This window comes from Geospiza fortis, unplaced genomic scaffold (genome assembly GCF_000277835.1).
Source record: "Geospiza fortis unplaced genomic scaffold, GeoFor_1.0 scaffold292, whole genome shotgun sequence".
NCBI classification, from domain to species: Eukaryota; Metazoa; Chordata; class Aves; order Passeriformes; family Thraupidae; genus Geospiza; species Geospiza fortis.
In genome coordinates, this window is record NW_005054482.1 from 279,500 (window position 1) to 351,588 (window position 72,089).

Genomic DNA, 72,089 nt, shown 5'->3' on the forward strand with positions numbered 1-72,089 from the left:
CTTCTCTCCTTCTCTCCTTCTCTCCTTCTCTCCTTCTCTCCTTCTCTCCTTCTCTCCTTCTCTCCTTCTCTCCTTCTCTCCTTCTCTCCTTCTCTCCTTCTCTCCTTCTCTCCTTCTCTCCTTCTCTCCTTCTCTCCTTCTCTCCTTCTCTCCTTCTCTCCTTCTCTCCTTCTCTCCTTCTCTCCTTCTCTCCTTCTCTCCTTCTCTCCTTCTCTCCTTCTCTCCTTCTCTCCTTCTCTCCTTCTCTCCTTCTCTCCTTCTCTCCTTCTCTCCTTCTCTCCTTCTCTCCTTCTCTCCTTCTCTCCTTCTCTCCTTCTCTCCTTCTCTCCTTCTCTCCTTCTCTCCTTCTCTCCTTCTCTCCTTCTCTCCTTCTCTCCTTCTCTCCTTCTCTCCTTCTCTCCTTCTCTCCTTCTCTCCTTCTCTCCTTCTCTCCTTCTCTCCTTCTCTCCTTCTCTCCTTCTCTCCTTCTCTCCTTCTCTCCTTCTCTCCTTCTCTCCTTCTCTCCTTCTCTCCTTCTCTCCTTCTCTCCTTCTCTCCTTCTCTCCTTCTCTCCTTCTCTCCTTTTTTTTCTTATTTTACTCATTTTTTCCTTTTCCCCTCATTTTTTCCTTTTTTTCTCAAAGATGACAAAACTGAAAGAAGCATGTGAAATGAAATGGCAAGCAACGCATCTCTCCAGAGCTGGATACCCATTTATTCCCTTATTCCCAGGATCTGGCAGTCCTGGTGAGCTCTCTGTTGTTGGAGATATTTCTCCTGCAGGATCCCCAGCCCATTTCAGAGCAAGCCCCTGTGTGCCAGCCCAGGCTGCTCTTTGCCCACATGGCTGTGGGGATGTTTGGGGTGCTGGGGCTCCTCTCTGCAGAGCTGGGGTCTCAGCTGCTTCAGGGAATACAGGCTGTGTGGGCAGGTGAGCTTCACACTCCCCTGGGCCCAGAAAAGTGTGGATTAGGGAGCATTAACCCCTTCCTGGCCTGGGTGTAAGCAGGAAAGGTGCAGCACAGTGGCCTTCATGTTGCAGGGTAGCTCTTGGATGCTAATGCAAGGGATTACTAAAAAAATCTGGTTGCTGAGGATTGCTAATCTCTCTATTAGAAATATGCTTATTACACAGTTATAAAACTAATGAATGTATTTTTTAACATGCAATAATTATCTAATTAAATATAAGGCATTAGTTTAAGTAGACTAGCTCTCTTACTAAAATGCTGTCTATTACAAGTAGATTTATTGAGGATTAACAACTACATAATAGAACTGTATCTATTTCATGATTGTTAATCCTCAATGAATGTTTTTAATAATTAATTGGCACTTAACTAAAGGATTATGTTCATTGTGATGGAGTTTATGAAGCAATAGAACATTTTTGTGTATGATGAAGTGCTAAAGGGAATATGCCTATGATATGGTTAAATAATTGGGGGTGGGACAGGATAATGACAGAGCACCAAAAAAAGAAAAACAAACAAAAAGAAGAGGGGGAGGGATAATGAGAAAATCACATGTAGTAGTAAATTTTTATTTGTATTGTTACTTGATACATTTTTGAAAGTATTGATTTCTTTTATATTAGGTAAGAGAAGCAGTAACTGCATACTTGGATATCAAGATATTTAATGTTGGAAAATAGGCAAATGGGAGTTTGTGGTCTAAAATGGTGAAATATTTCAGTCTGCCTGGTGAGGATCTTTCAGTATTTAAGTTTCATTCCTAAAGTCTCTTCTAGGGACATGAGTTAGTGAACTGGAACACAAATCCAGTGTTAATTGTGACTCAAGGAGTTCCAGGAATGTGTGTCTGTGTGTTGGTTGGGCATGGCCTGGTTTTGGTGGTGAGGGGTTTATTTTTTTACTTCTCATTGTCCTTCTCTAACTTTGTTAGTAATAAACTCACTTTGTAGCTCTAAGTTGAGCCTGTTCTGCCCTTGCAGTGTTTTCTCCCAGTCCTTAACTCATGAAGCCTTCATTAATTTTTTGTTTTCCTCTGCCCAGCTGTGGCAGGGGAGGGTGAGTGAGTGGCTTTTGGGGGTGCCTGGTGCTTGGCCAGAGTCAAACCATGACCCTGTGCCAAAGTGATACAGAAGGGAAGGGTATGTTACTCCAGGATGCAGAAGGAAGGCTATGTTACACTAGGATGCAGAACGGAGTTGTATGTTACACCAGGATGCAGAAGGGAGTTGTATGTTACACCAGGATGCAGAAAGGAGTTGGATGTTACACCAGGATGCAGAAAGGAGTTGTATGTTACACCGGGATACAGAAGGGAGTTGTATGTTACACTAGGATGCAGAAGGGAGTTGTATGTTACACCAGGATACAGAAGGGAGTTGTATGTTACACCAGGATACAGAAGGGAGTTGTATGTTACACCAGGATGCAGAAGGGAGTTGTATGTTACACCGGGATACAGAAGGGAGTTGTATGTTACACCAGGATACAGAAGGGAGTTGTATGTTACACCAGGATACAGAAGGGAGTTGTATGTTACACCAGGATGCAGAAGGGAGTTGTATGTTACACCGGGATACAGAAGGGAGTTGTATGTTACACCGGGATACAGAAGGGAGTTGTATGTTACACCAGGATGCAGAAGGGAGTTGTATGTTACACCGGGATACAGAAGGGAGTTGTATGTTACACCGGGATACAGAAGGGAGTTGTATGTTACACCAGGATACAGAAGGAAGTTGTATGTTACACCAGGGTGCAGAAAGGAGTTGTATGTTACTCTAGAGCATAAAGAAATGCTCTGAATTTTTCATAGAGTCAGTGATGGAAGCAAACAGGAGAAAACACATATTTTGTTGGCTTAGCTGACCCCAAAAGAAGGCACTGGTCCTGAAAGAAACTTTAAATTTTAGCTGTTAACAACAGGAAAGGCTGAGTCAGTGCAATTAGTCATCAGTTACTGCTGTGAACACCTTTGGATTTTTTGTGGATGGAAAAGTTCTAACGCAACCATGAAGCTTTCTAGTGAATACTTGGTAAATTTCTGCTATTAAGGCATTAACACAGGTCCCTCAGGTCTCTGCTTTGGGACCTGGGCTCTTTAATGTCACCCTTTATCAGTGACAGGGTGAGGCTGAGCACACCCTCAGCACGTTGGCAGATGATGTGAGATGAGCAGAGCAGCTGACACAACAGAAGGAAGGGATGCCATCCAGACAGACCTTGGACAGACTCAGGAATTGGGCCCATGGGAGCATCATGAAGTTCAACAAGTCCTGCACCTGGGCTGGGGCAATTCCAGACTTGAATTCTGCCCCTGTGCCATGCTCTGCAGGGACCCACCTGCAGTGCTGCCTCCAGCCCAGGGGACCCAGCTCAGGAGGGACCAGCAGGGTGGTCCTGAGGAGGCACCAGGATGCTCAGAGGGATGGAGCAGCTCTCCTGTGAGAAAAGGCTGGGGAATTGGGGCTGTTCAGCCTTGAAACAGCAGCCTTCCTATTCCTTCTGATAGAGTGAGTGGCTTTTTGTGTGGACTGAGGGAAATGGTTCTAAAGGATAGATTTAGATCCCAGAGAAGTTGTAGAAGCATTCAAGGAAGGCCAGGCTGGACCTTGAGCTGTTCCAGAGGGTGGTACCCCTGTCCATGACAGGGATTTTGTTGGAGCTGGATGATCTTTAGGCTCCCTTCCAACCCAAGCCACTCTCTGATGATTCTATGAGCTGTACACAGATCCAGAGGGTTGCTGCAGAAGGAAGTTGTTCCATATACTGCATATTTTCAAGTGGAAGGTGATAACTTGAAATAAATGGCAAGTATTCAATAATGCAAGTTATTGATAAGTTTGTTAGCGTAACTGCTGATGCAAAAATTGTAGCCAGCTTTACTGTTTAAAGACCTTTAACCTCACAATATCCTTGTATATTATATACGTATATATCCTTGTAGTCCTCCTGAGTTGCCTCCCCTTCTCCCAAAGGCTATAAACTCCCCCTTTCCCCCCCAAATTCCAGCTAAAGTGAAATTGGAGTTAGAAAATTTTCTCTAGCTGTTGGTGTGTTTGCTTGGATGCTTTGTAATCCAGACCTCTTACAACAAATCATTTTGGCCTGGTTTGTGCTGAGTGTTTTTGGAATTTGATCTTCCCAGAGTGGAATGTGTTTGAATCCCATTATTGTTCTGGTGAGTTTTGGAAGTGGAGGTAATGATCCTGTCCCTTTTTTTTGGGCAATGTTGCAAGTGCCTGTACTACACAGGGCTCAGGAAAGTTTGGGGATGGGGGGAATCAAGAGGTATTGGGTTCCCAATTTCATTTTTGAAACCCATTGCTTGTAGTCCTTTTAAGACAGAAACTTTGGGAGTAATGAGCAGAAGGGAGTTTAGAGCCAGATCTCAGGCTGAGGAGAAATCCTGTTGTCCTCTTCAAGCTTAGGGCTCTGAACTCAGACAATAATTGGGAAGGCCCTGAAGGTTCCAGTTCTGCAGACTCCCAGGAGTTCAGAGTGTGCCATCCTCTTTAAACACAACTCTGCAGGCTCTTTAAAAAAATGTAAAGGTAAAAACAACAACAAAAAAAATCTCATTATCAGGTGAAATGTGCTTTTCAAAGGGTGGCAACCCTAAATGCCCACAGGATTTGGCAGGCTGGGAGACAAAGCCAGTCCTTCCCCAGAAGCTCAGCAGCAGTTGTGCTGCAGCAGCAGCTGCAGGAAGGTGGATGCAGTGAGGATATTGATGAGATTCCTAATTTGTTTAGCAGACAGGGAATGAGGGTTTGTCTGCTGGCTGTCATCATCCATCAGCCGTATGCTGCCCCAGGCAGTGGGTATATGCTGTTAGCCTGTTACTAATTTTACTTTGTTTTTTCTCAGCTTACTTCTTTTCTTTGCTTCATTTCATTCATTTGTTGTGACTGAAAACTAAACAAGAAGGAGGAAAAATAAGAGCCCATTGCTCTGTCTGTTTGTCAGAGCAGGTACCCCCAGCTCCTGCCTGGAGCCTCTTCCACCTGATTTGGCTGAGAGCTCTTGCTGAGAGGTGCTGTGGCCTATAAGGAAAATCTCTTTCATAATCTAAAAAGTTTTCTTTAGGAACTGGGGTCACAGCTATATTTACGCTTCAGAATCAGTAGGAGAGAGCTGCACCATCAATACACAGCCTGGGAGTGAGCTGGTGATGCTTCAACATTGCCATACCTGTGTTGATAAAGTGTTGCATGTGCCCTGACTGTTGAGGCTTTGGTTTCCTTTTTTTTTTGGATATTTTTGTTCATTTTCTGTTTATGATTTTTGGTTGGGGTGGGGTTTTTATGTTGCTTTTGCTTTTTTTTTTTTTTAATTTGAAGCATTTTAGCTTGTGCTAATCAAACCAACAGTTCTGCAAAGGGCAGGAAGCTCATGCAAAGGAATTTGAGATCAGAAGTAGTAACTGGAAGCTCAAAGAAGGTTTTATCTCATACTCATTGTAGTTTCCCATTAGGCCAGTTCTGAAGGGGGAGATCTGATTTGGAGCTGCAGATTATTTGATCTGGATTAAGCTTCCAATGCTGAGAGTCCCTGTCAGAGATGATGTTTAATGTGGTACCTAAGGGGGCAGTTCCCATTAAATCTGTACCACAATGTTGTCCCACTCACTCAAAACATGTTTACTATTGTGGTTGTGAGTATCCTCAGCATCTTTTCCAGGTGGAGCTCAGAGAGCATCAGAGGACTGTAAGGAAGTCTGGATTTCCAGGCTCCATTGCAATGGCTCGTTTATTTTCATTCTAATACTTCTAGCACTGATTTTTAGTGGCACTGACCAGTGCTTCAGGTATTTGAGCTTTGCAGCAATCTTGAAAAACACCAAGGGACAATCCTCAGGGAAGTGAAGCTGGTCCTGGTATTGTTATGGAAGATGACACACATGGATTTGAAAAAATGTAGTTAAAAACTCAACAGGAGGTAGATGCTGGTACATAGTGAAAAAAAAATATTTTGTGGCTGTTGTTTTTTAAACTCTTCTTAAATCTTTTCTCCTGTCTATTTTCTCACTCAGTAAAAGTAATTTATGGCTCTCCTCTTTCAGTCTCCCCTCGTTCAGAGGGAGCAAATTTTGCTGATGGGTGTAGTGCCAGCAAGGAGTGTACATCTGTTTATTTCCTGCCTGCATGGAGGTGGTGGGAAGCCTGTAGGAACCTCCTGTTGGTGCCTTTGCTGGGCCCTGATGAGCTTCTGGGTCTGAGGTTGGTTTCTCCTGCTCCCTTTCCAGCTCAAGGAGTTTTCAGGGAACAAACAAGGAAATCTTGATGAGATAACACCTGTTTTGGATTTTTTTTGTGTGTGTGTGTGTGTTTTTTTTTTAAGATCATCTGCTTGCAAAACAAAGGAATTCCACTTATTTTCTCTAAAAAAAAAAAAGTGCATTTTTCTAACCAGAACTTTGTATGAGGCTGGTGGTTTAGTAATCCATGAGTTGAGTCAAGGGATGACTTCAGGCAGGCTTTTGAGGATCCCGAGATCCCAGCTTTGAAAACTTGTTAGTTTAATCATCTCCCCACATGTAAACAATTTCAGCAGGCTTTCTGGGTGGCTTTTAATTTATCTCTTTTCAAATAAAGTTTTTAAATGCAGTTGTTGATGAATATCTAACATAGCTTTATTTTGCTATTTTTAACAATTTTCTTTTGCTTGCTTTGAGCATTGCTTGATGATTTATTCCAGTCTGTATGGAAAACCTGGACAGGGGGAAAAAACTGCAGAAAATGTTTGAGGTAGCAGTGGCTCACTGGGACCATTGCAATGCCATGATGTGTTGGGTTTGGTTTCTGCTATTTTTTATTATTTTTATTTTTTTAATGGGTAGAGGAAGGAAGAACAAAAGAAGAGCAGGACACATTTGATGTTAAATATGCCTATGTTAATGATATTGAAATTTGAGAGGAGAAGCACTTTCATAGAATCATCTAGGTTGAAAAAGACCTTAAAAATCTAGTCCAACCATAAAACTTTTCAATGAGCCTCCAGGGTAAACAGAATTCTTGGGGACTGTGTGGGAATTTGCTGGCTATTGGGTTTGCCCTTATGTTTTTATAGTCATGAAAGTGTCCATGTGCGTTGTGATTTTCTTGTCTAAGGCTGCAAATGGCAGCATTTTTGTGGAATGTGTGGTGATGGTTATGCTGAGAACTTCTGTGGTATCTCATAAATTGCTGAGGTCAAAAGAGGCTTTTTTTGTCTAGGAACTCATCATGATAGTTTGTTTCTAAATAGGTAGGAGTAAAGTTTTCCTTCTTTCTTTTTTACCAACTTCTGTGAAGAACAAAAACCCAACCAGGAGGTGATGAGAAATGGGAGAGTTTTTTCTGTAAAGCACCACTGCTAAGAGATGGCAATATTTTGGCTTGCTAGCTGCAAGTCTTTTATCCAAGTGCTGTTTTTGCAGGGTTGCATGTGTGTCTGTGTACTTAAAGAGGGAAAATTACAGCAAATTCCAGCAAGGAGGGCAGAAAGGCATCCCTGGGGAGGCAGCAGCACAGCACTGGCCATGGGGGCATGCTGGGGACCAGGGGGGAACATCCTGGGCAAGGAGACAAACCAGCAGAAGGAGGAAAAGGGGAAAAAACAAAGGAAGACAGGGAGATGGGTGGAGGGGTGATTTTGCTTCTGTCAGCCATGCCTGGAGCAGCAGTGGTGGTGCCCAGAGGATCCTGTGTGTCTCTTTAAAAGCAGTGGGGGGCTGAGCTGGGGGAGTGCTCACAGCAGTATGTATAACACAGCTGTGCTCTGTTTATGCTTAGGCTACAATAAAAAAGCTATAAAATGTGAGATGTCATAGCTCCACTTTGCTTTATTTATACTGTTTCCTCTGAGCTCTGTCACACTGCACATTCATCTGCTAAGTTGCAGCAAGAATGGAGATTAAAATATCACAGCTCAAAATAGGAGTCAAGCGGAAGGAGATTCATCATAGCCCTATTAAAAAATATGTAAATATGGGAATGAAGTCATTTTAAAGCTGTATGGCTCTCCTTCTCAGTGGGCTGGGGAAAGCTGTGAGTGATGTGCTATGCGAGTGACAGATTTATGGGACTTGTTCTTCTTTCTATTTTTCACTCCATTCCACCAAAGTACTTTTAAGATTAAAAATATCAATTTGAATTGCAAATTTTCTCTCTATGCCATATATGTATTTTTTAAAAAGGTTTTCTTCTTAACCATTACCTAAACTAATAATGGAAAGAAGCATTATTCCCAATTAAAAGGGGTCGGAAGCACGCTCAGATGTTGAAGTTGCAGTACAGAGGATTTCCCCTTCTGGAACACTTTCCATCCAGGATCCTGGGAGCACTTGCAGGCATTATGGCAAGCCTCTCATGCCCCCTGAGATAGGGGCCTGCACACCAAAGTACATTGAGAACTTGCAGCTGCAGTTCTTGGAAATGTCCTGTGGCACTCAAACCATGGCATTTTTAGTGGAGGTTGTTCCTTTTCCCTCCTACAGCTGTTCTAAAAGTGGGGCTGGGGTAAGAAGTCTGCAATCCCAATTTCTCATCGTTTTCCACAAGTGCTGTGCAAGGAAAGCTGCCTCTGCTCTGCCTCTGCTAGCAGGAGCAGTGATCTTTTGAACTTTGTGGTCTTTGATGTGGTCAGATTTGGGCACGAGTTTTCCCCTGCAAGAACAAAGCACAGATGTTACAAGATACTTGAGAAATGAGGGATTTTAATTAATGCCCTGAAGATACAAGGAAGCCACCAAAATATCTCACCCATGTTCAGTTCTGAAGCCTGTTTTTGAGCAAAGGAGGTGAAATGTGCTGCCACTAAATGGAGATGGGCTTTGTAGGTCAGTGTGTGTAGGGTGCAAGGAGATGGGAGCCAAGGGAGAGGGCTGCTGTCCTTTCCTGCAGTGCTCTGGGAGCTGAGGGGTGTAAAAGAAGCTGGAAATTCTTTGATGCAAAGTGATGGAGGCAGAGCAGTGATTGTGTCTGCAGGAACTTTGTAGCTGTTTACTTGGCCTGCCCTTGAAGAGTTTTGTGTGTTTGTCCATCCAAGTAGGATCCCTGTTCAGCTTTTGATCAGTAACTAAACAGTACAGAGAAATTTCATCCAAAGGAGGGATTAAAATTTATCATTATATATTAAAGGTTGTTAGAAATAGGGTTTTCATTCTGGCTTTTTTTCTTAAATGATGGTGTATAGATGCCAGAAGTTAACCAAAACTTAATTGACGGACATCCTTAGAAGCTGGTGCTTTGTGGATGAAAAAAGAGATTCAGCTGAACAAGACCAGGTCATCTGTCTGTCCTACAGCTGTGTCAAGTGCAACAATGAGAACTGAGGGAGTCAGGCCACAAGTTTCCAATCATTTTATTCCTGGGAATGCCAAAATGCCTTGTGGCTTGTGCCAGCTGAAGTGCTCATGTGAGTGGAACATTCCCCGCCAGGAATGAGGCTAAACCAACCCAGTTCTTGTGGCATTGGTTTGTTCCCTGCAGTGCTAGCTTTCCTGGTGGTGACTTTTGCCCCATCTCCTACTGAGGTGTGGTGGCAGGAGTAAGGAGGAGTGTCCTTGAGTTCCCATGTCAGGTTTTTTGTTTCCTTTCTTCCTTGATTGCTATGAAATAGAGGAAATGTCAATTATTTTTTCTACTCCAGTGTGTGATTCTGTAGTAGTCCTGGGATATATTGATGTGTTCATTAAGCTCTTAATTGTCAGCAGAAGACATATTTCCTTGACAAGCTATTCTTGTGCAGTGTGTGTTTGAGAATTGCTGTTTCTGGCTGAGGTTTGGGTTTTTTTGTAGGCTGTTTTGGCCTATCAGTGTAAGCCTATTGACCCTAGAACATTAATGTGTATACATGTGTTTTCCTAAGGCAGCTCTTGTGAGCCAGCAAAGCTTTAAAAATACACTTGAGCTTGGGCACTCAACTCTGCATCACCTGTGGGTTGTTGTGTTTTCACAAACAGTGATCCTCATTCTCCCAAGTCACTTGTCCATTTTGGGGTTTTTTGCTTCTGTGTGGTTTTGCACCAATCAAATGATGAATTATTTGGCAGAGGAACCAAGAACATTTTTCAAGATGCAGTGTGATTTATAAGCCCAAATCCCATTTCAAAAATGACTTGGGAATAATTTAGGAATGGCAGGTTTGTTGGAAAACAATGGATTTGGGAAAAAAAAATAATTTGCAATCTATTTTTCTTGTGAAATTTATTGCCTGAGGTACCAGTGTTCTGAGTGTATGTGTTATTTCATTTAGCTAATGCTTCACTTGATCTATGTTTCTTGCATCAAAGGTTTTTGATATATCATGACACAAAGGCTGTAATGTCAGTGCTGTGATATCTCTTCAGCCATGGTTCTTCTGCTGGGGACTCAGGAAGTCCTGCTGTATTTCAAGGCCCAAACAGGTTTGGAAAACCATTTGTCTATACATTAAGATGATGGTGGGAAGAAAGCTTATCAGCTGAAATTGTGTTTCAGAGGGATACTCAGCACTCTCTGAAAATCAGATTCAACTCATGCTTCTTCAAGTTAAGTTTCTTGATTTGTTTCAAAATCTTATCCCTTGCATTTCTAAAGTGCCATTCTGACTGCATACATAACCTGAAGGATTGTATTTGTCCTTGTATTGGGTGCTGTGAAGTGCAATATTTAAAAACCATAATTTTTTGTGTAATCAATTCCTTTTATATGCATGGCAAACTCCTAAGAAGAAAATACTGCTGTTATATTAGCACAGCCAATATTAAATTTCATTGTGAAATTCTGTGAATGAAAGTCTGAAGATTAACAGGTTGAGATTATAAATATACATGATAAATATCAGAAATCTCAGTGAGTTCTGATTTAGATTTAAGTCAAATACTTGTATATACTTATATATGGCTTCACAGGGCTTATTGATTGATTGGATTTACATATGAAATCACCAAAGTACTATGCAGAGTTTAAGAAGTGCAGCTATGATACATTTGGTTAAAATTGGAAATTAACTTTGGAATTAGTTCCTAAATTTGAACATCTTAGCCCAGGCAAGAATGTGATTTAATAATTTGGAAGTCTTTTAAGGAAGTCTTAGCACTGTGAATTCAGTCGATTATGAGAACCTAATTTGAGACTAAGCTATGTTGAGTTTTTGTGATCTAAGTGAGCTCTTGGTTGCCCACAGTAATATGTCCAGTTAATTTGACCTGCAGCTGTTTTCTTCTTTGTGTAAATCCAAGCAAGGAAATACTAGGTAAGAATAATAATAAAATAATATACTAGGTAAGAAGTCAGCATTGCTGCATGTCTCTTCCTTGCTAGCAATGTCAATTTTCAGCCAAATGCAGAGCAGCTGGGCTGTGCTGAATAATAAAATACAGGTAATCCAGTGAATCCACTGAAGGACTAATATTTACAAAACATAAGGCTCTCCCAGGCATACTGTATCAGCTTGACTAAATATAGCAGACTATTAAAGCTTGACAATATAACAGGGCAAGTCATTTGCTATCAGTTACATTTTAACAAGAGTGTTTCCTAATGCCAATTGGCTGACACTGATGCTTTGCAGCCTTTATAACATTTATTCAGTATATTTAGTTGCAGTCTTAACACTTGCTTGAATGAATATCAAAATTGCTATTAATGCTGGCCTGATTATTTTTTTAAAGCAAACAAAAGTACTGCTGTTTTAAATATTTTTACTGTAAATTTCATTTTCCAAAGCAGCACATTCATCCAGTAGTGTTGACTGTGGGGGTGTTGTTTGACTCATTTCAGTGGTTGCAGGTCAGAGGTTTTGGGTTCCTTCCTGAAGTCTCTTGTGGTATCAAAGGCGGCCTCCTCTCCTCCAAGTCATTAGTTCTGTCTTCCACAGAAGTTTCTTGCATCCTTTTCTCTTTGGTTCACTTTTGGTTGGATTAATTAGTAGCTTACATCTGTCTGCATAGCTGCACTGGGATCCCTTCCCTCTTCTGTTCTGCCAGCCCACGTGGAAATGAGCAGCCCTTAGTGCTCAACTTCTTTCCTCCCAGCCTTCTTTTGTGCTTCTTCTTTTTTTGGGGTGTGGAAAGATCAGGTGAGGGACTTCAAGTCCTTCCCAAGCCACCAGACAGGATAAAACCCTGTTTTATCCAAATGCCACACTTCCATACTATATGTTTTTACGTGGGTCTCCATTGGCTGCCCACAACAATTTATTGAATAACAAGACCAAGCAAAGAAGTGGAAGCTTAAGGTGGAGTCAGCATCTCCTTAGCAATAAAAGGGTCAATTTTCTTCCTTTTTTTTAAGGTATTTGCAGCTCCTGTAAGCATAAAAGAACATTAAAAGAACATTCCTCCCTTGTTAGCTGCTGAGGTCTCCTTGCTCCCTGTAACTGGGGAGCTGGACACAGTGGTGGAGCAGCTGCCAATAAAAGTGCAGGGAATGAATCCAGGCAGTGCCTGGAGCTGTCCCATCCCTGCCCAGGAGCACCCTCCGTTGGGTTAGGACATCCTCCAGTGGCCCCACATCATTTTGGGGACCACCCAGGTGTGGGTGCCTTGGGTGCTGCAAGTGATATTTCTGGGCAAACCAGAGGGGTTGCAGAGCAGGTCCAAACAATTTTGGAATCTTTAAAAAATACAGTCCTGCAGAATTCAGCTGGAAAAAAAATGGAGTAAATCTCATGGCATGTTAGTCTCCTGCAACCTCTGCAGAGGCAATGAGGTTTTACTTAAATTTACAGCTTAAAGAATAATGAGGAGCAGAGCTACATGGCTGTGCCCTGGAGAAAGAAAAGAGAGAAAACCAAAGATAATGTACTACCTACTAGGTAGCCTAAATAATGGCTAGGAGACCATGCACTGTTGGTCCCACCATCAGCAACAGTTTATTATTTACTCTCTGTAGAGTCACAGTCACATTTTCTCATTAACTAGAATGGGATGGATAAGAAAGCAGATCCTTCCTTTGGATATGGTGGTGTTTGGGTTTTCTTCATTGTCCCGGAAACATCACAGTTATGAGTCAAGGAGTAAATAAAGTGAAACTAAATCTCCACTGAATTTCCTTAGCTGGAGAAGTTTTCAATAGCAACATGGGAGCACAGTGTCAGACTGCAAAAACAAGCAAATAAATGAAAACAAAGCTGCTATTCTAGCTCAGCAGTCTTGTTTTTAAAACAAAGAGAGAACTCTTTAGACTTTAAATATTTTATTGACTTCTTTGCTACTGCAATTTTTCTGATATAAAAATATGAATAGGAAAATATTATGTAAATAACTGGGACAACTTTCTAGTGTTGCAAAAGATTACTGACAGAATATTGTGATGGCAGACTAACATGTTACATTATTTCTAAGATTATGCTTGTTACTTGCCTTTAGTACCTTTATTCAAAGATCTTTAATGCACTCTAATTGTATTATTACTAATAGAACTTGTAACAACAATGATAAAATATTTATTTGAATTGCAGTAATTACTTTAAGCCATTGTGTCTAATTAAAGTCCAAAGACTTTTAACATCAATGAGAATCTTTTCACCAACTTCAAAGATCTGGGCCCTGCCCTATGAGAATTTTCAGCTATATTCTTAATGCTATTGGTTATGCTATAGTTCACTCTGATAATCATCAAAATTTATAGAATCATCACACTTGCCTGTAATTAAACTTTATTTTCAGAAGTGTGATGATAATTGGATTTCTCAGCTAAGACAACTGGTGACATCAGTGCAAGAACAGCTCAGACTGGGGCTCCTTGGAGTCAGCACAGAATTTAGGAAGCAGCTCTAGGGTTTAATGGAAGCAGTGGCATTTTAAGGATGGTCTATGACATAGTCTTTCTTCCCCAAATTACAGGTTAAGGATGCAAAGGGCAAAAGCCAAGCATATTGGGAAAACATTTTTCAGTCCCTTGAGAAGGGAATTCAGGATTTGGATGTTGTGTTGTGTTTTTTCTGGGCCTGTTTCTTCCTTGAACCATGCAGATGGCTTGTGTGAGTGACCTATGGTCTGCACTGTGCCCTTGATAGTGATTGCTGCTGCTTTTCTGAGGAAACACTGCCACCAAATCTTTTTTTTTTTCTCCTGGAACCACCAATATTAGAGGACATTGAACTGCATTTGCTCAGAACTGTAGGAAAGGTTTTTCTTATCAGGGAGAGAAAAGCAAGGAAGAAGTCAAAATCTGAGAGTCAGAATTTTTCCTCCTTGGGTTTGCTGGGGTGAGACAGCTTTGTGCCACTCAAAGACTGAAAATTAATTGTAAAGGCATTGCTAAAGGGGAGGTGCTCTTTGCTTAGCAGTCAGCTGGAAAAAGAGTAGAGTGAGAGAATGAACTTATTTTGTATTGATTAAGGGAAGCATATTGAAATACATGCTGTAATAACTGCTTAACAAATAATATTTTAAATAGAGATTTTATTACTAAGGCACCTTTTCTGTTCTATACAGATAAAAAAATCAATGTGTCCTGTACAGTTTTATCATTGACACAATGACCTTGGGCTGTGTTATATTTGATGTTGCCACATCAACCAAAGTGCAGTTGAACATTTGACATGTTTCTTCTTTTATACTAATAAAGAAGACTCTTTTCCCTGCCCCCTTTGATACATGTACATATACAAAGCACTAATAAAATTAGGTTTATGTTGATGAATAGTGTACTTTTAGGGGTAGACTGCATATACCTGATATCTTACACTTCTGAGCTTTTGGGTTCTCTCTGCTTTTAGGGTACTGAAGGCACTACTTGGTCTAGTGAGCAGAATACATCTTTATTTTTCATTTCCCCAGTAACAATATTGTTTCATGAGCTGGCATAGAAATCTTCATTAGCATTGGTTAGCAAAGATTGTCTGCTCTTTGCTCTGAGCTGGATTTGCTCATGCTCAGCTCGAGGTCCCTGCTGCAGTCCCCTGTGTGCAGGCCAAGAGAGCAGCTGTCATACAACATGAGGCAATAACAATATGTCTTGCAATGTTCCTGCCCTGGAAACACAGAGAGAATATTTAAAATCTCATGAGAGAGAGCTTGTCCTGATGAGCTCTCCTCTTTTAAGGAGATGTGATAGCTGAGTGAGCCATGGGAATGGATGGGCAGCTTCTGCAGGAAGTCTTGAAACAGAAAGCATCTGTGGCCAGCAGTGAATTTGAGTTTCACTGGTGCTCACATTAGACCTGAGCTGCTCAGAGGAGTGGAACCAGGCCCTTAGGAAGCACTAAGATGGTGTATGAGGAGAGACCAGGAATCAGCTCTTGTGGAGATGGAGATCTTGTAAGGGCAGCCCCCAGCAATGGCAGGTGGGCTGCTGCTGAGTGCCCAGGGCATTTCCTCCTGGCCACTGTTCCATCCAGACCCCTGTTCTCTGGGAACAATCCCCCAGAAATACCCAAGGGTGCCTGGTCCTGATGGCTTGATCAGCCTGGACTCAGTTCCAGTCACTTGTATTTGACATGTTTTACTCTAAAACTGGGATGGCTTGATGGCTCCTGGATGTCATCAAGTGGAATGGAAGCAGAGGCAGCCAATGTGTGTGGATGTGCTGGGAGCAGAGCTGGCTGTGCATAGCAGCACCCAGGTGCTCCAGGCAGCATCAGGACAAACCTGCACGTTGGCACTCACCTGCCTTCCTGAGAGGGTTTTCCTCAGAGTTGTTAATTCAGGGTGGCAGATAAGGATGAGTACATATTTATCACTGACCTACCTTTGCTGTCAAAAATGGCAAAATTTATGGATAGGTGCCATGCTTCCAGATTTGTTTAATAATATCTTTTCATTGCGAGGAAAGATTAAATTCCTTATGGATTTGCTGGTGTCACCAGTCCCCAGCAAGAGTAAACAGCTGAATTCAGAGGACCCTTCCCTTGTGGCTGCCTTTTCTTTAAAAGCACACCAAGTGCAACGTGCAGAACATCGTGGGGAAGTTGGCTTTCCTCTGCTGCCACTGTTTAGTGTCCAGGATTTATGATCGTTTTCTCTGTGTAGGCACAACAGGCATTTTATAAATTGGACTGTTTGCAGAGGACTACAGGACACAAATGATGCTGTTGCTACATTATATAGAATATATAAGCACTGATGAATTTATAGCACAGGGACCTGTCACCCTGTTTCTTTTATGTGCTGTGGGTGAGGTCCATCACTTCTGTAAGTTCATTTATTGCAACAGCTCACTTCTGTAAGCATTATTGTGACTATGAAAAGGCAGTACCTACATTTTGCAGTACCAAAGGCTGTAATGACAATTTCCCAGAAGCTTTGAGATCTGCTGGTGATTTGCATAAAATATAGCATGTTTACATGGTTTTTCATCTCAGATAAATGTATGCTAATAAGGTATGTATTAACTGGATTGATGTATACTAATATTATTTGCTTCATCAATAATCATTCTGTGACTTGTGCTTTCTACCCATTGTGCCAGCATTTGTTACCATCATGTAATGTTTAATTCAGAGTTATTTTTGGGAGGGGAAGGAGCTGGTGGTGTTATGCTTGGTTTTGTTTTTGTTTTTTTTTTCCCTCAGGTATTTTTAAAAAAGTAGTAAATACTTATTTGACTGATGAATAAAACATTTGATCTGCAGGATTCCACTGTGCATGAGAAGCACATTAGTAAAAAGATGATGAGGATGTAGCTGACACCAATATCTCTGAAGGAATTTCTTTTCCTGCAGTACAAACCAGAAATGGCATTATCTGGCCTTTCTAAAGGGCATTTTAGCACTATCCCTGTGTTTCAAATCCTGTCTATAGAGTAGATCAGCAAACAGTAATCAGCAGATGTGGATTCCAGGGAATGGGCAAAGTGTCTAATGACTAACTGCAGTGATTAGTGAAGGTAGGATCAAGACAGAGCCATAATCCCCAGAACAGCCAAGATAACTTCTTTCTTCCCAAAGCTAGTTAATACCTTGCCCTTTTAATTATCCTAGCATCAGAGGGAAGTGCCATCTTCTACCTGGCTCTCATTACTCCATCAGTCATGTCAATTTAAATACTTGTAAACATAGAAAACAGCCTTCTGAGCAAGAGGCTTTCTTTTGGTCACACACATTTTTGCATCTCTGGGTTTTTGTCTGTGTTATAGGCAGTTCTGAAGGGTGCAGCTCTCTCCAGCTACACAGTGTGCAGGGCTGGGGGATGCTCAGGGTGTCCATCACTCCCCAGGGACCCCAGCCTGCTGTGACCTCCAGGCTCTCAGAGAGCTCACCTGGGGAAAGGTTTGCTTCTTCCCTCCATCCAAAAGTTCCATTGTGTGAAGAGAGAAGGAAGAAGCTAACTGGTTCTGCCTTATTTTTTTGTAATCCTGACCAGAACAGCCTTGTGATTAAAAAAAAAAAAATTGGAAGAAAAAGAGGGGGAGAGAAGCAGCAGGGGTAAGCCATGGAAAAAGGAAGTCAAAGCAGAGAGAGAAGTCCTAAGGAATAAGTGAAAGACATTTATATGCTTGTTAAATTCCTGCAGTTTCAGAGACTTTTTTGTCTGAGACTCAAGCACTGATTTTTTTTATTTTTTTTTACCCACCCCCTCCAGCTGTATGACTTTTGTCCTTCCAGTTCTTGTGGGGATGATGGTGGTTGTAATTAATACTACAAATTGTTGACATTTGCTATGAAAAGTAATGTTGATTTCAACTGTAAAGCCCTGTTTGATGTCACTTACCATTCTGACTTTGCAAACGCATTTGGCATTGATAACACAAGCAGAGCATTTTGCAGGAGGGAGAATACTGATGTTCTTTGGCATTACTGGTTGTGAGGAATGGTCCTTTCTGAATTTAATGTTTGTCAAATGAGTTTTTGCTGAAAAGTTTACTCCTAACTCTCCTAATCAAATCTTAAGCAGGTGTTGATCATGGTTTGAGTTACTTTTGAAGATTTTATTTTGTTTGTTCTGATGTGAAAGTACAACTTGAAGGGAAAATGAAATGGATCTGTTCTAAAAACTGTGGGCAATGCAAACTCAAATTTTGATGCATGATGAAGGTGTGGTCTATATCAGGCATTTGGACCCTTAAAGGAAACAGAAAGCAAAAGGGACATGAGTGCCAGTTTTACTGAGGCACTGTGGAACTGTAATCAACCTGAATTTTGTTTGGCTTTGTGCTACTTGGAGGAAGGAATGGACAATGATTTATGTTTCTGAGACTTTTTTTCTTTGCAAAGAACCCGTTACTTTCCAGCATCACCCACCCATGACACAGCCCTGAGGCACAGTCTGCCTTCCTGGTGGGAATATCTCCTTGGCAAATATCAGGGGATTTTCACTGGTCTCCTGTGGGTGGGATCCCCAAGGAGCGCCCTGCTCTGGTGGAAGGTGTCCCATGGAACAGGGGCTGAAAACAAGATGATTTTTGAGGTCCCTTCCAAGATCATCCGTGGCCATTCTGTGATCCTGGGATATTTTCTCTGGCAGTGGGAAAAGATTGGTGCCTTCCAACAGTGCGCTGAGAGCCCTTTATAATTGCCATTGGTGAAACCCAAGTGGATCCTGGATGTTTGTAGGCAGTTCCTTGCAGATTGCCAGTAAAGAGTTAATGATAGAAGAGTCTTTCAGCCACACCTATGTGCTGGTGTGGAGGAAATAGTGAGGAACTTGTGTTTCCTCTTGCTTTGTTGATGTTTTCTTTCATTTTCATTTGTGACATTTAAACCCTCTGAGTGAGTACCAGCGCCTAGCAGGCTGCTGCTTTCATTAATGGTCTTTGGAGGATGACAAAAGGAATGGTGTGACAGGCTGAAATTCTGCTCTCTGGGACAGTCAAGATGGGAAAGCGTAGCCAAGCCTTTACTTTCTCTAGATGAACAGTTTTTACTTTTCTACTCGGGCTCTGCTTGCTCGTGTGATTGACTTTTAGTATTTTCTGTGGTTTAAAAGCAGCTTTTAGAAAAAAAATGTTTACCAAGAGAATGAAATCTCAGCAGTGTCACTTATATGGATTTTTCTTTATGTACATTGTTGTGTTGTTTTTTGGTTTTTTTTTCATCCCACCTCCACTTCAATGCATGCGTTGGTGAATCACAGTTACTTCAAAGGCTGTGTCTGTGGGTCATGATTAGAGATCCCTGAAATCATGAGAAAGCAGGAGATAAGGAAGAGAGTGAAGTTCTGCTGGGACTCATACCATGGAAGGGGGTTTTTTGATTTTGCTCCATTGCAGCCTTACACCAGCACAGCAGATAACACAAACTGCCTATGTTTACCACCATTTTCTACTCAGATAAATGGCAAGGAAGTACAATTACATAGTTTTTTCACCAAGCTTTTCTTGGTTGTGTGGAACAGCCAGCCTTGCCAGACATGGGACATGTTTATGAGTGTCTGCAATACTTTGATTTTTTTTTTTTTCCTCCCTGGATTTTTTCCCATAGGCTTGTTCACAGCAACACCCACTGGAGGTAATGAGCAGTGACAGTATCACTGCAACTTTCCCCTGGGGAGCTGCACAGCATTGGCTCCTGCAAGCTGATGCTGGGAGCAGTGGTTTTTATAAAAAGGGTGGGATGCCTCCAGTCTCCAGCAGCATGTTTCCTGTCAACCAGGAGAAAATGCTTAAATAAAAAAGCCTAATAAACCTGGTCAAAGCAAAGCTGGGTTTTGGTTTGCTCAGCTGCTGCAATGGGTAATGAGAATGACATGAAGTTTAATGCAATATAGTTTATTTTATTCCTGAAGTAGGCTCGTTGTAATCCAAGCAAGCAGTGGAGCTGTCATGATAATGTGAGCGTTTTCAGCAGAAAAGATTCTGTTCTGAACAGAGATTCAACCCCAGGCATATGAAAATGTGGCACTGAAGGGTATAAACACAAGAAGCTTCTGGTAAAGACATGGCAATGGCCTTTGTGTGGCCTTGTGATGGGAAGGAGCTCAAGCTGGATGTGCTGGACTGGAGAGTTGAGCTGCTGTGAGAGCTGGGCTATAATTCAGTGAGCTGACAGGAGGAGTGAAGCATCTCCTCAATATCTGTGTTTGGCACAGGAGATGAATGCATACATGGGGAAACAATGTTTAAGTGTTTTATTTCCTTATTTCAGCCTGTCAAACTGTCAGCGTAGTTAATGGCCACCAGGAGAGAGGCAGGGGAGGGAGGAGGAGGATAAATGGGAGGAAACAAAGGTGCTGTGGAGTCTGGAAGAAAGGAAAACTGGGAGAGATTAGCAGGGCACTGAGGCATAATGGTACCCTGGACACAAACATCCAAACCCAGAGGTCTGTCATGCTCAGAGTTCCAAGGAAATGTGTGCAGACAATGGATGTCCCAACACACTGCACGAGATAACTTCATTTTACTGTGATGATTTTGCTGTGGTGGCACTGAAAGGCACTCCAGCAGTGTCATGTTTCAGCTGGGTGCTTTGCTGAAGCAGCATCCAGACTGAACAAGATGGAATTGGTTTGCCCAGGTTTGGGGATCTTGGGGGTCAGGTGTTTGCGTTGTTCTACAAAGTGTCTGTACCTGGACTTGTTCCTTTAAACAAACACGGCTTGGATTGTTTCTGTGTTAAGTTACAGGGAAATGGAAGGGTTTGGGACTAAATTCTTCTTTCTGACACACCCACGCACCTTCCACAAAGTCAGTGCAAATGGAATGTATTTCATAAAAGAAGTATTTTTAAGGCCAAGCCAATATTATGTATTATTTTCATCGCATGGAAACAGAGCAAGAGTAAAAATAATTTCTTTTTTGTTTAATGCCTGTTTGGCTCAGTAACCACAGGAGAGGATAATACAAAATACTCCTGTACTTTAGGCAAAAATGACACTTTGTTTTCACTGCCTTGCTGCTCATGGGGGTTGGCAGCAGCAGGATTTAAGTGTTCTGCCATGGGAGGTGGGGCTGGCTTTGCCACAGCCCCAGGGAACTCCTCCTGAGCTGCCTCTGGGAGCTGAGCAGCCAGGCAGGACCTGTCCCAAATGGATAAATGACAAAGCTGGAGCTTTTTGGGCTCTGTGGGGAGTGTGGGGCTCAGCTGTGGCTTAACCTGAGCAACAAAAAATCCTCCCCTTGTGCATCAAGGCTGAGAGCAGAGCCCAGAACAGAGACAGGGATTAAACCTTAGGATGTGTAGTTTTGAGTTGGAGGAAATCTTTGGCATTACTTGGTCATGTCAGTGGAGTTGTGAGGCCACAGCTTTGCAGGGGAAGCCACTCTGGTATCCTGCAGCATGAAAAGGTATGGATTTGAACTGGGCATGGGAAAAATCAGCTTTCCTTTGACAGGTCATTATTGCAATAGTTGTGTATGCTCCATCAAAATGCACCTTTCTAATTAATTACTTTGTGAGATTCAAGTAGCTCACAGTTGATTTTGCCTAATGCTTAAAAAATTTATCTAGTTCAAACAAATTACTAAAATAAGGAAAGAATGGTGCAATAGTATTCAGCATGATTTAGAGTTTTTATTATGTTAACAGTCCAAGTTGTCAGTTTTTCTTTAGTCACTTCAACGGAGGAGAATTTTAAAAGGAGTTTTGAAAGATAATATAGAAGACTTTTGAAGCCTTATAGTATGGTTTTGGTTATGAGCAGGGCTCTGAAGAATACTCAGTGTTCATTCCTGAAAACACTTATTAGGTGTTGGAGGGTGGTGCTGCCTTGAGACACGAGTCAGCCTGGCTGTGCGGAGTTGAGAAGCAAAAAGTAAAATGGCATTAGGCTGGGAGGAAATGAGAGAGCAGGGGATGGGAAGGATGACTTCTGCAGTGGGAAGAGTAGGGCAAGACTGCTTTTATGAACTGAGGTAGCTGTGTGCTTACATCATGTGTTTTATGGCGCTGTGGTGGGACTGGAGCTGAAGTGTCATGGTGTTGGAAGGGGTCTGGTTTAGCACCCTGAGGAAGAGGTGTTACTTATTTGTCGCTGTCATCACATGGCCAGCTGAGAGGATAAAGCCTGAACTCAAGCCTCAGAAATGTGATGTCAGCAGGGTACTGTAACACTTTTTTAAGGCACATTTAATCAAACCTGTGGTCCCTACTTGGAGTATGTCCAATGATGTGCCCAAGGTCTATGGTGCCAGGAAGTGCAACAGGGCACAGTGAGGGCTCAAACCTGAGCTGGGCATCCCCAGTGGCTCAGGGCAGGCAGAGCTGCTGGCTCTGTGTGAGCTGAGTGGGGCAGCCACTGCTGAGCTGCCAGGGAGCTTTTCCTCCTTCCTTTGTTCATGGTTCATTGGGAAGGAGCATGCTGCACCTCAAACCTGGAGCAGCATCACTGATGTCTGCATACAGAGTCAATGTGTGTCTCTGTATTTACATTTTCCATGCACACGTGAGTTACCTTGCTTTGCTGAGCTGTTCTAGGAGTTCAATATTAAACAATTGTGTTTCAGCCCTGAATTCTGAGGCTCTTTGGGCTCATTTGGCCACTTCAGCACTGTGCAGACTTGCATGGTTGGACAGACTGAAGAAATGAAGCAGAACTCTAAAAAGAAGTGACTTTGTTACTCAGGCAGTTTTTCCAAAGGAAAGAGAGTTTATGTGAATCCCTGGAAACTGCTTCACATTGTTCTCATTCAGGAATCTACATAGGAGACACTTTTTGCCAATAAAAGCATTAATTCATGGGTAATGTGGAGCCCTGGCCATTCCCATGTGAAAGCTCTGCCAGATTGGGTCAGATGCCTCCACCTTCTGAAACTATGTATGTTTATGACATGCACTGCTCTGAGCCATAAATAAATCTGTGGCATTGTGCCTGTAATAATCTTTCTGCAGAGCTGTGCAGCCTATTACCCATTAGCTGATGTATTTATCATGCTTACTGCTCTTTTCCATTATGGCTGTAGTACGAGTGTGATGGTATCTGGTAAAGTAATTTAAAAAGTATTGTTTAAAGCACAAAAATACAGATCATGTGAAGCGCCCTTGAAGGTAATGGAGCTCCATGTGGGCGCAGGGCTAATTATTGTGTTCATTTTGTTGCTCATACAACTGAAGTTCATCCATACACGGTGTGTGTGTGCACAAATACATTTATTTGAGATATATTGAAACCCTCAAGCTTGTGCACACTCAACTATTGTAAAGACAAAGTTAATACAAACACAAAGGATTATAAGATTCCATGTGTGTTCATGGGGAGATACTACTTTGATATGTAGAAGGAGGTGATGATGGAGTGAAAGATTTTTGTTACAATCTGTATATCTACACAGGAGCTAAGGAAATGCCAACTGTGCAAGACTAATGTTCCTTTGTTCTTAATTATTTGCTTTTTTTAGGAGTAAAGGAATAATTCTGCAATAAAAACCTTTTGGAAAAATATAGCTTTAATCTTATATCATATTGTTTACCAGTTTTTATATAGAGATATTTTAAAAAGAGGGGTTCATAATTAAATGTGACTGTCATTGCAAACCCCAAATTTGTCACAATCTCTGCATATTTTCTTCTGGCATTTCTGCTGGTTCCTATAGTTTAAAAAAAAATCCTAAAAACTAACTCTTCCTTGAAATTCAAAACTACCTTGAAGCCTTATGGTTTATAGAAACCCCATCAACTCTGCATTTAGGTGTTATGGAGTGTCCGTGAAGAATGTGGCGTTCTGGCATCTCCCCTCTGGCAGCAGCTGAACACCATTAGTTCCAAAGTAAAGAAATGTTTCAGAGCTGCCCTGAAAGAGGAGCAGCAGGGGAATTCAGAGGGCTTTGCTGCTCTCAGCTGTCTCATGCTGCACTCCACCCTGGCAGCTCTTGCTTGTGACGCTGTGCCCACATCCTAAAGCTGCTAATGTAGAAGGTCTACAGGTTTGCCAAGAAAATAACTTTGGTTTTTTTGGTAGATGTTCTTGTACATCTTGTAGATGTTCTTTGGTTTTTTGTAGGTGTTCTTTTATGGATTTAAGAAAAAGGCGCTCTTGGTGGAAACCTTTTAGAATTTCTGGTTGATACATCTCTGGATAATTTTGTGCAGTAGGAAACTATGAAGCTATCAGAAAAATAAAGTCAGTGGTCTTTTCAGGTCCCTTTCTCCTGAAATACTAAGTAGAGGAACAACATACAGATTAGAGCTCAGTTTCCATCCTGGAATTTATTTCTTCATTCTCCTTCCAGGAGAAGAAGAAGGCAAGATGAAGATTGAAGGCAATCTTCATATTCCTTATTAATTTTGTCAACTACTGCAGTTGCTGGGGCATAAATTATCTCCAGGCCCTGCCATTGCCAAATATATTGCTACTTGGTCTAAAAATTGCCTGTGCCAGGTTCTTAAAAGGTTTCCAGCGCAAGGAGTGTGGGCTGACAGGACACAGCACTCAATGGGGATGTGTCCTCCTCTCACTGGAGCTTCTGAAACAACAACCAGGAGCTCAGCAGCAGCTTCCAGAGCTCTTCCAGTCAAACACAAGTCCAGGAGCCCAGGTCCTGTGCTTCTAGTGACCCTTCTGCTCTGCTGTCACCATGGGATTTATTTCTGCTCAATTTACCAATCTGCAAAATTGACATTGGTGATATTGATCTTGAAATTTGCTGGGAATTTACAGCCTGATCCATACTCCACCCAAGTCAGAGGGAGACCCCCATCTATCAGTTCTGGGTTTTAGTTTAAGCCACTTGGCAACTCAGCAATTAAAGGCTGCGATGATTTGCAGTAGAGCTTTCCATCTGCGAGAGAAGCAGAGCTTCATTTCACTGGCATTTCAGTCCTGTGAGATCCTTAGATAAATATAGGTGTGAAACATGAAAAATAACTCCTCTTTGGACAGCATTAGGACAGTAAGATAAATGGAACTGAAATGTTTTTGACCCTGTTTTTGAACAGTCTACATGAGAATCTTGGAATTGTTTGGGTTGGAGGGAACCTTTCACCAGAACAGGTGGCTCAGAGCCCCATCCAACCTGGCCCAGAACATTTTCAGGGATGGGGTAACCATCCCTGGGCAGTCTTTACCAACATATGAATCAAGAATTTCTTCCTAATTTCTACTCTAAACTTGCCCTCTTTAGGCATTAGGCAAATCAGACATAACACAGCAAGAAGTTGTTGGGGTTTTTGGGGTTTTTTAAAAGTGTGGGTGAGAAATCGTAAAATCAATGCATTTGTGTCTTAAGTCTTCTAGAAGTGCAGCAATAGGATGCTTCTCAGTTGCCACTTGGTTCTTAATTTTACAGCATTCTGCTCATTTCTGAGGCAGAAACAATGCCCAAGATCAAAAGATCTCTCCATCAGCTCTGTCTGGCGCTCAGGTTTGTTGGAATCCCTGAGCACTGGTTGGCTCTGTGCTCCAGGGCACTGCGACCCAGCCACTGGTATTGGTCCAGTAAAAATCCAGGAGCAGCACAGGAGCTCCCTCTCACTAGCTTTGGATTTGGCCTCATATACAACATTTAAATAAAAAAGGAATGGAAAAAAGAAAAAAGAGCTGCCGGGAGGATCTTCCTTTTTGATCATTAAGACAGCAACAACAAATTATCCCTGTTTAGTGCAGGTTTTGAGATTGCTTTGGTGCCAGGAGTTTTGCCACCTGTTCCCAGCAGGATGAGGTGGGGATATGAAGAAAACTGGTAATCTTTGAGAAATAAAATATACATGTGCACTTACAAAGTGAACTTTGATAATCTTTGTAGTGAATGAGGTAAACCATCTCAGCATTACAAATCACTCAGAGGATGAGCTGCTTTAGTGCAGCCCAGACAGCTGGGGACTATTTGTTTTCATTTATTTAAAGGAACCTCAGCAGGCAGATTCAAACAGAAACCTTGCATTTTCTTGTTTTATTAAAAGCAAAACAAGCAAACCCCCAAACCCAAAGCAAACAAACAAAACCTCTACCATGGTAAAAGGTCTGTATATGATCTTATTTCTTCTTTATTTTTCATATTCGGCTTTTCCTACAGCTTGCAAATGAGGTAGTGGAACCCGTTCTAAACCAGAAGAGATGTTGCTTGGAAGAAGTCACACTAGAAGTGATGAGAAGTCACACAGGTTAAGTGCTCATGTGAATGACCACAATTCCAACCACCTCAGTGTCCTGCGGGACCTGACCTGTCAGGGGCACAACCAAATATTTATAACTATTAATAAATTAGAAGGTGCCCTAAGCAGAAATACCTTTCCAGGCTGCAGCTGGGCTGGCTCCTCAGCAGGAAGGTTTACTTTCCCAAAGGCATTTTCCCATCTTGCTTCCCCCAGCAGGTGCTCAGAGACCCTCTCTCCAGCAAGAGAAGGGACAAGAGGAAGAAAGGAATTAAACCTTTGCTTAGAAGAGACTGGGCTCCTTCTCATACTTGGCCAATAACAATCAGAAGGTACTACCTAAAAAAATTAAAAATAATCTGCATTGCTGTAGTTAGAGGGATCAGAGGTAACAGATAAGAACATCCTGCTGTTGGAAATAAGATGAGCACTGTTGAAATGGTGGCAGTGGGGTCTTGGGTCCTGGTAGCAATGAAGGGGTTAAATAATTTCTGGCAGCCCATTGATCATGTAAAACCATGAAGCAGTTCCAGTAGAAAGAGATGTGTAGAGGTAGAAAATATCGGACGGAGTGCATGCTCTCTGTGGATAATAAAAATTACCCACTTTCTCACAGATGTCAAATCTGGCAGTTTTCCACTAAAAATTTGGACTGCATATCAACTATCCAAATTATTTTAGTGTCTGTTGAAGAGTGTGTTTGGCAGGGTTTCCAGCAGGAAAATAGGAAGTCGATTTGAAAACATTAATAGTATTTGAATACAACTGCTTAAGCTGATTGTTCCTTAGATGAACTCCAGTGGAAACACATTCTTCCCTGCAAGTCCCCAGAAAGTCTCCAGGTGGGGAAAGTGGGGATGTGAAGTAAGTGCTGAAGAGGGCAGGGAGAGGTTTATCTCCAGGGGTTTTGCCTTCCTCTCCCTCCTGTTTTACTCATTTATCTAGATCCTGGTTGAATAAGTGGGGATGTAATAACTGGGCAAGTGTTTGAGAGGAAGGGGAGCTGAGAAGGAGGGGTATGGACACTGAAGAGAGAAAATATGCAAATAACCAGTGTGGGTTTGGGGTTCTGAATGAACCTCAGTGGTGTGGGAGAGGGAGGGGATGTCACTGTGACCTTTGTTATGGTGTGTGTGCAATGGGCAGGTGCCATCAGAGCAGCAGCTGAGGGATTTGGGGTTAGATGCCCCAAAAATGGGGGAAAAGGACATCAGAGGTAGCAGAGGTATGTTCTTATCTAAAATAGTTCATGTTTCATTAGTCTACCCCTAGAATAACACAGGATTTTTGGGGTTAAAACTGGACTTTGTGGACAAGCACTCATGTTGAACACAGGGTTTCCTTCATCTTCCTCTGAAGCAGAGAATGAATAATAGTCAGTGTCAATACTGCTGTTAGGCTAGAACTGAGATGCAGGAGAGTGCATCCAAGAGAGGAAAGCATCAGAAGAATAAACTGAAAATTTCCTGATTGGGAGTTTGGCTAGGAATGGGCTTTTAACTATAGATCATGGATGTTTTATAAAATACTTGAAAACGAAGTAACAGGAGAGCAATGCACTGCTGAAAGGAAGTGGTGGAAGTCATGCTCTGGCAGGTACTCCCACTGGCTTTGACAGGCTGTTTTAATGCCAGCAGAAGTAAGTTAGTACTTTGAACTGGGGATGTAATCACAGTAATGTAATCACAGAACAAAAAGTAATAGGAAACAAATACACTCTGGTCTGCTGGTGCTCTAGACACCTTCTGTCAGATCTTGAAAATGTCTTGTCCTGGCTTGGGCCAGGAGAATGCTGAAACAGAGCTGTTGTACTAATTTGACTTTTTAAAAAGTGGAATCAATTTCAAGCCAGTGCAGCATTAATGGGGCTGCAGACAGAGCAGCACAGTTATTTCTCTTCTTAAATCCTGCGACTCTTTTGTGCCCTTATGAGACTTAAAAGTGCATCAGCAGCAAAGCTCAGCCCTGCCTCCCTATTTAGTGCTGCCCCTGCCCTGCCAGGGAGATTGGCTCGTTGCTATAGCAGGAGCTGTGCCTGGGAGAGAGGGAGGGAGGTGCTGCTCCAGAGAGCTGATGCTCTGCAGAGGTCAGAGCCAAGCCTCTGATCTCCAGTGCACTGACACACTTCTTAAAAACAGCTCTCATGAAACTCTCAGGCTTTGCCACATCTGATCTGTTGTTCTAGTGCTCGGAGAATTATTGTCCATCCTTATCTGAAGGACAGCAATGGAAATGAGTGGATTTCTGATTTGGTGAAATTCTTGGTATAGTGAAATTGTTAGAAATTTATTGCTTGGATTTTGGGAAGAAGTCAGGATTTTATCTTTCAGAGGACTTTCAGGGCTCTTCCAATAGGTGATCTCTGTGATGTTCCCCTCAGGCTGAATTGGATTCCCAGGGGGTTTTTGTCCAGCTGTTGTTTCCTGGGCAGCATGGCACTCTGTGGGAGCACAGAGCTGGCATTTACTCTGGGAGGGAGAGCACAGCAGGGTCCTTGCCCTGCAGTGGGGCAGAGGGTAAATCATGGAGAATAGGAAACACACTTGAACTGTTAGTCTGGAGCAGTCAAGAAGAGAAAGGAAAACCAAAAAAAAAAAAAGAGAGAGAGGTTTTTGAAATCCTTGGTCTTGTTTTCCTGAAGGGAAAAGTGTTCCTGTCAGGCCAGGAGTAGTTAATATCTTTTACTGGTACTCCACCACTGAGTCAGGAAATGTCTTCCCAGATACTGAAATACCCTGGAAGTGCTGAACTGATCTGTGAAGTATTTGAGAGACTTTCTTGTATATCTGTGTTAGAGCACAGTCTATCTTCACCTATTGTACTGGCACAGGATGATTTTAAGATCCCTACATGGCCAGTTCTGGCAAGTGTTTGCTTTTCACTGTGCTGTCCCTGCAGGGAATGCCACCAGCTGGAATGCTCAGGGCCATCTGAGGAGGTTTTCCTCTTCTTTTCAGGGCATGGCACAGGGAGAATAGGTGAGATAATTAAATATGTGGATGTGAGGCAACTACCTTATCAGTTTCGAGTATTTAACAAGACTAAGAGAAATTTAGGTCAAACCCAAAGCAAAGCTATGTCTGATCACCCAAACATCAAACAGGAAAAAATTTCTTTTTATTATTAAGGGGTGCATCCAACAAAATTGCTCTTGAGTCTCCTAATCGGTGTTTGTGGTATCAAAATTTCAGCAAATCTCAGGTTTTCCTTACATAATGAAGCTTGTTTCTGTATAAACTCAGTGTTTGCTATGTGTTCTGTGTTTGGCCATCATGGAAGAATGAGAAAGTAAGTTCAAATTAAAAAGTCTCTCTACTCCTTCTCCAGTGTCCAAATGGGATGTCAACAGGACTTTTTGTCTAGATGATTTAGGTGGATCTGCCCATGTGACTGGATCCATCACTTAAAGGCCTGCATCACTTTTTTGGAGGTTTTGGTGGTTGTTTCTGTTTTGTTTTGTTTTTGCCTTGGGAGAAGGCTTTCAGTACTTCCTCTGTCTTAAGTTTTCTCCAGCTGGCAAATGGAAAGGAACTCTCTAGGAAGGAGTCAAATCCTGACACTGTGGGGTGTCTGGGTCTAAATCCAATCTTTGTGGCTTCACTCTGGTCTGCTCCACAGATTGTAAGGGAAGAGCCTTTTATCATTCCTGTAACTTGAAAACAGGAAGTTTTAGGAGTTCCACAATTGTCCAGTTTTGTAATATTTCAACCCCAGTTACAGGAACTGTAATTTACTAAAAAAATCATTATTTACTTAAAATTAAAATAAGGTTTTGATTATTATTCTAATTTTTTTTTTCTTCAGTGATTTAACAGAACCAATTAAATATTTTACTCACACCTCCAACTATCCAGTGCTCAACCTGAGACAGTCTTTTAACTTTTGGCCCTACTTTTATAGGTAAAACAGGTTGATTTGATGACAGAGACTTACCCAAAGCCAGAGGCACTTTCTCTTCCTGTTCTTTGGACACACATATTTCTTCTGATGCCATGGGCATAAATGTCCTTGATCTTCACAAACATATAGCTGGTGGACATTATAACAAGTCTCAGCTTGCTGGGAGAAGTCTGTAAAACTGAGAATGTTTCCTAGTGTGGATAATAAAATACTTTCCTGCTCCTTTATATGGCTTTAACACACCCTGAGCATTGCAGTTCCTCCTAACCTGCTTTCCAGACTCCTTTGGAAGTAAAAGTTGAGAGAACATGACTGATTTGGGTCCTGATTCTGCAGGTCCTGAGTGCTCAGAGCTGGCCAGGACCTGCAGCTGGGCACAGAGCTAAAGAATGTGTAAGTCTATTACCTGAGATACTTTTGCCAATAGAGCTTGGATTCACCTCTTTAGGACTTGTAATAGAAATTTCATGAACTCTCCCCTTTTGATCTCAGAATCTTCTGTGAGATTTGAGCTCTGTGAGATTCTGTGGCTCAGCAGGAGATCCAGTGGTCAGGATTTCCAGCTTGTTTCATTCTTGTTTGTTTGTTTCAAAATGGGTTGGTGTACTTTATTTTTTTAATCAGCTCCCAGTTGAAAATTGCTGGCAGATTAAGTTTGCACTGGTGAATCCTAGCATAAGAAAATGACATGACCTTAAGTGAAACACTGACAAGTGTACAAAGACAATCCATCATTTTCTGGTAGTCCTCCTCTCACTCCCCATTCTGTGCCCAGCTTTAGGTGGAAGTGATAATAACACATGGACTTTGTGAAGCTAAGAGTTTCTATCCTGTGATATCTTCCTGTGGTTATTGTTTCTGATTTTTCTAAGTTTGGGTAGACTGTAGTCTCAGCTGAGTGTTTGTCTTGGTGGCTGTCTGATATTTTAGCAGGAATTTCTGCTTGCTTTTGTCACTTCAGCATTATTCCCCGTTCCTGGGAGTGCTCGAGGCCAGGTCGGATGGGGCTGTAACACAGCAAGGTTTCCCTGCCCACGAGAGGGAGGTTCTAATTAGATGGTTTTATAAGGTCCCTTCCAACTCAAACCATTCTAGAATTCAGAATCCATTCTTAAGTCTGTTTTTTTTTCCCCTATCATTTTCCCATCTTTTGTAGCTTGGAGGATTTTAAAACCTCCTTCCATGCAGGTGAGGCCTTCCCTGTTGTTCATCAGAAGTGACTTTGGCCACCTTTTCATTGCAGCTTGCAGTTTTGAAAAGCTCCTGTCTCCAACCATCCTGCATTTGAAAACTAATTAGCAATTGTACTGTTCATGAATCAATCAATTTCATACATCCTTAGCAGAGGAAAGGGGCTTTGCAAGAGTAAAAGGAATTTTATTTATGGAAAACATGTTTGTGGCTGCTGAGTACAAAGACCAGGAGTCACAGGACTCCTGGTCTTTGTACAATCAAACTCATTGATTGTTTGTCATATGTGAAAAGTGTAACTAAATGTTCCTTTATGATTTTTCCTTTTTCAGAGGGTAACATTTAAACAAACTTCTAGAAACCTATTGGAAAAGCTTTATCCTCTTAGCTCTTTCTCAGGCAGAGTGGTCCCTGCTAGCTTTGGAACAAGATTGTCCAAGAAAAGTTAGCAAAAGAAAATAAAGCAGCACGTTTAAAATAAACTGCATTCTAAAAGAAAACATTTTTTTTACCCAAACCACCCACATATATGTTAACATACAGAATTAGTCCTAACCTGCCAAAAGAAGAAAATGCACAACACCTTTCAAAGATGCAAATTGACAATTAACAAAACAATAGAGTTCTAGCCTTCCATTGCTGAGGTGCAAATTGATAATCAGATTGCAAAGAGAAACTGGTGGCTGCTATTTAAGATTTGAGAGAAGGCTGCCTGTGGAAGGAGGGGAGGGAAAGGACTGAGTAATGCAAGAGGGAAGATCCCCCCGAAGGAGCACAGGAATTCACCAGGCTCTGTGGGCTGTGTGCTGTTAATTGTGACACCAGCAATCAGAAGGGAGTGGTAACGTTTGCTTATGTTGTGGAATTGCAGATATTTTTCTCATATGTATCCAGTGCCCCACAGTGATATTGATGGGAGAAAATGCAAATCCTGTGTAATATTTTGGTTTTTCCACTTACCTTTGGCAGTCTTGCCTTCACTTTGCACATTAAATTCCATCTCCTGTATTTTTCCTAATGTTTCATACACCCATGAGCAGCTGCAGGTAACTGCCCGTTTATTTTACCCCAATTTGTCTCAGGTATATTTTATCCTTTCCAAATATGAAATTTTACATAATGATTTCTACTTGAGTTTAAGAGGAAATAAATAATGGGAACTGCCATGGGCTTTTCTAATAGGAAATTTTAGTGCTCAGTGCTTGGGCAAAGCAGGTTGTTGTACTGCAGGAAATATTCATGTTGCAAATTAAAAGGGACATGAGGAACTGGAGGTTTGTTTGGACAGTTGTAATTTGGATGCAAATTTTGAAGATATAGTCATAAACTTTGGTTTGTGTTTTCTCACCATCCAAGCTGTGTTTGTTCTGTGCTTTTGGCTAACTCCAATGAAATTGGTGCCTTAGGTTGTGGCCTGGAGTATTTCTGCTGCTGTGTACCTGTGAAAGTTGATGGGTTTTAATGGGATTTTTGCTTAGTTTGATTTTAATTTACCAGTGCTGGTTCCCAGTGCTGTTTAATTTTTAACATCTGATCCCTCCTGAAAGATCTGTATCGTAGCATGTGTAGTCCTTTTAAATTTTGTTCTTCTGAATTCTTTTCTGTTGAAGTTTTGTTACTATGGGATCTGCATTTCAAAAGTAGAAGAGTAATTTAAGGATAAGACCTTTTTAATAATCTGAATAATTTGTTGCATTTGACAAATATCCAGATATATAGTCTGAATTTTTTGAGGCTGGTTGAAGTATTGGAGACTTGGTTGATTTGAAACCGAGCCGCGTGATTAAATGTCCTGGGCATCACGGAAAGTTTCAGCCATAATTACACAATTTTAATGAATTTGTTGCTCTTGAAAATGTTGAGTTGACAGCTGCTTAGGATGAAGTCCTGGCTGTTGCAGCACATGATAGGTGGGGGATTGCAGAGCCCCGAGCTGCTCGGCTCCCTCTCCAAAGGAAGCTGAAGATCACTCAGCGAACGAGCAGCTGAGCCCTCCCTTTCCATCAACTGAGCTGCAGCATTTTATTTTGTGGACAGCTGGCTGGTAGAGAATACTTGACATCTCCCTCTGATTTGTGGTCAGCATGTGTCAGGCCACCAGGATGGCTGTGACAGCCCCCATCGTGTCAGGAGGAGTGCAGGAATTTTGGATGCTGACACCGGCAGTGGCAGCACTCTCCAGCCTGGATTCAGGAAACAGATTAATTCCCCTTCCAGGTGCCAAGATTTAGCACCTTTTATGTATTTTGATTAGCACTGAATAGGAGATTTTTCTGCTTAGTGGTGTAATGGCTTGTTGCATTCAGATACCACTTATTATGAACTAGATTCTGACATTCAATATTATCTGACTTCTCTGAAAGCCAGCCCCTCTTGAGTGGATGTGATGTTTGACAAGTAAATAATAGAGTATGGTGCCCCATGCATGTGTTTTAACCTGTTCCACTGAAGTTTTTTTAGCACTGATGCATGTGTTTAAAGAGTGCAGTATGCAAGGCGTAGAAAGATGGAAAAGTTTGTTTATGCATTCAGTAATTTCTTCTTGGGCAAGATTCATGTAGATATCATTCTACACAGCATTTTATTATCCTGCCTCTGGTACAAAGGGGTCTGTAATCTGAAGGTTGGGGGTGGACTTATTCTGTTCAAATAAACGCCACTAAGGCCAGTACTTTTGTCCCTTTTCATGTCTTCTGAAGTCTGGGTGATTTCTAACCCTTTATTTCTTTTTTCCAGGCTATTCATGTTTGCTGTCGGGCAGGGCAAATCAATCTTTTCTAAGTACTCTTTAATCATAAATCCAGATGTATTAAGCTTGCTATTACCTAGCCAGTGGTAGTCAGAAGGAGGCAGGGGGGAATGTCTACTCAGTATGGCTGAGCTGTGATTGGAATCACAGGGCTACTTGCTCTGTCACCTTCACTCTCGGGCTGCACTGATGCTTTTGGTCATGTTGGTGAGCTGCCTTTTTTAAAATTTTGGTTTTATTTTTATTTAATAGAGGCCGTGTTCGTATTCTGTCTGATTATTGTGTTTTGTGGTGTCTGTTTTGTGTGCACTGAATGTTCATTCCCCTTAGCTTACATTTCCCCTCTGGTTTTCAATAAATCTTGGTGGACCTTTGTATCCTGCCATCTTTTCTGCCCTTTTTCCCTAGAGTGCTAATTCCCCCCCTCCAAATATCTGTAAAATCAGCATTTTATTTTTTTCCCTCCTGAGCAGCTATTGCCATCAGCTGTTATAAAATAATGGCTTTAGATGTGTCCCTTATAATACATTGACCCCTCTGTCTGATTTATCATTAATTTCCAGAGATTTGTTCCAGGCTTGAACTAATACCTTCCCCCCAGGGTCCTGAGTTTAAAACCACACTGAAACCCGCTTCCTTTTGCTTTTGTTCCTGGAATATTAATTGTATTGCCACCAGCATCCCTGGCACACAGAGACATGCCACCACAGTTAACGATAGCTGAGTGCTTTCCACTGGCTTCTACAACAGCATTCAAGCTTCTCACACTTATTTCTGAGCTTTTATTCTATCTTGCTACTGTTTTCCACTCCAATACCCACACTCTTACCTATTGGAAAACTTTTTTTTTCTCCCTGAAGTTCTTGCCAGTTGCTTCTTTCTGCTTTCTGCCATTAAAAGCAGAAGAGGTACAACCATTTGCAGTGGAACTTGTCTCTGCCTAACAGTGCTGGAATATTTGTAAGTTATGGTTTTACTAGGCTTGGAAGACTCTCTATGCATTAATTAATAATAATTAAAATATTGAAAGAGGATAAGCTTAAAAGTGCTGCGGCATAGTCAGTGGGAAGTGTTGAAACTTGGGGTTTGTTTTTTTTCATTTTAATGTATTGCTCTTAAAGTGGGGTGTGTTTGGAACTGGCAGGTTGAAGGCATGGTCCCTGGCAAGGCAGTGAAAGATCTCTGCTTGGCTCTGCTGAGCACAGGACACACAGATATTGTGTGTTCCCTGCAGGATTGCTGGGACTGCAGGGGAAGGACTGCTGAGACTTGGTACCCACCACAGCTACATCTCTAAGTCACCTTCTCTGGGTACTGTGAAAGCCACCTTGTCTTTTAAAATCAGAAATTCCAGCTAGTCCTTTGGGGAGAATTCCCATGCTGGGGTGCTTTTGTTGATGGCCTGTTTGTTCTCAGAATGACAGTCAGCTCTTCCTAAGCCATGGACTGAAAAGGTTGCTGTGTAGGAACCTGTTCCTTTGTAGCTAAGGCTCATCATTGAGCCTAGCTTAGGCCTTAGCCTAGCTTATTATTTTCCTGTTGCTGCAGTGCAAACCCTTGCTTAGGACACGTTTACAAACCTGGTGGACCCATAGATCTCCCTGCCAAGGCAAAAGGAGCTGTCAGTCGTTGCTCCCTGTGAAAATTAACACCCCAGAAAAGCAATTCCACTCTGACCTGTTTTGAACTTTAGCCCTTTTGATATTAAACAAAAGAAAAAATGGTATTTTGACAATCTGGAAATATTAATAATTATTTCCTTGCTTTGGAATTGTTTTGCATAGCTACTGAAATGGTTTAGTAGCCATTTAAATAGAGTGTGTGAACATCTATGTATGTGAAGCAAGAATAATGAAATGCATTTTCTATGTTGCTTCTAGTCTGCAAGCCTATTGCTAACCAAATTCAATTTTGACCTATGAGGATCCACTGACACATTTTTTCTACAAAGTTGGTGGAGCCAATAGGTAAAAACAGCGCAGACAAATCTCCAGGCTGGAGAAAGAGGCCAACCCCTTTTCTCCAGAGACCAACCCCCCTTTTCTCCAGATCTGGAGAAAGAGCCCAGTGCCACCTGAGCACAGGCACCTTTCAGGAGCTGCAGAGAGGGATGAGGGCACCCCTGAGTCTCCTTTTCTGCAGGCTGAGCACCCCCAGCTCCCTCAGGGGTTCCTCACAGGGTTTGTGTTTCCAGCCTCGTTGCCTCCTCTGGATGTGCTCAAGCATCTCAGTGCCCTTCCCAGACTGGGAAGCTGCACTCATGCCTGTTTTGGTGGGCTGATTCAGCCTGTGGAGGTCGTTTGGGGTGGACTGGGATGTCCTCCCTCTCCCTGTGCACAGCAGAGAGGCTCCTGCAGGCTGCAGTGAACGGGGAGGGAAGGAGCAGATTGTCCTCCCGGAAAGCAAGAGACTCCTTCAGGATTGTGTAGGTTGTGTAATTTGAAGATCAACATTGCTTATGGTGAACAGATGGAGGAGATGATTAGAAGCTACAAGTGCCCTCCTGTGCTATAGGCCCAATGTCAGATAAACTACCTCTACAGAAAATTATCACTTTCTGAAATTCTAGGACAACTGTAGGTTGTATTCTATGAAATTGAGAGAGAAAACTGGTGTGAGGAGGAGGAAAGGATCTAGACTGTTAACTGTGTGAGACTGCAAACTGCCTCTCAGGAAGCTCAGATTCAAGGTGATTTTAGTGTCTGTGAGTGCTCAACGTTGTTTTTATGGAGCTGTGCAAGAGGAAATTCCCATTATTTCAGTCCTGGAGCTCACTGTGGCTATCATTAGTGCAAAGCAGGGTGATTTTTCCCTCAGTGAGGGCAGGCTCACCTGCCTCACGAGGTACAGTAGCAGTGCAGTGCTTGTACACCAGGGAACACAGGCAAAAACCTGAACAAGCAGTGCATTTGCACATGGGGCTGGAGGAAAAGCTTATCTGAGAGCACGTGGTTCTCACTGCAGACTCTGTGTGTGTGCATTGCAGCAGTGTGGTGGTGTTTAAAGCTGATCAGGTGAGGTTTTGGGGCTTGTTCAGAAAGACGTGTTTAAGGTATCAGTGAGTAACCAAGATGTGGAACCATGGACAGTGATTGGGGAATAAATGGTGCATGTGGACTGAGTTGGCACATCTTCTGTCTGGGAGTGAAGCATCTTCCCTGGGGCTTAGCTGGCAAAATACCTGTGTGTTACAGGGATCCCAGCTAGAATCAGTGCTCCAGGGGCTGGGAGTGGCAGGCTGGAAAATCCAGGAGCTGGGTAAGCAAGCATCAGTGCCTGGCCAGAGCTTGGCAGACAAAACAGGCAGCGTCACAAGAGAGCACAGCACTGTGCCCTAATGGAGCTCTTTCTGTGAGTTGTGTAAGGCTGGAATGAAAGTTGTGCTCAGGAAGCAGAGAAAATACTGAAATTGTAAGAGGGGAGAAAAAGTGATTTTCCCCGAGGATAAACCAAACTGAGCTAGCACATGAGAAAAAAGGATTTGGTTGTTCTCGTGGTTAAATAAATCAATGGCAGTGGGCAATGCCATGAGTCAGGAGGGAAGATGGTCAGGGGACATGGCTCTGTGTTGTCCTGCCTTTGCAATGTGTGTGTGTTCAGAAAAAGATCTCTCCCAAAATGAGAGTGAGCAGCAGTGGGAAGGTGTTCCTGACACGTGTATGTGATGTATGGTATTACATACAGGAATGGTGGGTAAATGAACACTAAGATTGTGAAGTCAGGCTCTCAAAGCATAGGAAATGCCAGAATTACATTTGCCTGCACAACCTTAATTCAGCCCCTTTGTGCATATGCATTATGATACAGTCTTTAATTACATGATCACATATCAGACCACTGAAATGGCAGTGCTGAGAGAATGAGAAGATATTCCATATTTTTCTTAATCCTTTTTGTGTGTCCCTGTGGCTGGCATATTCTGTACACATTCAAACCCCAGTTTAAAAACAGAAATTCCATAATATTATTGGTAAAACCAATAGATGTGAAAATTAATAACTTCCTATAGCCTCCTCTGTGATGCTTATCACTGTGTTATCTGTATGTTGTAAGGATGCTAATTGATTCTCACAACATCTATCTTGGTGGCACTCTGTTTTACAGATGAGGGAAGTTTTTGAAGGGGAAGAAAACAGTTCAGTCAAATTCTACCTGTATAGCCACAGTCATCCTAAATCCTGGCAGCAATCCAGTTCACTGAAGCCTGCTTAATTCTGAATATTTATCTGCCTTAGGGAGTTTCTGGATTACATGAAAGTGTCTGAACTCTGCTACCCAGAGCTGTGCCCTTGCCACCTGTTTTAGGGGATCCCTGAGGAAAGAAAAAAAGGTATTTTCTGCCCTTCTTCCAAAGTGATTCTGCTGTGCACCGGGAAGGCCAGAGCCCTGTGACAGTCCAGGCTCCACACTAGCCTGGTGGCAGACTTGTGGGAGGATTGGCTTCCAGTGGAGTGGTTGAGCCCAGGTGGATACAGGCCCTTAGCTATCAGGCAGGGTGCCAACACGGGAATAATGTGCTCTGACTCCATGATTTAGAACCAATGCTGAACAAATGCTTCATTAAGCTATGCTATATTACACTAATACTATATTATATTAAAGAGATACTATACTATACTAAAGAAAACCTGTGACTGTCTGGAGACAGCCACGACACAGTTTTGTCCTGATTGGCCAATCAGTTTAAATAATCATCAGCAGAATCTAATTAACAAACTCCATAACACATTCCATATGTGCCAAACAACAGGAGCAGCAAGTAGAGATAAGAATTGTTTTCTTTCTTCTCTGAGCTTCTCACTGCCTTCCCCAGGAAAAATCCTGGGAGAGAGAATGATGTCTCTCTGTTCAGAGAATGTGCATGCCACACTTTGCCTTTTCTGTCAGCTCTCCATGATGATAATGAAGAGGAGGAATCTTGCTTCAGCCTCTGTTCAGTCAACAGAGAGAAGGAAATGCAGAGTTCACCTGGAATTAAATTCCCTGTGCAAGTCCTGCCTCCATTTGATGTGGAGGGAGGGGAACTCCTGTGACGGGTTTCTAAATGCAGCTGGGGCTGATCTGACTTCTCAAAATGTTGGTTTCACTTTATTGCAGCTGTTCATATCTCTAAAATAAAGCAGTTGACTGCAAGATAGAGCAAAGTCTATGTTCAGGTGCACCAGGTCAGAAAGTGGGACGTGGACAGCAAAGGGTTTCCTGCAGAACTGTCCTTCGTGTGGCTTGCAAATCTCTGCTGCCTTCAATTCTCGTGTTCCAGTACCTAACACAAATGAGTTCATGGTCCAGCAGACAACTTTGTAATATGCAACTCATGTTCCTTCCCAGAGCTGGCTCTTCTGGGGTGATATTCTCCTAGAAAAATGGGAATTTGGTCATACAATTAGAGAGTATTGCAGTATGTATGCACAAAGACTGAATCTTCGCTTGGGCTTCCAACAGATTAGTAAGGAATGATGGTGAAATCTTAAAGCACAGTATTTTGTTGGATGCTCACTTGGGCTCAATGTTTTTTTCATCAGAGAATTTTACAGTATTAAACTGCAAATGTTGTAGAGGTCTACCACCCTTTCCCTCTCACTTAGGTCATCAGAGGCTGTTACTTACAGATACTTAGAAGGGAATCCTGCTGGTTTCTGCCAGCTGTGGGCAGCAGCAGAGGGCTGAGTCTGTCAGAAATCCAGCAGTTAGTCCCTGTTGTGAGGGTAGTGGCCTCTGGCAGTCTTGGCATATTTATTTTACGTTAATTTTTGTCTTTCTCATCTTCACCCATACTTGTTTCTGCTCAGCTCCTGCCAGCCCACTACTCCATTTCTTTAATCTGTGGGCTTTGCTGTGCTTGAGGTCTTTGCATGGAGTTAAGTTGCCTTTGCAATCTGGCAGCGAACAGAAGGGTGTGACATTTATTTCACAGGCTCTGCAGCACTTGCCAGTGCAAAACCTGGGAGCACTGGTGACTCACAGGAGCTGCTGGATGAGGCTCCTGAAGCAGGCTGGCACAATGAGGGTGGCATGCCCAGCCTAGCAGGCCATCTAGCCTGTTGCACTGATTTTCAGCAACTCTTTTCTGCCTGTGTGTAAATTGAGAGCTCCCTGTTCCTCAGCCTTGGGCAGCATTCCCATCCGTGGTTGCAGAGGGCAAGAGATGATTTCCTCCATGCACATTTCAAGGTCATCCAAGAGTGATTTAAGCTGTGTCAGTGGGAGTGATATTAAAAAAAAAAGTGTGGCTCAGGTCATGAATGGCAATGTATGAAGCCAAGCAGTTCATTTGTTTAAGTTTTATACTCCCTGTTCTTGTGTATTGGATGCTTCATTTATATATATATATATATATATAAAAATATAGAAAGTATAATAAAATATATGATATATATTATTTTATATATAAGAATATAATATTAAATATTCTATATATAAATATCTATAAAATATGTTATTTTATTATATCTAATGAAATATAATATATTGTAATTATATATAATAAAATATTATTATAATATATTATGATGTATTCTGCTGATACACTGGATATTTAGAGAGAAAAGCAAAGAACATTACAGGGGCCTTACAGCACTGGTTGTTTGGAATTCAGCCCTTTGAAAACCACTACTTCAGAGGTTTAGGGAGTTACCCAAAATTTACCTTTGCCTTTATTGTGCTGATTTGTTGCATGTCCCACAGTTGCTCAAGTAAGAAGGACTGCTTTGCATTCAAGGAAACAGATTTTCATGCTTGCATGAGGAAAAGAAACAAACTCTTAGCTGAAATAAGTGACATTATCAGCAATACACATTTTCAAAAGTAATCTGCATTCTGTAATTCAGGTTTGGGGTATGTAAGGTGCAGCCATATTTGGAGGTTCTGCTCTGCCTGTTGTATTGGTGATTATGTACTGCGGGGAGGGATGAGGATTTGCTGCTTTGCCAGTTTAATAGAGGCAAGGTAACTAATTTGATTCAGGATACTCTCATCATGAGTTGCTTGAAGGTGTTCAGATTTGCTTATGAAATAGTCCCTTCTGAGCTAAGGAGATGGAAATGAGACACTAAAAAAGCTTTCTTGAAATGCTTCCATGTTTCTCAGCTCAGAACATCCCATTTGATATTAATATTAGGTGCTGAGGCAAAGTCATCAGGTAGAAAAGGGAGGAAATGTGGAAATAGTCATTTTCTCGTGTGTTTCCTCAGGATGCTATTTTGAGGCTTTAAAAAAAAGAAAAAAAAAAAGCAATTGCTGCTTTGCTGCTGAGGCTGCTGTAAAGCAGGGAAGTGGCAGATGTAATTGAAGTCCCAGGGCCCTGCCCCAGAAGAGGTCCCATCCTGGCAGCATGCATATTGCTTATATGAAAGCGAACAGATGGATGCGCTTGGTCAATTCTGCCGGGTTCATATGGAAACCTTCAGAATTTTTTCCTACTATTTTGAGTGGAATACTTAAATCTGTTCTCTGCTGGGAGGCTGTGGTTGCCTGGGATGGGTGCTCTGGTGGCTCTGGGCAGGGGGTGTTGCCTGGCTGTGGGTGCCTCCCGATCAGATGTGTTTATCTCCCCATGCTCCTTCCTCCCTCCCCTCCCTGCAGGACCAATTCAGCTCCTGGAGGAGAGAGCTGGATTTTTTTCAACTTCAGTGGCATGAGAACTGTCAGCTGAGTCTTAATCATGGAGCTATTACTGGTAGGGAATATGAAGGAAAGAGAAGAAATCCAGCTTACTTTTCAGACACAGATTGATTGCCGAAGCACATTTTGATTATTCTTGGGGCAGAGAGAGAAGAAGAAGGAGGAGATTTGGAGAACAAAAGCATCACATTTTCTTTAATTAAAAAAACCCACCTATTTTCTGATACTAATTCTCTCTAAATTCTTGCTGACAGTTTTTGATGTTTCCCAATTCAAAGCAACTGAAAGCAATGAATTGAAGGGAGAAGAATGGAGCATCAAAGACGAAGGCTGTAGCTGCATTAGCGGGACACATCTTGAAGTGCTAATACTTAGTCTGGGAGGGGGGAGGAGGTAGGATTTATCTGTAATGCTTGGATTTCATTGCTGTTGGGTACACTCAGGTGTGTGTGTGCACGTGTGTAATGATCTAATAGCGTGGCATCAAAGGAAGAATTGGTATGTGGTAAATTCTAAAAGCCTGGCATGCAGATGTGTCAGCATCTGCATTGTCATGTAGTTATCTTTTTTCCAAGTGTATAAGCATATAAAAATATACACAATGAGTATTTGGACACTATCAATGGCAGCTCTGTGCAGTATTAAAGTTCTTAAAGAAACTTGTTCTTGCCAGAAAGCTTTACCTTTAAAAATTTCTAGGAAAGCTGTTAAAAAATTTTTAATGGCAATCTTTGATATTAAAAGCATGTTTCTATGAAGATTGTAGTTGTGAGTGCTCATTTCTGTCTTTTTTTTTAAAGAAAAACTTCTTTTAACCACTAGTGACAATAACTGTTGTTGAAAATGGGGGCTAGACAACTAGAGTAGAAGCTGAAATCATTGGGAGAGAGAGCTAGAGAGATTGAATTTGACAAAAATAGTTTCTTCTCTATTCCTCTCTCACTCTCTTGAGCTGCATCCTTCTCACAAAAACAACTCCACCCACTGTTGTAGAAAATGGCCATCTCTTGGTATGCTCTTTGGAGGTCTTGTTTTGATAGTGCTACTGCTACTTTTGGGGTTTAACATGGATAACCCTATCAAATTTTGTTAAGACATGGAAGCAATACAGAAGGACCCATGTATACTATTTAAAATACCCTTGTTAGCAGAGATTTAACAGGCATTTCATTCTCCACTGTTCATCACATTCACACATGTGGGATGGGCATTAACAGATTGAGCTACATCTTTTCATTTCAATTCTGCAGCAGTCTCTCTTTGTAGGAATATTTTATGTAGTAATAATTTCCTTCCTATTACAGACTTTCTAACTGTGTTAATGGCAGTAGTCTGGCCACAGAGACATTCGTGAGAACTACCTTTGCAGTGACATTTAAACAATTTATTTGATCTTGCTTGAGCATACCTGCTTATGCCTTTTTTCACTCTCTTGATGACCTCAGGAGAACTTTGTGTATAACCAGGGGTCTTTCAATCACGTTCAGCTTAACAAAGTGGTATGCAAATTTCTGCAAGTGTTATTTCTGAAGTCTTTGGGATTTACAGCAAGCCTGCTGGCAGGTGGGTGCCCCTGGACAGCATTGGCATGTCTAAGGAGCAGCTCCAAGGCCAGCTGCAGAGAGCAGAGTGTTTTAACTGAGGATGCTCCCTTTAATGGGGATGCAGTTGTTGGGTGAACCTTGACTTACCCAAAGCATGAGGTGCTATTATCAATATTTTTTTCTTTTTCTTGGTGCATGATGAGGGGAAAAGCAGAGCCAAGGAAGGTTGATGGCAAAAGGGCATTTCTGTATATCTCACATATGTACCATGTTGAATTGATCATCTTATCACCATTTAGAGAAGCTGCAAGTTGTGGATTTGGGGCTGAAATGTGTTACTGGTGTGGGAGTGCTTTTGGCTAAAAGCCTAAAATGAGGAATTTCTCTTTGGGAGGGCATATCTTGTCCTGTGCCTGGTGCAGCTTCTCCTATACTGGCCCATGTGTAAGAGTGCTCTTAGAAAGAGAATAACTTAAAAAAATTACCACTGCCACTGTAGCCTTTAACACTTCGATCAGGTTCTATCAGGATCAAAAGTCCTACCATAAAGTGGTGTTGCAAAATTATCCAAGCCAAAACCAGGGGAAGTGAAAGGCAAGAAATGAACTGAATTAACTGGCAAAAAAATTATATTTATCAGCTCGTTGATTTTTAGTATAATTCATGGAAATGAATTCTGTGAAATTGTCATTCCATGACAGCTGATTGGGTGGGAAAAACGTAGGATTGCTGCTGAGTGCTTACATTGACAGGAACATTCCCGTTTGCTAAAAATAAAACCCTTGGACAGTAACATCAGACAAATTTGTGTATGTGGGTTACCTGCAGGATGATGTGCCCTATATGGGAAACACTTGAAGCACATGATTAGTCTCTTCAGTTTCTGTTGAACTAAATTATATTTTAGGTTTGATTTGTTGGGGCATTTGGATTTTGGGGGTTTGGGTGTTTTTTTGTTTTTGTTTTTGTTTTTTTTTTTGGTTGGTTGGGGTTTTTTTGGTTGGGTTTTGTTTTGTGCCTTTTTTTTTTTTTTTAAACCAGAAGGCAAGCTGACATATTTAAGTTTCGCTTCTTCGTAAAGATTTGTAGATTGAAGTGCAGCTCGCACTGCTGGCTATCCCTCATGCCCTTCCATTTCCCCATCTGAGTTGTGAAAACAAAGTTTCTGCCTCAGGAGTTGTGTGCAAAGAAAGCAGCTCTCCTGGCTGGGTCGTGGAGGTGGCCTCAGCAGAGGTTTGTGCACAATGTGTGTTCCTGCATCCCCGAGCTGGGTTCCTTGCCTGCCTACAAACAGTAATGATCACTGCACGTGTCACACGCTGTCCTCTGCAGCTCCTCTGCAGAAGGGGAAAATTCAAAGGAATCATCAGTTCTCCTAAAATTGTCAGCTTTGCTTTTCTGTGGTCATACCAATTTAGTGTCTGGCTCTGATGTTTTCCCTCTCTCCTGCCTCTTCCACACAACTCTGACTTGCTGTCGGAATTGAGTACTCCAAGGATCAGACAAGGGAAAATCAAGATTTCTGTCCCTGGGGTAAGGGAAATTATATGTAGTTCAACTTTCTCAAGTGACAACATTTATTAGGCAGTCGCTACAGATGTCTGTGTGTAGTTACAGATAGCTTGGTATTTTCTGGGCACTTCCCCAGTAGTAAAATCCCAAATCAATATTTGCAGAAGATGTTGAAGCTTTTTTCAGTGATTCTTTCAAATGTAGCATTTCTTTAAAGATCTTTAATGGAAATTTGCACCAGGAGAAGCTAAGGCATGGATCTGCTGTGAATTTTTGCAGACATCCTTCTTTTGCCTCCTTTGCCTGCCAGTGTGGGTCCAGCATAAAACATACCTAGCCCATGTGGACATTTTAGGTGCTTCCATGTGGATTCAGTGCAAAAAGTACCTTAGCCATGTCTTTATCAAAAAGAAATAAAACAGAGTTGTATATAGAGAGTGGGGAGAAAAGAGATTCCTTTCCATTTATTTCTGTATTTCTTTGCATGATTTTTGTTTGGCTTTTTTTAAATTTTTCATTTAGTTTTATTTGTTTGGGCAAGTTTCCTGCCATTTACCTTTGCATTTGCATTTCCTATTGATTGGCAATTTTTGAACTGTTTATTGTGCTCTTTTGTTTGGCTGTTCAAGAGCTAAAACAAAAGCCACCAGGCCCTGTGAGGGACACATTTGCATGCGGCGAGCGTTGCCCGAGGAAAAAGTAATTGCTAATGCATATTTATGTGGCACAAATTTGCCATTTGTTTATGCATAAAATTATCAATAGTGCAGGGCGGCCCAGCCGTAGAAAATGGTGACCTTTTTAGCTTAATAAAGAGAAATCAGCTGTTATTGTGAAGAGATCAGCCATTTATTCTGTGTTGAGGGACACTGTCGGGAAAATGGAGATTGGTGCTGGCAATATCATTAAATGGAAGGCCAGTGACCCTTTTGGTACAGTCTATTATACTTTATCTAATAGGGGATAAATGACTCTGCTTGGCAAATAGATTAAAAAAAAACCTAGAGAGAAGAAAAAGAAAAAAGAGGGAAAAAAACCCCAAAAAAGCAATAAAACCTACTGACTTTGCTCTTACAGCCCAGCCACAGGAACAGGTAGGTGCTGAGGAGGTAGTCTTGCACAAGCCACCTGCTATTTTTCTAGAACAAAAATTATTTGAAACATAAATAAAATGACAAAACAAACAACCATAAAAAGAAATAAAAACCAAAAAATATAAATAAATAACAGATAACAATGAAAAAATAACAAAACCCAACCCTAAAACAACCCCCAAGCCCACTCTTTTTAGACTAGTTTCAAAACCAAAAAATATAAATAAATAACAAATAACAATGAAAAAATAACCAAACAACAACCAAAAAAACCCAACCCTAAAACCCAAGCCCACTCTTTTTAGACTAGTTTTCACTGATTTGGAGTGCGAAAAGCATTCAGAGCCAGCCTGTGATTCTTCCTAGGGCATGTCAAAACCAGTGTTCTGAAGGGCCAGAATGTGGATTGGACTTTTGCCTTGTGAAATGAGAACTCAGTGTTTGAAATTAGGAGATTCTGTGAAGACAGCAGGTTTTCAAAAGCATTTATGCTTTTTTTCTTTTATGCATTCCATTTTTTAAGAGTGAAGAAGAATTTGGTAGATACTGAAGATCTCACCTGCAGGAGTTGCAGCAACAGAGTTTTCTTTATAACACTTGACTAATTCATCTCAAGCTTTAATAGGCAGATTTTAAGAGTTGAAGAGTTAAAAACTAACAGCTGTAAGCCTCGAGGAGTTGTTGTGAAAATGAAAGTGGATGCACAAAACCTCATGTTTCCCTGTTTCTCTCACTCTCTGTAATGCACAGCTGAGTGGAGTTTTAACCACCAGGTGAAATGTGGCGAGCTGCGAGTCAGTTGCTGGAAAATGTTACATTTTCTGTGCAAAACGTGTGCTGGGGATTTGATTTTTAAATTTTATTTTTATCTGTGAGAAACATCCAGCAGATAATTGCTAGAGTAATTTTGGGGCTTTGCTCTCTTTGCGTCCTAAAAATATACCCCAAGTTCATGTCATGATCAGAGAAAAGTCACCACAGTGTTTGTCACTCTGTGTCATCTTCCTGGTGGCCTCAGTAAAAAACAGGACAGGAACAATGGAACTTGCAGACAGTGGAAGCTTTTTCAGGCAGGGCTGTGTGGAGATGAAAGAGGAGAGGTTGTGGTCAGAGGCAGCACTTTGGTCTACTCAAGGCTGTTGCTGTGATTTCACCCCTCTTAAAATTTGGACAACATTTAAATAAAAATACTTTATTTAAATATAAATATAGCACAAACATAATACAAATTAGGTATACTTAATTTATATTTACAATATAAATATAGCACAAATATAACACAACACATCAAACTGACTCTAGGAGATATTATATACTATATTGTGTACCACTTTCTCTAATGTTGTAAAAGTCTTTGTAAGGATGTGTGCTGCAGTTCAGGATTGTTATACCTAAGATTTTCTCCTGTTAGGATTTTTTTGGAAAGGGTTATTTTAATTCCTGTACATGGAACTGTTGCCTGCTTCTGGAATGGTGCACTCCCAGTCCTCCAAATAATGATTCCCAACCATGTTGCTGTAGAAACAAAAATATTGTAGGACTAGTTATGGAAATAGAGAGAGAGTCAAAGAAATAGTTTAAAAGCAGAATTTTTCTTAGGCCCATCCTATGGAAACTGCAGTAAATATGAAAGTGAGTTTAATTGCAGAGCAGGATCTAGGTTATTTCACATGGCAGCAGGCCCTTTTTTTACTGGTTATGTCTCCCCACTCAAGGCTGTAGCCAAGAACCATAATTTCAGCAGTCCCTGTTAATGTTTGGTGATTGCTTCATTGCATTGTTAATAAACAGTTGAATTAGGTGGGTTTTTATCTTTAAAAACACATTTTTACTTCAACTAATTAACTAAAGTTTGCTTAGGCCAAGTAAATCTGATTTTTTTTTTCAAAGGGTCTTTTTCCATACTGTTATTTCCAGCTCTGCTCCTGAAAAAAACCATCTTATTCCTCTCAAAGCTTGTAGGCAGTTGTTAGCCTGAGTTTTGCTTTGTCTTTTCTAACAGTCACAAAACAACCCTTTTGAAGCTGCTTGACACCAGCTAGAAAGTTGTATGTAGATAAAATTACCAGGAAGAAAATGCTTAAGTCTATATGGGAATAAACTGGGGGTCACCAACCTGTTCCTGTGGCTGGGCTGTAAGAGCAAAGTCAGTATTTTTATTGTTTTGGGGTTTTTTTCCCCCTCTTTTTTCTTTTTTCTCTCTAGTTTTGTTTTGGGTTGGTTAGTTGTAAACTAACCCAACTAACTAACTGAGATTCAAAGCCAGGTGGTGGTAGTTGTTGATGTTACTGCATTTGGTTTTTTAAATTTTTGTACCTGTGCCTGCCCAGATTGTGGAAGGTAACTGCTAAGTACGGAGAATTTAGAAGGAAAAGCCTCTCCAAAAACCTAGAAATATCTGTGGTCATGGAAAATCCTATGTTTTGTAAAGAGTTTGTTAAGGGAGGAGACAGGACAAGGACAAGCAAGTATCACTGGTCAAAGTTGGTGGCAGCAAAAAAGAGAATGAGCAAAATGAGTGTTACTTTTTCCTTGTATTCTGCTGACATGAGGAGGTCAGGGGTAGCACTTGGTTCCAGGTTGCTGGGAAAGGCTAAAAACATAATGGGGAATATTTTGCAAAGAAATGTTGCTTGTTCTGATTGTCCTGTGACCTGTTTTGTCCTGGGGTTTCATCCTAATTAGGGGTGAATTGAGTGGGGCTCGTTCTTTTCTCAGCTCATGGTCCATGTTTGCTGTATTGATAATGTGTGGGTCAGGGAAGGAAGATAAAGGGCTGGTTTTATATGATGCTGTGTAGTTAATGAATGGCTATTTTGATAAGCAAGTAATAAGAGTGAAGAAATTGGTATCTTTCAGTTCTCTGTGATGATGGTGAACAGGTAGTCCAGTAGGTCCCACAAAACTTGATTTATCTAGGTAGGAGAAAATTTGATAACTTCATTGAGGAATGACTTTCCCCCTCTTTCTCCAGCAGAGATTTTAGAGATAGTGATCTTTCTAAGAGCAGAAATTCATGACTGAGGAAATTTCTATACAAAATATACAGAGGACATTTCTGTTTGTTCATCTGATTGCTCAAAAATAATATAGGATAATGGAGGTTTGTCTTCACCAAGTTTGCCTGCATGCAGAGCTCAGCTGGGATGGTTGGCTTTTCAACCTTCAAGCACCAGCCTGATCTTGGTGGGATCTTACATGCTGCTGCTTTTCCTGGAGCCCTCTGAGCTCTAGGGCTGGAAAAGCAATTCTGTCAAGTTAAAACCAGTAGGAAAAACCTCCTGGCTTTATATATTAAGGATGTTGATTGCAGAATTTGGTTGTGTGTGGGTTTTTTACTTGAAAAATAAAAGAAATTCCTGTTGGTATTCATACATCTATTTCATACTACCAATTGTTTAGGTTAGACTATCTTGATAATAATACACTGTCATGAAACTTAGGGATGCCAAACCTGGCTAGAAGGACAACCACCCCAATCTGAGATGAACTTTGGCCTGTGTGAGCATAGGGTATCATGTCACAAACTCAGACTTGCTTATGCTTATTTTTGTTAAGCACCCTACCTGTGCACCCCTTGTGCCACTTTCTGCTGCATTTCCTCCTCCCTGCTGAAGGTTTGGGGTGTCCCAAACCCCAAACTGCAACCACGTCTGCAGGAGTGCCCAGAGATGTCTGAGCTGCTCATCTCCTGAGCTGTGGAGGTGCAGAGGGCTTTGGGCAGTCCCTGAAGGCCTGGGTTGTTCTTGGGGAGATGCCACTCTGTCCCCTGTGCAGGTGCAACTCAGGAACCTCAGGGCAGTGCGTAAGTCGTGGAGTAAGTGTGTGAGTAACCCAGCTACTCCCAGAGTGGCAGCTGAGAGCAGGAGCAGATGCTGAGGACCCCTTGCTCCCATCACTGGCACTGCTGGCTGTGCAGGCCTGTCAGACACTCTGTACTTGAGCTGCTCAAACACTCCAGAGAAACAGGAATATGGAGTCACAGCTGTCTCCTAGTTCAATCTGGGTATTGATTTATCATGATAAGAGGTGCTGCTTTAGTTCTAATAATGTCTACTTTTTTTTTTTTTTTTGCCATTCCATATCTCTATGGCAGCTTTCCCACGTGATATGTGTTGGGTCACACATTAATTTACACCAGCCTCTGTTCTGCAAAAAAGAGTTCCTGAACTAAATAAAAAGGAGTGGGGAGGGGGATGTCTAGCAGAGCCCAGGCTTTTGTTTCATGTTTTGGATGTATTTTCTTTCTAAAATAAAATTGTTGATATGCATTTGCTTTTATTTTTCTAGCCTTCCTCTTGCTGATGACCGGGTTCCTGTTTGATCCTGTTTACAAGCTTCCCAAGACTGAAAATAACCCCAGCTCCTCTGCACTGGGTAGGAAAACAAAGCCTTGTAAAGACACAGTGCAATTATTCTGGCAGTAAGGAAGAGTGTGGTGTGAAGGAAGAGCTTGGGGAGGGAAAGGAGAAGGTTACTAGGTTACCACAAAAGACATTCGTGTGCTCAGTCTTCTCACCCACTCTTGGACTGGGGAGGAGGGGGAGCAGTGGGCATGCCAGCCAGTAAATAACCATTCTCCAGGCTGTGTGTGCTCAGGGTCAGTATTTTAAATTTCTCTGGACTTTCTGTTACTCATTCAACTTTGCAGTTGTGTTTCAATCTATTCAAAACATTCAGTAAGATAATGATGGAGGAGTTTTGGGGTTGGATCGTTCTTTTGTTGGTTTTGTTTGTTTTTTGATGGGTTTTTTGGTTTTGTGGCTATATTGCAATATTTTGGTGGTGTTACTGTGTAAATATCTGTATCCCAAGTAGAAAATTTTTAGAAGTATGGTGTTTCTTATCATTAGGGAGACTGGGTGGGGAAGAATCTGGTTAAGTGCTGTTGGCCTGGCAGGAGACTCAGTTGCAGATAATCCCACCAGTTCTTGTGTCTTGTTGATCCTGATGCCAAAATGATGTTTGCCTTTATATATTTTTCACATATATTCCTAGCTCTGTAGACTGCTGTAATAGAGTTAGAGAGTTTTCTAGCTTCAGCACTTTTCCTAACAGACAGTCACATTTTTGAGGGTCTGTTCTAATCTTGCTTCTTGTGGGAATCAAGGACAAGACACCTTCCCAAGACCTTTCTCATTTAATAAAACATAACCAGCAAGCAGGGGTGCTTCAGAGGGGTTGTACCAAGAGGGGGAGTTATTTCGTTACCTGCCTTTCTAACTGAAGATTCTTGTCAATTTTGCTTCTTTGCTAAACCTATAAAATGTGCTTGCCCTATGTAACGAGGGCATTTTGGACACATTTTTGGCTTGTATTTGACACACGTATTTTGGGGTTTTGTGCACCTGGAGGGACCCTTCATCCAAAATGTAACTGCATTTTGTCACCTCACCTTGTTTGGCTCTTGATTTTAGGGGCTGCAGAGGCAACAATCCTGAGGTAGTTTTTGTGCTTAGTCTGATTTCCATGAGGAGTAAATGCTTGCAGAATGGGGGTTTCAAAGACAAGTTTCAAAGGGTTTTAGGGTTTCCAAGACAAGCACTTCCCTTAGGTAGCCTTGTTTTCACCCTTGTCATTGTGGAGCTGAGGCTGGCATTGCTGAGTGTGATGGGTTTGCCATGGGTTGCATGTCACCTGGCTTTGACCAGGTTGCTCTCTTGTTTCTGTATCATCAGTGGCACTTGCTGAAACATCAGGGTTAGAAATGCAGCCTGGTGACAGGTGACACTTCCACTTTTCCTGGGTGGAAATGAGGAGAAGCTGTGCAAGAGCTGTGCAGCTCAGACTTTAGGCCTGACTAAGCTAAAACCCAGAGACAGCCTGCTTGATTTCAGTAGGATTCTGTCCACATGCAGAGGGCTATGCTGCTGTTGTTTTTCAGAAGAAAAAAAATTCTAATTAAATTTGAATGCAGTATTATGTGAATGATTGATAATATTATGGTGTAAATCGATGTTTTTCTGCTTGGTGGTGAGGACTTAGACACACATCTGAGATGACAGCCTAAGTCATGGTATTTTAACATGATTGATTCAGATCTGGAGAAGTTGTACCATTCACTTATATCTTTCTAAATGCCAGAAGTCAGTTGTGACATTCTCATCTTTTCCTCTTCTAAATAAGCTTATCAAAGAAGAAATCACTAATTTGCTAGGCAGTGCTTAATAATCAAGGAAGTGAAACTTCTATTATACAGAAAAAAAATCTTTTGCTGAGTTGCTGAATGATTTTTAAATAATAAAAGCTTGCTATGTACTGAGCAACCAATTTTTTGAGATTATTTTTATTTTTTTAAGGCCTCATTCTGAGAGGGGTCACTAGCCTTTGAGAATGGAGCCATTTTGTTGACAAATCTGTCCTCTAAATTGAACAGCATTAATTAGAACTTTATGCTGCAGATTCTTACTTTTGAATGTGGGCGGTGATATCAACAAAAATGTCTAATGAATTTGAAGCTGATTTTAAAAGGTCTGCCACCTGTAGATAAAAATGTGCATTACTGCACATGGTAATCATCAAGGTCAGAGGCTGTGATATGATCCACTGACCTTTTGAAATCAAAACACTTCCTGTAAAGAAAGAAAGGCACTGATTTCTCTGACTGTGTTAATGGAGGACATGTCTGTATATTCAGCTGTATTGATACACTGTGAAACAGCTACAGGAGAAAAGATACTTCCAATTCTGTTAGCCCCAAATTTCCCATCATTTCCTCTGCAGGCTTACAAAGCTCTTGCTATTTCTGTATGTGTCGAGGAACTTTTTTTTTTTTAATCTAATCATATAGATTGCTAAAAATATTCAGGTGTCTGAGACAGCAGCAAAACATCTCTGAGCCACCCTACAAAAATAAGCTAGTTTTGTGTGTGCAGGATGAAGAAACAAGTGTACAGGAACAGACTTCAGCTCCAGGCTTTTTTTCAGGGGCATTTGCAATAGGGGAGGGGAGAAACAACCCAGCAACTATCATTGTAAAAATTATGGGAAGCACTTTGATGGTCCTTTTTGAAGTCATTTCACTGAACAGGGGCCAAAGCAAAAGCCTGAAAGGCAACTTGGAGTTGGATTTTACAGTCCCAGCCCCTCTCTGCTGTGTGCAGTGGAGAGCGAGTGCCTGTGCACACAGAAATGCTGAGAAAGGCTAAAGGGAAATAAAGGACACGAAGGGAGGATTTTCTGTTTTCATCTGAGCACTTGGAAGCCCAAGCAAGTGAAGGAGCAGCAATTTTAGCTAAGCTAATGCAATAGAAGGCCATTGCACCCAAACTGTCTCAGCAGAACTTCCTGCATAATTAGATTGTAAATCTTCTCAACTGAGGAAGTTTTGCCCAGGGTCAGATTGTCTAAGTAATAATCCATTCTACATAAATTAGAAGATTTGAACTGCTGGGATACATTATTACATTAGTTTTGGGTTTTTATTCTTAATATAACTAAGGAGAACAAATGCAACAATTCTTTTTATTTTCTTTTATTTTAATTACCTTATGTCTCTTTAGCTTTTGTTTACCTCAGAAGGCCTTTGCTGTAGGTTTAGGGATTTCTCCTGAGCAATGATGAGGAAGTTGTTATATAGGCAAATTAATACATTTTTAATACACTTCAGAAAGTGATGCCACATAATCCTTTGGCCAAGTGATGTCACTTCTTCAGTGAAAAATTTAGTCAGAGATGTGCTGGTCTTTTTGTGCTGTTGGAGTTTTATTTTCCACTATGACCCCCTTTTCAGCAAAGAATAGAAATTCATCTTTGGGGTAAAATTAAGGGGTGAAAAATAACTAATAACTGGTTTTGACCAGGTAGGGGTTTAAGTTAATAGTTCAGTTATTTTCTTTGAGAAAAGGAAGATTATGGGTACTTGACATGCATATACAGCTATATGGAAAAGTGATGGGATAAATCCTGAAGTTCTTATTCGGGCAAAAATTGCCATGGAAATGTCAGTATTTGATCTGCTTGAAGAAAGCCAAGTTTGCAGTACAGCACGGATGAATTGATATGGTTTGGACTTGTCATTGTGTGTTTGGGGGGTCTGGTTATTTGGTGCTATTTGGTGTTGGTACATTTGGCTTTCATTATAAAATGGAGAAGTAGGCAACTGCTCAGGAGAAGCTTTTGGAAATAAAACACCTTTGGGGCTGAATTCTCTTCTTACTGAAAATTCATATGATACATAATGGTAACCTTTTTTTTAAGACAAGAAGGAAACTATCTGGGGTGGGAGGTACTGCACTGGAAGCCAGAATTTTTTATTTTTTTAGTTTTAATTTTTTTCTTTTTTTTACTTCTGCTTAAAATTCAAACTTGCTCTCATTGCTGCCATTTATAATCCTTATAAAATTAGTTCTACATATTTAAAATTTCCATTATTAATGGAATGTGCAAGTGGCTGTGTTTCCCTTTTTTTTTTTTTTTTTTTTTGTCAAACATCAATTTTAGGTTTATGAAGTCATAGGAGCTTCAGAAATAAAGAAAATCAGAAATCAGACCTCAAGACTACTTTTGAGGCAGAAATAATCCAACCATTATTTCTGGTGTAAAAGGTTTGTGAATAGCATCATTTGCCTAGAAGCTGTTTTCCAACCTAATAACTCCTGGAATAATGACTTAAAACTGTTTCCAAGAGGATTAAGGCCCATATAACTATTAGGAAGTATAAGTTTCTGAAAAAGCTTCTTTCTGATTGGTGAAGAGGTGAGTTCTGATTTGGGTTCAAGCTGCTTGCTTAGGAGAATCAGTTTCAATCTCTCTGAAGTCAAAAGTGTTGAAGTAATCCTCTAGAGAGGGATTGTCTGAGGGCTTTTTTTCCCTTTCTTTATAAATGTAATATATATGTGTATGTATAGATATATATTTATTGCCATAATGACCTGGGAGATGGTCATTGAAAGGGGTTTTTAATCCATTTGGGAGGGGCTTTTTAATCCTCTGCCCTAGTGTGCCTTGAGCTAAAGCTGTTCAGAATGGGCTGAGATTGCAGCTGAGCACTTGGCTTGTTGGTTAATCATCACTTGAACACTCTTCATGGGAGAGGCTGTGGAACAGAATTTATTAGCTGTGGTGATGTTGTGCTTTTCGGGTTGTGTGCGTGTTGGATGTTCTGCGCTCTTGTTAATTGCTTTTTCAGCCAGTGTGGCCTGGAAAGGGGAGGGAGGAGAAGACATGGGCTGGGATGATTTGGGAATACCCCAGGTACAGGGGTCATTATGCATTAGAGGAGTGCGTGGGTTTGCAGCTCAATCTGTTTGATAAAGAGCTGCTTGCTGAGTTGTACTTTCTAATTGGCCAAACTTCCCAGCCGTGCCTCAAGATGCACTGGTGACAGAAGCTCACCACAGAGAGCACGTGAATTCACACTGAAATGGCTCTTAGCCACCTATTGCTCCCTTGAGTTAGCCAGAGCTCCTGGCTGAGTCACAGAAACGTCCCAGCAGATCCCACTGAAAACCTGGAATCATCAGTGGGCTCGGCCAGCTCCATCCTGGGTGCCTGCCCTGCCAGCCGCTGGGGTTGGTTCATTCACTGCTGTCCCAAGAGCACGCTCCTGTGAGAAGGTGAAACAAACAGCTGCTGTTAGCAACGGGAAATAGAACTGCTTTATTTGCTTGAGGAATCAGTACCACTGGCCATTCAGAAATCTGTAATAATATGTGTGTGCTGTGTTCACGTTGACCTTTAGAGAAATGTAGCCTTGTGAGCAATTTGAAGGTGATTTAGCAGAGTTTCTCACTAATAAGGTAACAATGAGATCTGGCTGTCGAATCTTGTTGTTATACAAGGCAGAGCCAGTTTTGTGGGACACTGAAATCCATCTTTGAAAAATGCAGAAGGAATATAATCAGTGAGGGTACTTAGCATGCAGCTGAACTGGGCCCTGGTTTGAAAAAATTGCTCTAATTTTTACAGTGGTTGACTGCAGCCACAATAGAGAAAAGTGAATAAGTGTTTTCTGATTAGGTCTGTGGCCAAATTCTTATTTCTGATGCAGGGTGCATAGTGCCAAAAATCTGATGCATATGCTTATGAAATATTTTTCTGGTTCTATATGTACTATAAATACATTCCACATGGCTTTATACAAAGCTCTCTGTTATTTCAGTAAGTCACAAGCTACTAAGCCAGATCCAAAGAAGCTGAAGCTCTGAATAAGGTTCTTTAACATTTTATGACTTTGAAACACTGGTTTAGAGTATATTTGCTTCATTAATTTGTGGCTTTGATCTCAGTTGGGTAAGCATTGAAAAGATAGGCCAAATTTAATGGGAAAAAAACCCCTTTTCACAAAGGTCTCTTGTTGCCCTTAAGTTAACAGGCTGAAGAAAGTTCCTTTTCATTTTCAGCAGTCTGGGTTCTGATTTTGAACCAGGAATATGTAGTCTTACTTAAAAATATATCATTCAAGGCATGCTGCTGCTGAAGATCTTTTTTTGGTGTGACCAGGTTTGGCAAAATTGCTTGCCTGGGGTGAATAGGAGTCTCTCCTGGAATTTTTGGAAGGGAAAAAAATATCTGTGCTTCCTCTTCACCCAGCTGTGGGACTGGAGGCTGGGTAGTGTGGTCCTCCCTAGCCCCAGACAGGTCTGGCCAGTGGCCCAGGAGCTCCTCGGAGTGTTCTCAAGTGACAGTGAAATCAAGGCTGGCTACTGCCTTGCTGGCTTCTCTTTTTTGTATTGAAACTTGAATTCCAGCATTGCAATTAAAAAGATAAGGGGAGAGAGTGGATGAGCTGCAGAGAAAGAGTTTGGTAAACCTAAGCGGAAAACTCAGAGTTGAGCTGCAGAGATATTTTCCTTGTTGCAGCAACAGGTTGCTCTAGTTCCTCCTTGTTTGTTTGGGGTTTTTTCAATGACCATTTATATAGAGTAAATTCAAGTTAAATAAAGGAACACTTTTTTTCCTCCCTCCCTTTTATTTCCTGCCCAGAAGCAGCTTGGCATGACCAATGGGAAGTGCAGCTTTGTTCCCAAAACTGATGATACAAATGGAGTATCAGCCCATTTGTTTGCTTTCTCCTTTGCTCAGCAGCTTCCTAACTGAGCCTTCCTCGTGCCCCTTCCCCACATCCCTGAGTTTTTATCCCTTGCAGCCCTGGGAGAGAGCCGAGCCCACTCCCTGCCAGGTTCCTGGGGCCACCAAATCAAGGGCGGGTGTGAGGAAGGCTGAGGACATCTCTTACACCTGTGCAACAGCACAGGGATCACTGCCTTGGGGAATTCAGCATTTTGGGAGTGCACTGTGGGCATGGAAGGGTTACTGGGGGGCAGAGACTCCAAAGCTGGGCTTGGACATCTCAGCAGTGCAGCCAAAAAAATGCTCTGGGTCCCTTTCCTCAGGTGAGGGGGAGAGGAGCATCAAAGGGCACTGACATCCCACAGCTGATTTTTGGTCAGCCTCCCTAAACTCTGGGGAAAGAGGTAAAGGTGACTTTTTGTCACCGCAATATTTGATGTAAAATCCCTTCACCAGGATTTCTTCTCCTGGGAAGCTGGGAAGCTTCAGCTCCTCCCTGTTTTGCTGCTTTAGAATGTGATTTGGAGAACTGTTTACCCAGCATGTGAATTGTTTTAATTTAGTGACCAATCCCAGTCCAGCTGTGTCAGGACTCTGGTCAGTCCACGGGTTTTTATTATTCATTCTTGTTTTAGCCTTCTGATGTCTCCTCTTTCTTCAGTATAGTTTTAGTGTACAATGTAATAAATAACATAACATAACAACACATAACACAACACAAAACATAACAAAACACATAACATAACATAGTATAACATAGTATAACATAACATAGTATAATATATATAAGAGAATAATATAGTATAGAATAATATAGCATAGAATAATATAATATAATACAAAATATTCAGCCTTCTGAGATCTTGGGGTCAAATTCTCATCTCTCACCTCCTGCTGGGGACCCAACACCACAACTTTATAAAAAGTCTGGTGTTTTGTGCCTTCCTCCAAGAGTCCAGCAGAAGGTCATGGTGAATCTGGGGGTGCTGAGCCCTCAGAAAGTTCAGTCTCCTTGCCTCCCCTCCAGTGGGGTGTGACACACCTGGAGCCTCCAGGTGCTCCTGAGCCCTTGGATGGGAACCCTCCCAAGGAAAAGGGAAAGGGGGCATTCAGCAACTGGGGCTCCCAGGATGGGGGAGCCATCAGCTTGTGATTTCCACCCCTTGGAAAGGGTTAATGCTGAGGTGCTCCATTGTATTAATGATGGCTGTGTCTCCACAGCCCCGCTGGGCTCTTTCAGGGGCCTCTCAAAACAATGAGTGCAGTGAGGCTGTTCTGTCTAATTACTCCAAGACAGGGATGCTAAAGAGGAATTAATGACAGTTGACAAGTGCAATTAATAATTATAGCAAAGCTGGGAGTCATGCAGCAGGCAGATGACAATAACAGGGTAACTGTACATGACAGCTTTCATCCGTTCCCCCCTGCCCCTCCTGCTTCTCCTTTCTTTTACCCTTTCATGTGAGCTGCTGCATGAGCTGGGCCAGGACACGTGTGGACAAGGAAGGAGAAGATCAGTTCCATGGATTTGTCCAATTCCTGACCCCACTCTCCCCAGCCCCACTCTCTCCCTCCTAAGGAAAAGTGGAATTAAAAAAAGAAAAGAAAAACAATTACAAAAATTATCAACAGCACCAACTTAGCAGCACAGGCTTCTGTTAGCTTTCACGGTCAGGTGTTGACAAGACTACTTAAAATTCATGTTGTGAGATTGGAAGGAGAAGGGGACAGGGAAAGGCAGCGGCAAGCTGGAGTTGAAGTGGGATTTCCATATCAAAGGCCAGGCCTTTGGCTCTGAATGGTAATTAAAGTACCCAGATTTCATCTCCTTGGTCAGCTCATGAAAAGGAAAAAAAAATTAGAGAGAGGATTTTTTCACTCCCTTTAGACTACAGTACAGCAAGCAGTAAATTAAATGAAAGTTGAGCTAAAAGGTGCCTAACGCTTCAATCTTTTGCATCTAATAAAATCTATGATGTTTTTAAAGCATTTATTCAGTTCACATCTTCATCTCGCTGTGATTATAAAGAATATCATGTCTGCTTACATTTATTGGGCACACATCTTGGCCTTCCCAGGGTTGTAAAAGGATTTCACTTTTCATTATGTTGCTGTTGTGTTATGGCCTTTTGGCTTAAAAAAAATAGAAAGGGGGGGAGAAAAGGAAGGGGGGGAAAAAAAAGGACATTTTTCTAGTAATTTCTAGTTGGTCATTGTAGGAGCCACTAACAGGGTAAACCAAATAAATGCAAATTTAATGAGGCATGGACAACTAGTAATGAATTCAGCAGCCTCTCACCTTGAGGTTGTTGGTTCAGACTGGGGCTGTGACACTGCTGGAAGTGGCACAAACCAGCAGGCACGTGGCAGTACATGCACAAGGCTTTGTCACTTTGGTCCAGCTCCTGGTGGCCCCACAGTGCTGAGATGCTTGCATTTTCAGGAGTCCCTCTTGGGCACAAGGGCTGTAGGACCATGTGCTCCCTGGATTCCTGCCTGTGGCATGTTCAGGTCAGGGTTATGCTGTAAAAATGTGGGATGTCTTTCCCTGAGCTTCCCCTGGGCTGACCTGGCTCCAGGTCTTATGGAGACATGCAGTGGTCTCCAGTCTCTGGGGTTGCTAGGGTCTGGCCTCAACAGCAGTAGGAGAATCCCAGAATTTGGGGTTTGACCAGTACTGCTGGTGCCTGTTGTGCCCTGGAGTTTCTCTTTATATCTCTGCTGTACTCATCGCCCTGGGCTCCTGCCTTTGGGCTTGCACCTCAGTAAACCCATGGCTGCACCCTCTTTTTTTGGCTGAATGCCCTAAGGAGAAAAGAAGTTTCTTTTCTTTTCTCTTTTCAATTCTGCTTCATAACTATGAAAGACTGAAGCCTCAACTCTTGGGGCCAAAATGGGCAAAATTGGAAGTGATCAGGCTGGGTCAAACCTGCTACAGATCACTGGAAATATCTCTCCTGGGTGGTGGATCAGTTCCTTGAGCTGAAATGCCAAAGTGTCTCTGGTTTGGTCCATTTTCCTACAGTTCCACCATACCAAATGTGTGCCTCCTGACAGGAGCATTTTGGGATGAGTTACTGCAGGTGTGGGCAGCACTAGATGTATGTGGCTCTTCTGTGTTAGTGCAGCAGCTCAGATGGAAGGGGTAAGAAGAGTTCCTTGGAGCCAAGCATGGAAGAGATAGAATTAAAATTTAAAAAGGCAGGAAAAGGGGGGGGGGAAGGCAAAATATTATTGCTTTAACAAAGAAGAAGACCTTAGAAATAAACCAAACGAAATACTTGTTGAACACTTGTGCACCCTGAGCTGGAGGCTTGCAGATGCAGACTTGTATTCTAAATTCTGACGTTATTTTTCTTTCTCCCTTTTTTATTCTCTCTTCCTTTCTTGCTCTTTTCCTTCTCTCTTCCTCTCTAAGGTATGCTTTCCTCCCCCCTTGCCCCCAGCTCGAGTGCATCATTTTCTGCTATTGTGTTTAAGGAAACTCTGCTGCAGGGGCTCTGAAATGAATAAAAATGTAATCCTCAATGTGCCCATTGTGCACTCTCATTTGTTTTTGCTGTATCGATTTATCAGCAGAGGGAAATTACTGGCTGGAAGAGAGGATGCCAGTCAGAATGACATTTATTTCATAGTACAAGGAGGCTCTCCAGCGTGTTTCCATGTAACCCAGATATTGGAGCTGTAAAAGGGCTTGTAACAAGGTTTAGTGCTATGATTAGATTGTGTGGAGCACCTTGCTTTCATAACAGCAGGCACTTGGCAGGAGCCAGGGCCTCAGGTTATGGTCAACTTTTTATTTCCTTTTACCTTAACACAGAGTATTTGGCTTGCACCTCAAAATGTTCCTGTTAAAAACTCAGGCATGCCAGCTTGTGAAATCTACTTGGTATTTATAAGGGTCTTGAGCATTCATGCTACTGAGTTAAAAAGAGATAGTTTATCTTTTTTTTCTATTTACTTGTTAGCATTTTTAGCTTTGTCCTTCCTTGTGCTTCTAGGGAAGCAATTTTTTTCCTCCAGTGGCTGTAAGCCATGGTTGCTCCAGGTAAAAATGGAGCATATTTTTTACACAAAACCTGTAATAGGTATATATGAGTTGCAAATGGAGATGGGACTCAGGAGGCTGAATGGTGGTGCAGGGTTTGTGCTTGGCTGCCGTTGCTGGATGGTTTGTGCTCAGGGCTTTGCTGTGCTCAGCTCTCTGGGGTCTGTTCAGCCCCTTTCCAACAGCACTGAAGGGCAGGTGGCTCAAAGCAGGACTCAAATCCCAGGTGGGTCTGGCTCCAGGGCACTGCTCCTCAGCAGGTGTGTTCTCCACAGCACTTATGAACCTCTGGAGCTGAGACCACCTCCCCTGACCACCACAGGGACGTGGGGAAATAGGCAGTAGCAGGCATGGCAAGTTATGTCTGTGCTGAAGATTGCTTGATGCTTTCCATCCTAAAACTCTCAGTTCAGCTGTTCATATCTTTGCCAAACGATTTCAGCTTTGGCTGATATTTTCCATTTTGGGTGTTTGCCTCAGACATTTAAAAAAAAAATTAAAATAATTTTTCAGCCAAAATGGCTCAGCTGTCCCTAAGCTGAGAGGAAAAAAAAAAGGTTGTTTTGCTTTTATTAAAAATATTCTCACTGTCTCAATGGAAAGCTCAGCTCCCAAGTTACAAGCCTCTGAAATGCTAAATTGTGTATCCAGTAGCAACTTCATTGAGTGATAAAATTAAACAGGTGTACCTAGCCTGTGGAGTTTTTTGCTAGACTGTGAAGCCACTGGCTTTCATGTCTCTGCTGTCTTTTTATTTGGGATGGTGGCTGGGAAGTCATGGCTAAGGTGAGCTTAGCTAGAACCACTTAGATCCATCTGCCTACATCTCTCTTTCTCTTTTAAACAGAGGATAATGCTGTTGGTACAACTGTATCCAGCTGGAGTAAAAGCTCAGGCTGCATTTGAGCCACAGAACGAGCTGAGGGCTTTGCTGGCTAAGCTTGACCTAAACTGAACTGTTCCTTTCTAGTCCAGATGAGACGTGTCATTTTCCTCCTAAAGTTCAGGTCAGAAATAGAGAGCAAAAGAGAGTAGTACTGACCTGTGAAACAGAAATAAAATCAAATAAGTGTCTGGCAGAGGCAGAGGACAGCACTATTGCAGTTGGTAAAGCTGGGAGCACGCATTCAGATAGCTCTGATATGTCACCATGATATTTTCTAAAAAATCCCTTCCCCAGGATTTCTTCTCCTGGGAAGCTGAGAAGCATCAAAGAGAAATGAAAACAGTAATTATCTGATTGCTTCTACTGTGTTTTGCTGCTTTGGGATGTGGTTGGAGATTGTTTATCCAACATGTGAATTGTTTTGACTTAATGACCAATCACGGTCAGGCTGTGTCGGGACTCTGGAAGGAGTCAAGGGTTTTTTATTGGTATCTTTGTAGCCTTCTGTCTGTGTCCTTTTCTCTATTCTTTAGTATAGTTTTCATCCTTTAATATAATTAATATAATATAATAATAAATTAGCCTTCTAAGAACATGGAGTCCGATTCATCTTTCCTCCCAACGATGGGGGACCCTGAAAATACCACACTGATGGAACTTGTCACAGCAGCAGGAGTGTGGCTTCTCCCTAGGGCACCTGTTATCTGTGTGAGACATCCCCTCCTGTGGGCACTTGAGCCTTTCAGGGGAGAAATTACAGATTTCTTTCCCCTGCTTCTCTGAGGAGGCAGACAGCCAGGCAAGGAGAGAGGTGAGTGCTTTTGAGGAGAGGAGCTGAGGTCAGGTGTGTGCACCTGAGGATGGGAGGTCTGAGCCCACCACGGGCTGGAGGTGTGAGGTTGAAGCACACAAACCACCTAAGCAGCTGTGGTGGCCTGCATCCTTCCTGCCTCGTGTGCCTTAGGACTTACCTGCTTTGTCAGTGCACTGGATCATGAGAAGGTTGATTGATTGATTGATTGATTTGTATTTTTTCCCCCAAGCAGCTATATTTGCAATGAAATATGGATTCTGATAATGAGAAGATAAATGGGAAAAAGATGCAGTTTAAATAGTGTTGTTATCCTAAAAGGAATTCTGGAGTACCATGCAGGCTGAAACAATTTAAGCATATGGAAATGTATGTGAAATCCTTACACCACGATGTCACTTTTGCGTCAGAATCAGCATGTGTCTGTGCTGACAAAATGCCATGCATTACCTTGCCCCATCTGCTCAAAGCACATTTAGGAGTGCCTTGAAAAGCTTTTGCAAGTCATGACATAAATACACAACTGGATGGTGCAGTGTAGATAGAGCAGCAATCTAGCAAAGCCTCCTTTAAAGGGAAATTATTTTAATCCTTTTCAGGCAAGAAATTAATTTTCAAGAAAAAAAATATGATGCTGGTATAAAAGTATAGTAGCATTTACCAGTCATATCCACATTAAACATTTCTCCCCAACACTATATCAGAAAATAGCTTTCAACATGGAGAAAATCCAAAATCAATTAGTTCAGTTTAAGTTATTTCAAATTTCATTGTTAGTTTTTAAAGAACATCTTCCAGACTGTCTCTAAACTTTGCATGGAAATTAATTTAGTTAGAAGTTTTCTTCCCACTTGCATATTCCAGCCCAGAGAAATTGAAGATTCACAGAGATCAGCAGTAAAAATAGTACCATTAATTCCCACACAGTAGTACCTGAGTAGTTCCTCAAATGTCACTTTCTCTGCAATTATTGACTTTTTACTGGTGTTTTAGCAGAGCTCCTCATGCTATGACATGTCATAAACCCACACTACTCTCACTTATGGGTGTAGGTAACTGCACTCATCCTACAGCATGAGTGTAATTGTCCATCCTCATGGCTTTGTTGATGATTTTACCTAATTTTCTTGTAAGAAGTGTCCTTTGCTCATGGGTATGCAGAAGGCTGGGAGGTAGCTCAGTGTCTGTGTGCTTCCCTAAAATACAGGGCTCTGCTCACACGCCCCAGGTGGTTGCCATTTCTAGGGCAGAGGAGCCTCAATCTTTAGGGCACTTTTAGGACCACACAAGTTTGAATTTCTTATCTTTGGCTTCCTTCTTATCTGTGTAACCTGATTATAGTTCCATCCATCAGCCCACAGTTTTACTTTAGTAAAACTCCTGGTAAATCTTGATATACAGCAGCTGCTGGTGTGAGCTCTTTGTGTCCATCTGTGTAACCAGAGGGAACTGTAGATAGAAGGGAATGCCTGAAGTGAGAGCTGTTCAGAGTCCAAAATGACCATTCCTTTTGGGTCTGGTTATTTGATAGACTGCAAGGCTGTGGAAGTTCTGTGGAGCAAAAACCTCAGGTTCTAGATATTGCTTTTTCCTGTTTCTGTGGCACCTGGTCAATTACTAGGAGAAGGAGATGGAAGTACAAAGGAAGAAATTATTGTTGGAAAGTTTCTCTTCAAAATTGAAACGTAGTTTGAGAACCTTCTAGCTATTGACAGAGTTGGGACCAATAGGAATCATAGGAGTGCTGTCTCATCTGGTTCCTCCTTAGAACAGACCTTAATTCCAAAATTAGTGGCATGAAAATGTTTATAAAAGGGCAAATTGGTAGTAGCTATTTTTGTGACTTTCATCTTCTTATCCTTTGCTTATTATAATGCTATATTTGGAAAGTATTTCAAACAAGAGCCAAAAGCAATGGAAGAACCTTCCTTTTCAAGCAAAATTAGAAGCATTAGTTGGAAAATCTGGCACTGTGGTGTTTGTTCATCTCTTCACCACTGGTGAATTTTGTTTTTGCCTGCAAGTGTGAACCAGCAGCTTAGACACTTCCAAGGGTTCATTCACTGTGAGGTTTGCAGGTGATTTCAGTTTAATGCAACCAGATAATTGTAGCCCTGGGGCTTGGCTAGGTTATAAAGCTGCTAATCCAGACAATATTATCCAATCATATCTTGTGCTTATATGAGAGACCTCTGCCTTTAATAGTCTCTCCCTGCGCTTGTAAGCCGCGGTTTTGGTTTGGTTTTTTGTAGCTTTTTTTGTTTTGTTTGGGTTGGTTGGTTTTTTTCTCAGCAGACCTATAAAAATGAGACTCAGGAGAAGATTAAACAAGTCACTGGAGGCATGCAGTGCTCTATAAATACTGCCCATGATGAAGTGCACATACACCATGGGTGAGCTGGCTCACCGTGCTCACCTCCGCATTTAGGAGAGGGTGAGGTGGTGGGCACTGACAACTCTGAAAAATAAACTCTATATTTAGTTCTAGGCCCACATGTAGCTGCAGCAAATGTATGGCAATGTTTTATAAGCAGTGCTGTCAAGTAGTCAAAAAACACATATTTTTGTTTTAAAGGAGTTTGTGTGTTTGTCAAAACAAAAATTTTTCATGGCAATGAAAAATTGAAAAAAGATTTTGGAGGAGAGAGAAGAAGGTGAAATTGCATGTCAGCCTGGAATCTGGACCTTTCCCATTTGAGAATTATGTTTGCTCACCTCTAATGAAATGTACATCATTTAGTTACAAGAGGGACAGTTCCTGCAAGTTTGCCAACCAGCCCTTTGACATATAAGAGGTTGATAGGGGTCACGTCAAGCTGTGGGTGCCCCATTCCTGGGAGTGTCCAAGGTTGGATGGGGCTCTGAACAACCTGGGACGGTGAAAGGTGCCCCTGCCCATGGCTGGGGGGGTAGAATGAGATGATCTTTTAGGTCCCTTTGAACCTGATATCATTCCGTGATTCTGTAGGAAACCTTAGCTGAAAGCTCAGGCCCATCACTGCCTGTGCCATGGGAAAATGAAGTACAATGTCCTGTTGCTGGTACCTCTACAGCATTGCTTTGGCTCAAGACACAGAGGAGAAGGAGGGACTGTCTTCCAAACCAGCCAGCAAAAGGTTTGGTGAGCTACTGTGGCTGGAATAGATAACAGAAATGGGGAGTAGCACTGATAAGACTGGCATTGTAGTGATTTGTCATTTTAGAGATGGAAGAGACCTCTGTACTGCTGGTTTTATAAAGTGGAATTGCTCCCACTTACAAAGAAATGAAGAATATGTTCATTTGAATATGTTCATCAGAATATGTTCATGTGAAGGTGTGCAGAATACGTTGCTTGAGCAAATGTGAGGCCTGGCTGTGCAGGATATGTGCTGACAAATGAGGCAGAGTCCTCAGCTCGTTGGAGGATGTCAGTAGGCTGAGGATCATGCTCTTTAAAAATGGGAGTGCTGGTTTTTTGTCTGGAAAAGCTGGGTGAACCATTGCTCTCTTCTGTGCTGCAGTACTGTCTACTTGTGCTGCTAATTTCATCTCTTTCTCACCAATTCTTTCTAAGAGACAAACTAGAGGAGTAAAATGAGTCAGTCAGGATTAAACCATTCACATTTTTCCTCCTTGATGTAAAAGACAATAAAGTGCCAGCCAGAGCTGTGCCTGTCACTTGAGCCTGCTCTGGTGTCTCTCTGACCGTGCCCTGAGCAGAACCAGCTCACTGAACTCCAGCCCTGAACAGTCATCAAGCATGTTCTCCCTGCTCTTGCTCCCAGAATAAACTGGAGCAGAGAGTGCCTGTTTCAAAGTGCACTGTGTGAAGTGCTGCTCTCTCAAGAAATAGCAGTGGCAGCAGAGAGTTGCTGGAGTGCAAACGTCAACCCCCTTGGCTTTTCTGGACTACCTTCCTCTTTAACTGGCTTCAAGGAGGGAGGAAATACATAAAACTAGAGAGGTTGTGCAGTACTAACATTTGGAGATCTGTTTGGATAATGTTATTAAAGAAGAGAGACCCAACTCTTTCTCCACAAAAATTCTGTCAGATGTGTTTCTTGGAAAAGGAATTTCATTTCAGGCAGTTGTGGCAAAGTCTATAGTATTCACTGTGATTTTGCAAAGGCTTGGCAAGTTCACGTGTTGGTTTATGCACATGAATTGTCTCTCTACCTTCAGCAAGAATATTGATGTGCAGTCACAGGCTTGAGAAGTCTCTGTAAGATGGAAGCCTCAGATTTTACATCGGGGAAGAATAATGTCAAATTTGTAATTAAAAATCTTCAGGACAGGCAAATTTCTGAGCATGTGCAGTATCCTTTTGGTGAACCTCAGGATCCCAGCTGGTTTTGGTGAAAAACACAGAAAGCAATTAGCTTGCATCTTAGAGGCTAATAATAACTGAACCTTTTGGCAGATTTTGTGATGGGATGATTCTCTCTGTGTTAGAAGCCAAATGAATTAATAAAACAGATTTTTCAAAATCACTTATTCTAACACAGTCATTTTCCTGTCAGAGGTGCATAAAAGCAAAGAATTTGCAACCTGGACTCTGTTACTTTTTTGCTTTAGTCCTTTTGGTAAGGATTAATCTCATGTATTTGTGCCATGTTAGAACAGTTTTCCCTTTGGAGTGACAATCTTGAGTGCTGTGCTTGAGATCTGAACAAATTCCATAAAGTCAGTCCCCTTTATTCCCTCTTTTTATATCCAGGTGTTTTTCTGGATCTCTTTGGTAGAGGAAAATGTAATCACACAGAGAAATTATGATGGCAGTGTCTTCCAAGTAATGGGAAACAGTTTTTGGGGGAAGAAGCAAGAGCTGCTAGAAGAGTGGAGGAGCAGTAAGATGTTCTCCAAGATATTTGAGTTTGATATTTGGGGCTGAGTTTAGTTTAGTTGGGGCTGAGTGATATGTAAGCAATCATGAATGCTGCTGATTATGTGAAAACATCACTCTGACACAGGAATTAAATGCTTTCTGAAAAAGTATTCATCATTTCCCCCTTTGAAAATATAGCTGGCTATATTTTATCATTCTTCAGACCAGATATGAAATTATCCAACCCTCCCTTTACCTGTAATTTCCCACCTGTGGAGTCAGCTGAGGTAGGGCAGTGCTGAGACACTTGCTATGGTATCAAAGGACTGTTCCTCACTGTCCCTGCCCTCATTCTCTCTGAGGGGACCAAATGCCAGGGAATCTCTGTGTTTTTCTCCTCCATGGCCAAACATGCCTGATGTGCAGTGGGCTCTTGAGCTGCTGTTTTGGTCCTGTTAACTGCAAGCCTAGAAGGTGTTGTCTCTTTTGCTGAGCTGTGAAGCACACACTGATTCTTCTGAACAGGTTGTGTGGAAACCAAATGGTTATGCCTCTTGTTTTCAAAACGTAGCAGTGTAATTTGCTCTTACCTCTGAAAAAGACTGACACCTCCACCAATATTCTCCTAAGCAACCAGAAAATAGTCTAAATGCTTCATCCTCACCTGGGGCTCCCTTCCTGATCTCATTCCTTATCAAAGCAGTCATGTGCAGAGCACAGGCTGAAACCACTGCTGCCTAGGGCTGTTGCTTAGGCCAAGAATAAACCTGATCAGCTGCAGACATTCATTTTTCAGTGGAGCCTTTGCTCCTCCTGCTCATTCTTCAAGAGACACAAAAGCCCAAGAGGAACTTTCACAAAAGACCCTGCCAGGAGGATTAGGCTGTTCCCTTCAGCTTCTCATGATGCACCCATTGCCCCACTCTCTGAGATCTGGTGGTTTTGGGGGGGAAGCTGTAGATTCTTAATGCAGGATTTCCTTGTGCAGTGTGACTTCTCCAGGTTTGCAGTGGAAATGCAGTGCTGCTTTGCATCCTGGGGTTCAGGCTTCGTGAAAACAGCCATTTCACAAAGGGGGATTTTTGGTGTGGTTTGGGTTTTTTTGTTTTGTTTGGGCGTTTTGTGTGTGTGTTTTGGGTTCGCTTGTTTGGATTTTTGTTTGTTTTTTGGAATTTGTTTTGTTTCATGGTTAGTTTGGGGTTTTTTGGGTTTTTGTGGGTTTTTTTTGTTTTGGTTTTTTCTTTGTATTTTTTGGGTTGTTTTTTTTTGTTTGATTTTCTTTTGTTTTGGGGTATTTTGGGGGTTTTTTTTGGGTTTTTTTGTTTTGTTTTTTGGGTTTTTTAGGTGCAAGGTAATAGGAAGGAAATTATCATTTGTTGCTCAAGTAAGCCTTTCAAACATAGGCCTCCAATGCCAGTTTGGGTGTTTTAGGGTATCCAGTCTTGTCCCCAGGTGCCTCTATGGCAAGGTCTCAGCCTGGTGCCATGTGCTCATTGTCTGAGGGACAGGCACAGCCTAGCACAGCTGGAATTTCAGTTATTGAAGCCGGGCACAGCATTTATCTGTGGCACTGCTGCATGGGCTGGCTGCCCCTGGGGTGCCCCCAGTCCTTTGGAAGGCCAGGGCAGTGAGGCTGGCTGCGTGCTCAGAGCCCTGCTGGGCTGTGAGCCTCCAGCCCCAACCTCCCTGATCTGGGGCACTGGGGGCAGCCCATTAAACCTGTCCCTTTGGCTCCATGGCACTTGCTGTCACCTCACCTGCACGCCCCTGTCCTAGAGCCCTCCCTTTTCATTCCAGTGCCCAGAGCAAGTCCTGCCCGCAGTGATCCGCCCTACCTGCAGCTCTTCTGGAGAATAACAGCCTGCATGGAAGCAGGTTCAGAGAACTTAGAGAGCAGCACAACCTTTTGCTCATCTCTGCCTGGCTCTTTCAAGCAGCTTTGAAGAGGGAAGAGCTCCTCTCCTCCTTCCCCACTGCCCCTGTGCCCCAGCTCCTTCTCCTTGCTGCCTGGCAGCAAACAGTGGATGCTCCATGCATTAACACTGAGCTCTAACACAATGCTCCTGGGCGTGCTCTGCGTGCAAGTCCCTGGCAGCCCTAAATTAATTAAAAGTAGACAGAAACCCTAGGAAAAAAGCAAGTTCCCTTCCCCCTTCCCCCCTGCCCCTCTGTTCCTTTCTCTCTCTGTGGGTAAATAGCTAATTCCTTTGTTCCTTGCTGCACTATTTCATTCCTGCCATCATTGTCCTCATTGTTCTCTGGAACAGGAGGGGTCTGGGCCAGGAGCAGCCAAGGTCTTGGCTAATGACGGGAAGTCTTTAAAGTTTGCGCTGCATTTCATCTTCTCTGTGGGAGTTTTAGGACGCATCCAGTGTTTGATCCCCACCGTGCAACTTTGCTTCTAGTTAATTAACAGATCCCCATTACACTCTCTCATCTGCAAGCACATGGGAGGCCTATCAGGAGGTAATTCAAGGCCAATCTGAGTGATGGCAGAAATTAGAGAAAATGGTTGTTTTAGGGTTCTAACATCCAGGAATAAAGCTCTCCCTTTGCAGAGGTGCCCTGTAAATTTGGGCTTGTTTTGTTGTATCATTTCAAGTTTTAAAGTGATGGCCCTTGCAATCAGATCTGTTGGGGAGTTTTGGGGTTTTTTTTTTCAGGAAGAGTAGGTGGGAAAGCAGCTTATTTGTGTTGCTGCTGCTTTGCTGTGCTGGCAGCCTGCATGGTGTATGGTTTTGAGGGCCAGTTGAAACGAAACCACAGCGTTATTAGCAAGATGTTTTCACCTTCCTTTCATTCCCAGCTTCCCCATTTCCACCAAGCCTATTATACAGGTTACAAGTATCTTATGGCAAGTTTTTTAGTGTGGAGTAAAACCACCATAGGCCTCCCAGCTGCAGAGCTTTGTCAGGCTTTCAACTAAATACTGCCTCTCTCAGGAGTGCTACCTTCTGTCGGCTTTGAACGTTTAGAGTTGTCTGATATTCCCCCCTTCCTTCCTCTTCCCCACCCTATGAGCAATGACCCCCTTTAAGTAACGAATCAGGGGCTGCTCCTGCAGTTGCAATTCTCAGTTCAGCACTTGGCAGGGAGAACCAAGCCAGGCTATTTAGTGCAGCGTTAAATGGCTCACCGCATTAGCCCCCCGGCACGCACAGCTATTAGCTTGTTTTACTGTTGGTAAAGTTACATTTGTTAGCTGGAGTTGTTGCTCCAACAAAAACTTGGTAATGTGGGAAGGCATAGACAATGTCTTGTGGTTGTGCAGTGACAAGAGAGCAAAGTTTCCCCTCTCCACGTTGCAGAGGAGTTCCCAGCCTGGTCGCGATGGAGCGATCACAGCTGACCACGACACTGGGGCAGGGAGTGATCAAATAACAACCAGCTCCTTGGTCAGCTTCCAGCAGGGCTGCAGAGAGGTGGAATCACCCCAAGAGGGAGAGTCCAGCACTTTGGGATCTCCAGGTGGTGCCACCTTTGGCAGGCTGTGTCCTCAGTGTGACAGATCACTGCTGGCGTCCTCACCCAGTCCCCTGGTTCCTCAGTACATATCAGGGGAACAGCAGCACGTGGGGTTATTTATCCTCAGCTGAAAGATGTTGGGCTGAGGTGAGAGCTCAGAGCAACTGTGGCTGCAAAGTCTCCTCCAGCCTGTGTGCTGCAGCTCCAGAAATGGGGCTTTGCCAGAAATGCTCCAGACCTCCCTCAAAACAGCCTCTCACAGATGAAGGAGTCACTGTTTCTGCTATGAGGGAAAAATAACTGTTATTGTGATCTTGTCATCAGGGCTGTGTGGAAGATCCTGAGCACAGTTCTTGTAGCTGCAGAGGTCACTGATCACACTGGGAGGTGGGATTCATGTCTGGCCGTGAACTTAGTGTACATGTGTAAAAAACTATGTAGAATGTATGTGCACCTTTGGTTCAGTAGAGCATTCTAGAATGTCCACTTCCCAGTCTTGGTCTTTGTCTAAAAACAGTATTAATTGCTTATTTAAAGCAATTAATTTAAATCTACTCTCTTATATTAAAGAAACATTAACTAAAATATGTTAATATATGTATATATATATGTGTGTGTGTATATATATATATAATGCCATGTATAAAAGAAACATGCTCTAATATAGAGAAGAAACATAGGGAAAATATTGTAGGCACAGAGTCAGTGGTGATTGGGGTGGGCTGTGCCCAATCATCCCCCATTGGCCCCAGCTGTGCAGCACAGGTGAGCAGCATTGAAGGGAACGAGCCATGGAGTGCCCAGGGGCACTGCCCAACCCCAGAGGGCACACAGGGGCACTGCAGCAGCAGCAGCAGGGCACAATAGCCTGGGCTGGAGGACAATTAAGAGCTGCAGAAGATGGTTGAGGTCTTCTTCAGTGTTGGTTGTGCCTCCTCTGTGGTCCCAACAGGAAAACACAAACAGGGCCATCAAAGCAAATTATTTAGTATTTGAGCCTCAAATACTAGTCTGGATCCTGACAGGGTCAGCAAAGCCTTCGGTGTTCCTGATTTTTCTCCAGCCCACTGACGCTTCCATGGATAAGAGGTAAAGGAGCGGCACCTTTTGCTCCATGTAAGGCCCAGTGTTCTGTGGAGGTAGCTGCAGTTGCAGGACTTCGCTCAGCCTGCCTGAGTGATGTCCTTTTCTCCTTTTTCTTACTCCCATTGCAGTGATTTGCATCCTGTGTTTTTGCAGCAGCAACACCTCTCCATTGCTGGGCACAGAGATACTGCAGGGCACTGAAAATTTGGGAGGGGAATGGATGCACTGGGGCGAAGGGAAGCTGTTTGATTTGATTTGATTTGGGCTGATGAAATGGGCAGCACGCTCACAGCCAGGGCACCCTGTTGCTGCTGTGAGTGGGACAGACAGGGTGCTCAGCTGCTAGGCAGGGATGCTTGGATGTGCCACAGGGTTTCAGAGAGAATCCCCCTGCACAGGGAAGCCTGTGCCAGCATTGTAGAGCTCTCGTGCCAGCCAGCTTGCAGGGTTGATTTGGCATTTGGCGAATTGGTAGCGGCTGCCAGTGTGTGTGGTGGAAGGGAAGGGAATAGACGAGAAAAACACAGGGGTTTAAAA